At 42.6% G+C, this 72089-nt stretch overlaps 1 protein-coding gene across 1 annotated transcript; it reads left to right on the top strand.

The window, feature by feature from the left end:
- The first annotated feature begins 18171 nt into the window (after window positions 1-18171).
- ST8SIA6 (ST8 alpha-N-acetyl-neuraminide alpha-2,8-sialyltransferase 6) lies at window positions 18172-70751 on the top strand. Its single transcript, XM_067561706.1, has 10 exons — window positions 18172-18266; window positions 18695-18802; window positions 34795-34890; window positions 41056-41142; window positions 53802-53946; window positions 61001-61113; window positions 63668-63760; window positions 67230-67702; window positions 69821-69949; window positions 70535-70751. Exons 1-8 carry the CDS (start codon window positions 18172-18174, stop codon window positions 67696-67698), a joined length of 1206 nt encoding a protein of 401 aa, XP_067417807.1. The 3' UTR covers window positions 67699-67702; window positions 69821-69949; window positions 70535-70751.
- Window positions 70752-72089: the final 1338 nt, after the last annotated feature.

Raw genomic sequence — 72089 nt, 5'->3', positions numbered from 1 at the left:
TTCCAGCTGAAACAGCCACCAAGGACCATGTGCTGTATTGCAATGTTTTTTATGTTGTACCCGCTTGTGCTTTTTAGATATTAAATCCTTGGGGCCAGGGCCTTCGGTCTTTGTTCAGCATGCTTTATCTGTTGTAATCACCTTGCACATTTGTGGCACAGTACAAATAAGAATTGTGATAGCTTGTTTTCATCAAGAGGCATGTTCAGCATTAGATAATGAGATTTAACTGACTCAATACATTCAGAACTATTTAGAGAAGTAAGACCTTTTGTTTCAGGAAAAATGCCTATTAAAATATTTAATGGAGATTTTATTTTCCCATGCACATTAATAAAGATTTCAATCTTAAGTTCTTTTCAACTGTTGAGAAAATGTTGGAGGAAAATGGCATTTCTATTACTTGAATTGCCAAAATGAGCACAAGATTTTTTTAAATTGCCACTAGTAATAACAATACTGTCTATTAATTATACACTTTTGATAATACCTTTCAATGTGAAGGATCCCAAAGCGCTTTTCAGAGTGATTTATATATAGATCACTCACCCACGGGATGTGGGATTTTCAAAAGCACTCAATGTTGGCCTAATTCTGCTCCCATTGAAGTCAACAGTAAAACTCTTATAGATTTCAATGGTGGCAGAGTTAGGTAAGTGCTTATAAAATTCCACCCTTATCATAAAGGAACATGTGGGATAGACTGTGACAGCCATTCTGAGCCTGAAATGCCATATAAAATGGAAGGGCAAGTGAAGAATAACTTCTGTCATAATTGCTGGGGGAATTGCAGTGGCGGAGTGTATTTACCTAGCTTCCCATCAGTGGGATTACGTGCATGAACAAGTGTTACTCATCTGAGTAAGGATTACAAAATTAGGCCATGTGTTGCAATTTGGCCATGACACCTGATGGGTGAAAGCCTGACCCCACTGCAATCAACAGAAGTTTTGCCATTGACTTCAATAAAGCCAGCATTTCAATCTTACATAAAATGCCACAAATTATTCAAGTTTTTTCTGTCTCATCCAAAATATGGTAGCTCAAGACACAGGGTGACCCTTAATATCCTACTGGGCATTAGTTCAGTACTAAGAGTGCTAACCACTGACTCTCCACCTCTTCTAGTAGCATTAGTAGTCTAGTTGTTATGTTTTATGTCAACCTGACTTGAGTGCAGGGGACTGGACTAGATGACCTCTCGAGGGCCCTTTCGGTCCTATAGTTCTGTGACTCTAAAGCCTGAAGCAGGGGCTATGGATTAAATAGCTAGGCAAGTGAACCAGGACTTGGAATAGAGTAAAGAAAGGATCTTTGACTTTATTTCCCAATTAACTTGTACAAATATCTCTGGGGCAAAGGTACTAAGGTCTCTCTTTACTATAGTACAATAGGATACCTTTCCAATTCACAGTAACTATTTATGGACAAGCAAATTGCAATTATGGCTTAGCGTCATCAATGCCCTGTTCAATCCAAAACAGAACTTGGGTTACCTAGAATGAAGACTGCATCCCACAGGGACTCCTGCTATGTAAGATACCTGCTTCCCGACTTTATCTTAAAAGCTTGCTGTTATTATGCAATCTAAAATATTTGACTGAAATATTTTTTCAGCCTGGGGCAAGAATGCTTTTAAATCTATCTTCCTTAGTTACACAGCATCCCATCTGTTAGCTTAATGTAGTTTTTAAAAGATCTTTCTAATGAACGGAGTGATATTACTTAAGAGAGAGGTTTTTTGAGAGTGAAAGAGCATTTGTTCTTGTTTTTGTAATAACTAGACCTCTTTAGCAGTGTTTATTCCTTCAACAGCTCATTGGCATATCCTTTTCCATTTGTGCAGACAATCTATAGAAAGTATCTTTTGTTTCAAACCCTGAAATGGGGTCTTCTGGTTCCCTTAGGCTCAATGCTCAAGTCCACCACATTACAGTACTCATTGCCCTCAACAGTCATTGAAGCCAAATGGGAGGTGGAGAGGTGCAGTATTAAGCACTTAGAAAGAAAACAACTTGAGGTTTCTTGAAACTTAAATTACCATTACAGAGTGAATCTGAGATTTTGAATGGAAGTAGAGCTACCAAAAGGTTCCAGATTGATAGCCCAGGAAGCTTAGGTCCTCTTCACAGAACAGGAACAGTAGCACTGCAAGATTCACAGTCTGCCTATGACAGAGTGCAGGGACGCTACCTCATCCCTAGCAAACAAAGAGTTAACCACAGCTCAGCTTCCCCCTCGTCTTGCAGAGGTGCTGGGAATAGGACTATAGCCTGGTTGCTGCTACGAAAGATATGGGAGAAAGCGAATGGACAGATCATGCCCCACACTCGGAATCCTAAAACTGGATTGAACCACAGTCTGAGGAAGTTTTCTATTACTGTCTCTCTTTTTGGTTCTGTTAACTTGTTTTGATTTCTGGTATTACAAACAGGATTCCCTTGAGGACAAACCCTTGCTTGACTGCATCTTTGATATGTTTCTGATGTGTCATTCTGCCAATTTATCCTGCCCTTTCAATGTAGCCTTGATCAGGGAGACCACTTCATGGGAGAAGATGGTAATCCCCATCTGTGATCTCTGCTCATCTGATCTTCAACAGCTCTGCTGTGACTGCCATTATGGGAGTCAGTTAGGCTGATGGTACAAAATGAGTTGGTGCAATGCAGTCTGGAGAACATCAATTAATTTCTCATAGCTCTCTCAATATTTCCAGTTATTAATGTCCAGGTTATGGATTCATTCAGGTGCCCTAGAAGTGAAAAATTCCATTTCCTATTACCAATCCCTTAAATCATGGAACACCCCACTCTACCCAAATTTGCTTTTTAAGATTTGGTGGTATAATTGTACCCTATTTTTACATATTGAGATTTCATCTCGACACATAAATTTCCTTTCCTTTGTTTGAAATGACAATATATTAACATTTATTAAAACTACTTTTTCTTTAATTTATATGCCCATGTAAATTACACTGCCAGTATATGTTAAAACAAATTTTGTAACTGGGATACAAACCAGTAATTAAAGACTAAAACTTTTGTCTTATAACTCAGAGTTATAAGAGTATGTTGCTAGCTGTCCAAATAACATTGTCTGAACAAATAAATCAATGTCACAATTTTAAATTATTCAATGCTTTTTAATTTCCTTCAGATTATCTTGCTTCAGATATTGGCATACAACATTGGGCCACACTCTAATCTTAGGAGCACAGCAACTGTCATTACATATCTTACAAGATCCAGTACTTGCATATGACCACATGGTGTAATGGATTTTTGAGCTACAGATGCCCAAGGCACATGGGTGTGTAACTAGAATGACTGATTTAGAGATCCAAATCACTGAGTTCTTGGAGTCATGAATGGTTTTGGGGTTTGGTAGTGGGATATAGACCCTTTCATCAGCCGGTCAAATTTGTTCTCTGCCCCCATGAAATGAGTTGGTGGTGTCAGTCCAATACTTGGTGTCGGAATGCCACAAACATCTCATTGCAGTTAGTACTAATTGGTATTTGCATCAGAAGAAATGAATTCACTTGAAGGCTGAAGTAACTTCTCTCCTTTAGAAGGGTCCACCCAGAATGGTTTGGGGGCAGTGTAGGGAAGACTGTGTTGTTGCTGCCCATGTTACAACTGACTAGAGGTAGGTGAATAACTTTTTTTTTCATTTTTGGGGGGTTTCTTTTGGTTTACTGATAGTTCTGGGGGAAAAAATCAGGTAATCCAGAACTGACAACTCAAAATAAAATTGGCAAATTGAAAAAGTTGACCCAAATTTCATTTTAGGTTGAATAAGATGTTTTGTTCAACCTGAAACAAAGTGTTTTGTTTTGTGTCCAGGCACTTTTTTTTTTTTTTTTTGCTTAAAAGCAAGGGGCTAGATTCAGCACTCACCTGGAAAACCCAGCTACAATTCTTCCCTTCTGTAGAACAGGGATGTGAGTTTAGGCCTCTCAGTTAGTGGCCCTAACCACCAAGCTACAGAGTCGTTATCAGTCTCTTCTCACCCAATGACTATTAAGGCATTTTATACAAAGTGGAACAGCTTCAGCTTCAGTTTGTTCTTCTGTTGCTCTAGTAGTTATGTAGTTGCATTGCTTTTGATTTTCACAGGAGATATGATTCTGCAAAGTTCTGTTTCACCATTCTACCAAAAATCACCTCCGTTTTAGTGGAATTGTTCAGATCAAACAATACCCTAAGTAGCCCTTCATAACAACCAAGTACGTAAAAACTGCTACACATGTGAAGTTGAAGTTGGGCTATATGAATCACAACAAAAGAAAATACATCCCCATCAAAAGAAAAGGGGAATTGAAGCTAATTTCACTATTGTTATTGCAAAGAATCCCATTTGGGGGCCTACGACTCTCTATGTATGATAGTAAAATAACACTAACAGTATTTATTGATCCCTTCTGTTGGCCTGGAACTTATGTCTTACAGACTGAATTTGGTTTCCTCCTGTGCTAGATTCCTTAGTTCTCTATCACCAGAAAGTTCTGAATAGTAAATAATAAACCAAAGTGTGCCTCCTTTGAAAGCACAAGCAACTGAGATGGAGATAAAGAAGTAAGTAGCAATATCAGGACTACAGGAGACATTTCTGTTTAGATGTCACATGCACTTCGAGAAAATTACAGAGTCTGTTTACATATACTAATGAAAGTGAATCAGAATTGTGGTGTGATCAGCAGGGTTTGTCACTGAGGACCAAAATACCAAGATATTTTGCTGAAGAAGCAGTGAAGGTAACACTTTAAAATAATTGTCCCCTTTAATTGATGCATGAATCATAGAGAAAATTATATTTCTATACCAAATGAGTTCACTGTGGGAATGGGGTGCCTTTGGTGTATTATTCAAGGAGGCAGAGAGAGAGACAGAGAATTGCTTACAATAACAGATTTTTCTCTAAAATTAATTTTTTTGCATTTACCTATTATCAGTACAGTAGAACCTCAGAGTTATGGACTGACCAGTCAATCACACACCCCCTTTGGAACTAGAAGTACACAATCAGACAGCTGCGGGGGGGGGGGGGGGGGGGGAGAGAAGGGAGAAGCAAATCTAGTACATTACTGTGTTAAACGTAAGCTCCTTTAAAAAAAAAAAAAGCAGCATTTTTCTTCTGAATAGTAGTGTTTCAAAACTGTTTTAATGTTGAGTTGCAAACTTTTGAAAGAACAATAACATTTTGTTCGGAGTTACGAACCTTTCGGAGTTATGAACAACCTCCATTTCTGAGGTGTTAGAACCTCTGAGGTTCTATTGTACTGTTTAGACCGCAAATGACCTTTTGAATACTTATTTGACCACCAAATGCATTTTGATAGACCCCTCCTCACAATGAAATCTCACAAATCATGTCTGGACATTTCTATTTTGGGGTAGAAGTTTTCAGTCTCACTTTACAAGTAGCCAGCAGGTGGTACAGCAAGGGCCTGAAATAAAACAAAGGTAATTTACTTTGGGCTGAGTTCCCTATAATGTTACAGCATTGAGGGTTGGAGATCTTCTGTGGGGCTCATTCTCTGTTCCTGGGTAGTTTCTCTTTTTCAAGATGTCCTCTGAGCTTCTTTTATTGCCATTTTTCCCTTCAGGGTGTGGACTTCTTTTCTTCTGTTTCAACATTGAGGATCTGTACTGAAGTTAAAAAGAAATTTATATATTTTGTCTGATGGCATCAAAGGGCCTGATGCTCCATGTTTAGACCCCCAGTTCAGCAAGATATTTTAGCACAGATCGAACTTTAAGTATGTTAGTAGCCCCATTGAAGTTAACAGAAATACTCACATGCTTAAATTTAGGCATATGCTGAAGTACCTTTCTTGAACTGGGACCAGAGTAATTTACAATTGTGCAGAATTGATATAAAACAGTATCACTCTGATCCGGCAGTGTTTCACAGTGACTTTGCACAGGTATAATTGGCTATAGAAAGTGCAAGATAGTAGAGAATCAGGCCTAATATTGATAAAATATGGTTCTCGAAGGGTCTTGTCATTTTGAACTAAGACAAGTAGACGGTGTAGTTCATTCTTGTGTGGATGACAGAATTAGCCGACAGGCTTGGCAATTATGTTTGTTCTGTTTTTAACTTTTTGATGAAAGCATTTAATTAATTTTGTTCAACACAAAGAGAGGCTCATTTTTCCTTGTTACAGATTCAACAGCCACATGCACTAATGATGAGATGTATTATAGCTGTCACTTTCTCCTTTTAATACTGACAAGGTAACCTGACCTCTATGTGTTCTCAAATTGGCTTTTTGCTTTATTTTTTTGACTTAAATGAATTACAGCAAGAGGAAACTAGAAGAGCACCAAAAGAAAAAGGGACATGGGGCTGTTTCATCACTGCTGCTAGCTTTAAGGGTCCCACATGGAGCTGGGCACTGAGGGCCCACAACTCACATTGAAGTCAATGGCAGGTTGCAGGAGATGGCTCCATCTCCGAACAGACCATTAATCCAGGCATCCCACTTTTTCTTTGTGAAACTGGACCATGTACCAAAAGCAGCAGACACTTCCATTAATCTAAGATGTTTGCTTAGAAGATTCCTCCCCCCATCTTGTGGGGTACAGAATTCCATGACCACAAATTATGCTAGCTGCCCACTGCAATCCATCAGAGTAATCTCTTGAAGGGCCACTCATAGTTCAGGCCCTGACTTCCCATCCATACCAGTGAACAGTTTGCATGCCAATTGAGGCTAATATGGTATCCTAAATTTAATATTTTCCCCCAGACTTAAAGATAAGCATAGTCTTAACCACTCCACTGAGGTAGGGGTAGGGTGGAGAAGTGCCGTAAGGGCTTTGTTACACTGGAGGGAATTAGTGCAACCATCGACACTATGATTTGACTAAAAACCCCTGGCTTTTGTTAGCTCCCCAGTTCAGATGTGCAATGCTCTTCAGAAAAAGCTGCACACTGAGCTAAGCCCAGTAAATGTTGTTTGAATATAGTTTTTAGGATTAATATACTCCCCCCCCTGTATTTTAATAGTTGCCTGTGATGTGTTGGACACTGCCGTTAGCCCATTTGGATTTGGCTGAACGTTTGTGTCATTTTTTAATTTGCATTCACAGTATGCATCAAAATTTGTTCTGAATTCTTGAAGTGGATGCTGTGAATGTGTATTAACACTGCAGATTTGTGAGGTGAAAGTCTACATGAAAATAATTCACTACCTAGTCCCATTCACTTGACGAGACCATATTTCCCAGCCAGGAATTTTTTTTTCTTAAATTAGTTTGGGGTGAGAATGAAGAGAGGGGTTGTGCATCGGAAGGATTTGCAGTTGAATGGAGAAGTCACACTGAGTGCATTTGGATGGGGTGAGGGCATGGACTCAACTCTTCTTCCACAGCTTAACAACTTCCACCCAGCAAGCCTTCCTTCCCTCTTCAGAACACTCCTCTGTACCTTAATGGAACTTGGGACTCAGCTTGCCCCCTGCTTTCTTCACATTAGTTGCAGTTTGGTTCCAGACTCTGCATTTTCCTAAATCACATGAAAGTCTTGCATGGTGCACCATGGGGCTTTCCGGACTCCATTGTCTGCCAGTGAATTCACTGAAGAGGCTGGCGAAGAGGGGCCAACGAGGCCTCAAGTTCACGTAAGCTGGAGGATGAATGGCTGGGCGTGGAGAAGGAGGGTCTGCTACAGGGCAGGATCACTACAGGGGTGGCACTGGGGGACGTAAGTGAGCCAATTCTACTGAAACCAGGGCACAGAGGAAACTGAAAGCGGGTACAAATCTGTAAAACTGATACAAAGAGATCAGAGTCAATTTTCAGCAGTGATTGAGTGAAGACCGTACTGTATCTGTGGGGCTGAGCAGAAAGTTCCTCCCTTCCTTTCTTCCCACTTTTTCCCCTCCCTGATACTCTGCCCAAACCTGAGTGTCTGGGTGCCACTCTAAAACAAGGACACAGAATGACCTCTGGAAGGAACTGAGTGAACGAGCAGATGGGGGATGAGACAGCTTGGGGGGCAGCATGGGACCAGCCAGGGAAGATTGGCCTAGAGAGAAGAGGAAAAACAAAGGAAGAAGCAGGTACAGGAAGCAGGAGTCCTGAGCTAGAGCAGAGGGAGTTGCTTGGAGGAGACCAAGCTACTTGCAAAGAGGGACTCTGATAAATGCTCAGCCTGCAGCTGACATGACAACCGAAACCACACAACAGGACCCATTATTCTGAGCATACACTGCACGCCAGCATCGAAGTGCATGCTCAGGTTCAGCTGACTCAGAGTACCGGGGAAGGGGGGATTGCATTGGTGTGGGGCAAAGCCTCTGTGTGTGTGTGTGTGTGTCTAGTGGGGGCAGGAGGGCTGTTTTGATGTACACTGTGTCAGGGGCAAGGGCATCTGAGTAACCCTACTCGACAGCCTTAGCTCGGTCTATTCCCAGCTTTGCCTTGGTTAGGTAAAAGTGTCCTATTGTTAACTCCCGGAGCAAATACCATACTTAACTCTGATCTCCCTCTTCTTCCCCCCAGAAGGGAGGGTTGGTGCAGAGGTGTGCAACTGGCACCTGGGACCACTTTCCCAACCCTGGCAATCCCCAACCTGCCAAGTGGCATCATGAACAGGATTTGGAGAATTTAGGTAGCGATCACTGGGGACCATATCTGAGGCACCAGGACATCTCTGAATGAGACAGACTTTCCCACAACCCCTTCCAACCCAGCCCACCTCCTGTCAGCCTGCCCAGCTCCCATGATTTTGACATACCTGTGGTTACCCAAGTATACAGAGGAGGGCCTAAGCAGCTTTCCAGGCAGAGCTGGAATCCACATTTAACATGTACCGCTTCCCTGAGTACCAGAAGGGAGGGATCCTGTTGGCCAAGATGGGAGCTGCCCTAGTAGAGGTGCAGACCTGGTCCGATGACCAGAAGAGTACCAATAAAAATATTCTGAGCAGCTGGATTGGATGTATGGTGGAATTATTAATATTTGACCTTCTGAACATTAATACAGGAAAACACCAAACACAAATTTAACCATAAATTCTTTTATTAAATCCAAAGGCCAAATAGTACTTTATGCAGTTGCTCTAAACATGCCTAAAAACTAAAGCCTAAAAAATAAGCAATTTACTACATCCAAATAGGAACAAAATCTTTATACACATTTCAGCAAGATACTTACAAATGGGCTAAATCCAGTAGTGCTTAGACCCGTGTTGGTCAACTCCAACATGGTCAGGTGGGTAATAGCAATGAACCCTTTAAGAGCTGACTTTTTACACCCTTTAACAAACACGTGCCAGACTTCAGCAAAAACCAGTCTGAGACAGTTCACCCTTATTCTCCGTCTTAATCCAGATACGACTTCCAACCTCCTTTCTTCCCAAGGCCTTTGCTCTTCTCATTCTAGCTGTCCAACAGTTTTCCTATGGCACCTGGGTTCACATAGACTTTAACTTTGGAGTGCAGGGTGGGGAAAGGCCGTGTTGACTCATTGTAAGACTGATTTTCTTTGATTAAAACCATCTGCAGTCACTTCATCAGTCAGAGGCCTTCTTTTTAGAAACTTCCCATTATCTCATTAGTTATTCTTTGAATCAGACATCCTCCCTGCTTTATTGCTTCTTGCCTTATCACTTACTATTTTCAAGGCCTTTCTATACATGACATACATATTTCCTTAACCAAACTTAAGCTAACTTTAATTCTTTAATTTTATACTCATCCTCCAACCCCTGATCCTAGATAAACAGCTGAAAGAGTTCTTTGCTTGGGCCCAAAAACCCACTGAGACACTCAGGGACTTTGCCAAAAGCCTTCAAGTGGTGCTCTGCTCCATCAAAAAAATGAGACCCCCCTCCCTGGCATGATGATTGGCAGAAGAGCCCTGTGATCCAAGCTTTACACGCCCTGCAGGCCCAAGACCCTGACATGGGTTTTGAGGACTCTAATGGGAAGTCTGTGGACACAGGTGGGTTGCAAACACCGGAGAGCCAGGGCTGGGCTGCCACCACATGCTGTGCTTGAGTTGCCCACACCTGACACTCGGGGCCTGGCCAGGGTGGACCAAAGTTTCCCGGCAAGCATAGAGGCCAGGTACAAATTTGCAAAACTGATACATAAGGGTCAGAGTCAATTTTCAGCTGTGAGGATCATACTGTATCATACAGGGGAAGCAATACCTACCCCATAGCTGCCAGGATAAAACAAGGGGGGTCAATATCTTGCAAAGTAAATCCTGAGAGATGCAGAGCAGCCTCAACTCTTTTAGAATAACCTGTTGGGAGGTGCTCATCACCCGCTAGGGCAAGGCCTTTAACTGGTGTACCAGATGAGCCATTCAAAATGGGGCTTATTTTAGCTACAGTGAAAACCTCAATACTTTGGATATATCTATTCTTTCTTTAGTACCCAACAGGGTCCTGAGTTCTTAATAACTATAAAGCAGTGATTATTTTTTAAATAAAACTCATTCCTAACATTTTAGGACACCGAATCCTGCCTTGATTAAGACATTGAAAAACCATCCAACAGGTTTCTTGAAAATTGGTAGCAAAACCAAAATGTTCCCAGGCTCAGAGCTTATGTGTTTTGCCTCTTCAATGCAATGGCTTCTGGCAGCTGGATTTTCTGGAATTTGGCAGCCAGAGCATCATAGACTTACTTTTTATTGCCCATTATACCGAGTCCCTTGGTGCTCTCAGCAGACATAAATAAACCACCCACAGTACAATGAAATCTATCTGGTTCCAAATGGGTATTTGTAAATAAAACAAATCATTTGCAGTAATGAACTACACTAGCAATATCCTAATACTAGGTCTCATAAACATACACCTCACACCAGGGATTCTCAGATTTTGTCACAGGGTGAGCTACATCTTAATAGAAAGCATGTCTTAGGGACTTTAGTCCCAAGTGCTCCAACCACCTATTTATAATGATATACTGTCCCTGTGACAACTACAGAATTGCTTACATGGAAAAGCAATATCAGGAAAATATTTAATGTATTTTTAAACTGCTTTTTAATGTGATTTAGCAGCTGGGAATAAGGAGAAGAGCCAGTACCATGTGACCAACCAGCTCGCTGCACACCACCAGCAGGTCACATTTCAAGAGCTGTTCCCCTAGATTACTGTATCACAATCAGCTTTAATGAAGATGCAGCATGGGCTAAGAGACTACTATAAAACTGGAAACCAGAAACTCCTTAATTCTAATCTTCGCTTGGCCACTGACTCCCTCTTTGGGAAAGTCATTTGACCTCTCTGCTGTGTTGCTATTAGTAAAATAGGGATGAGACTTACTGTGACACAGGCATACCCAGGAAGGCATATTACCCTAGTGTTTGACCATCTTCTCAATATTTCACTGAAGGGGGTTGTGTGTGGTCTCTCCTAAAAGCTAAGAACTAGCTAATTGTCATGGTCTTTGCAACATGTTTGTATGGGAAATAGTTTGAGAGATCTGTAGAATATCAGGTTCTAAAGATGTTGAAGTGACATTTGTTACCTGAGGTGAGACTGGTTCCAGGGCGAACTCTATCAGCATGGACATTGGTGGAGCCAGCCCTGTGTGTGTTTACTGTCTGGACCAATGCAGGCTTGAGGATTTACAAAGACAAAAGAAGCCCAAGAAAAGTCTCTGCATAGGGGACCCCATGGAGTGAGAGACAATAGGCTCTAACTGTATCAGAGAAAAAGAAAGGGCACAAGATTTTAACCATTGCAGAGGGGAGGATCTGCCGGGGTGGGGGGAAAGGGGCATGTCTCAGACAAGGTGCAACCCAGCTTCCCAAACTGGACATGCACTGTTAGGATGAGAAAAACCTTATTAAAAGTTACTTTCCTGTCTAATAAGCATAGGCTATCGATAGCATTTTATATTTTTCTTTGACTTGTAACCTTGTTTCCAAACCCATATATGTGCTTTTATTTGAGTCTCTAGCTCAAGCTCTGGTAAATAAATTTCAATGTGGATTTACTGCAGACACATCTAAGGGCCTGTGCTAAGGAGAGTGTGGAACTGAGGTGAAACCAGCAAACTGCGCTTCCACAGAGGCAGCAGAGCACTCTGCATTGTAGGTCTCCAGAAGGTAATGGCCAGTCAGGGCAACAGAATGTAACAAAGTGGGGCGTGTAAATTGTTGGCCTGCATTGGGACAGAGTGAGGCTTGTGGAGCCCCGAGCAGAGTGCTTGTGTTGCTAGCAGCTCTTTGGGGAGGGTATTCCCTGGCGGGCACAAGCAAGTCTCTCTCACACTGTAAGCAGGTGGTAGTGAGATTCGCCTTGGACACCATCAGTAATCCTGAAAAGGGTCATACCTACCTTATGGAGGCATTGTGAGGATTAATATATATGAATGTGTGTACAGTGTTTTGAAAATGTAAAACACTATATAAATGCTGATGAAGACAATTCATAATCCTGTCTCTCTTTACAGAACCTTTAAATGATGCATAGACTAGCTAATCGACCTGGTAAAGATGGCAGAAGTTATTAAAAAAAAAAAAAAAATTCTCCCTCAATATATAGACTGAATGCTGAAAGCTAGGCTGACGCTCAAAATACTGATGCCTTTATTTATTTTTCTCATGTATTAGTTGCCAGCAACATTTAAGAAGACATGGGAAGAGTGCCATTGCAGAGTGAAAATATTAGAGAGAAGATATGAATGTAAGTTTTATAAAATATTATTTGAAGATCAAACGTCTTCCCTGGAAAAAACAGGGGATTGCTCCACAAGATGCTAATAAGAACACAATTGCATAGAAAAAAATAGGAAGGTGTACTCTATATACTGTTATAAAGGTGCAGTTGTGGGATCTAGACCTAGCTTTTTATATTGTATCCATTGCTGTTATACTAAGTATACAAAAAGGGATCTATTTCAAACTCCCAACAAAAATGTCTCAAAATGTCAGCTGTTCCACAATTGCTGTGACTATTTCATGCCCAGTTACTATACTATATAACAGTATTTATCATGAAGTCATGGTGGTTTCTCCATAGTTACAGTTGAATTATAAGCCTGATTTTGGGCCCTCCCTCTAAAATCTACAAAGAAGAAAAATCCGTCATCCTCACAAGTGGTAGGCTAGGTCTGGGGCTGAGGTAGAAATTTTCTGGACAAGGGGTTCCTGATTTACGACCGTATACAAATAAGAGTTCATCACAGCTCCACAAGTCTAACACTTTGTGCCATATTGTAGCAAAATACTTAAAGGCCAAAAAGAAAAAACTGAGTCCACTAGACCAGTGGTTCTCAATCAGGGGTACACAGACATCTTCCAGAGGGTACATCGTCATCTAGATATTTGCTTAGTTTTACAACAGGCTACATAAAAAAAATAGCGAAGTCAGTACAAACTAAAATTTCATACACAATGACTTGTTTATACTACTCTATATACTATACACTGAAATGTAAGTACAGTATTTATATTCCAATTGATTTATTTTATAATTATATGGTAAAAATGAGAAAGTAAGCAATTTTTCAGTAATAGTGTGCTGTGACACTTTTGTATTTTTATTTCTGCTTTTGTAAGCAAATAGTTTTTAAGTGAGGTGAAACCTGGGGGGTACACAAGACAAATCAGACTCTTGAAAGAGGTACAGTAGTCTGGAAAGGTTGAGAGCCACTGCACTGGACTGTGCTTGCTGAAATGTAGTGCACAGTGCCAACTAGGCACTGCAGAACCAGGTGAAATGCCACCGGCTATGCCCCCTGCTTTCTACGTTCCACCACCGGGCTCCTGGCACCAGAGATATAGTTATTCTGCTTGTTGTCTTGACGAATGTCCTGTGGTTCATCAGGGCAGGACTCTGTGCCAGGGAACTACAGGGGATTCGCTGAATGGAGAAACTGCCACGAGCAGAGCTGGTGTCACCTCACCTGAGACATTTTAGATACATGTCTTCCCTCATCCTGCACCCTCTGTGCCACTCCCCAAAACACCCCCAACTCATGGAGGGGAGGGGAGATTTGAAGTGTGTGGAAGTCCTTATGAGTGGGGATGGAGGAGCGACAGCTCAGGGGGGAGGAGGAGTGGAACTGGGGTCAGCAACTAAGTTGGGGGGCATGCAGAGGATGATCACAGATGTGGGGAAGAGGGGAGGATGAGGTACCATCTCTGAGTCCCATCCCAGGGGAAGAAATCAGGAATGGAGCTGGTGCTGTGTCTGCCCCAGAGATACTTTCTTGAACAACCTTCATGGAACCTGAAGGGAGGAGTACAGGTTGCAGAGGTGAAAAATTTAGAGGAGCACCAAGAAGTCAGTCTGTTTGCACCTGGTTTCAATGTCAGGTGCAGTTGAAACACCTCTGTAAGAGTTCTCTTCATAGAGAGGCAGTTTAGTATTATTATCATGGAGTCCTCTCCTGGTATTACCCAGCGTGTGGTACACGAAACCTGGTGGCAGTTGTCAGTCTAGTGAGACCCACAGCAAGGAAAGGGTGAGTAGCAGGCAAACAAACAGCCCCTAAAACAGAACACACAGACAACATGCAGGGACTCAAACCACCAGGAATGCTGGATTTCCAGACAAAGAACCTTGCACAATCCTAGAAGTGAGAACTGATCTATATGCAGAGCTGATCATGTGGGACGAAGATGAAAAAAGGAAGGTAAATTTTTTTTTTTAACTATCTCATGAGGAAAAAGAAAGAGAAGAGAGTGAGAGGCTGTTGCCAGGAATAATTATCTGAAACACTGAACAGCTGATAAGTCTTTGAGTACTGCGCCAGGCATTAGAGGGACTTCAGGCATCAAGATTGTAGCTGATAACAATTGTAGGAGAAGGAGATTGTAGGCCTGGTGGCCTATTTCCCTAGCCCTTACAGAAGTCTGTTCAGGCCCCTCCTACAAGACACGGTTTATTCTTCAAACATAATAAAGTAGTTCAGCAAAGGCACTGTAGCATGTTGATAGGCGCTATTTCCTCTTCCACAGACCCATCTGTGTTGTACTTGGGAAGGTATGCTCTGCTCAGGGTATCTGCCACCAGCAGGAGAGAGAGACTGTCCAGGCAGTTTCTTAAGCCCACATCATAGTGCTGCAATCTCAACAGCACACTTTATAGTGTTTTGGGTGCACTGCACCTTCTAATGCTTGTGATCAAACTGCACATCCACCCTGCACCCAGAGGTGAACTGATGGAATCGTTCCATTCCAAACAGCCCAGTCAATCGCTCCTTTTCTAGCTAAGCATTTTCCCTTTATTCTGCTCCCAGCACCTGGTTAGCAGTTGTCGCAATTTGGTATCATGGTCTTGGATCATCTCTTCCCTGCCATCATTATAATAGGGTGGTCTGACCTGTGAAGGCCAAGGGCCAGCCTCCCCTGTTTGATTGTTAGACCCGACTGGGAAGGGATCAGATGATTTCTATAAAGGGTTGAGAGAGTTCAACTGGGAGAAGAGCTACTGGAGGCAGGTTGATTCCTGTGGCTGGTTGGGGGGAGATCTGAGGAGAAAGGTCCCTGCAGAAGACTCTGGGTTAGGACAAAAGGCTGGGTTTATATGCGACGCTTATGCTGAGAGCATACATATAACAGTGTGAGGTATCCTAAGACTAGAGTGATCAACAACAGAAGCTTTAGGAGACTCCACAGCCCCATGAAATCTCAACTCAACCTTGAAAAAGGTCAGAACAGATCTGTTCACCATTCATAACAGGAACTATATGAGCTCAGTAGATTACTATTCCAGTTTCTGGGAGGTGGACTATCTGGAGGACTCTCAGGCAAGAACTGTGATTAGGAAACTAAAGGCTTATTTTTGCAAGATCTATCATACCTGACACGCTGTCCTCAGACAATAGGCCACAGTATACAGCAGCAAAATTCAAATGATGCAGCACCGAATGGGAATTAGAATATAAGACTTCTCCTCCTGGGTGCCCGCAAAGCAATGGGAAGACAGAGGCAGCAGTAAGGACAGGTAAGAGACTGATGGCAAAGGCAAAACAGACAGGAAGGGGTCCCTACTGGTCTATGTAGGACCATTGCAATATACCCTCCCAGAGTCTAGGGAGTAGCCCAGCATACCGACTGATGGGTGGGAGAACCAAGACTCTGCTTCCCCTGAGGGATAGGTTAGTCTGCCACAGCTCAGTGGCAAAATGATGGACAGGACACAGAAGCAGTTAAGAGACCGCCAAGCCAAGCAGGCAGCCCACTACAACAAAGAAGCCAGGGACCTGAGGCTACTGTGCCCAGGTGAGCAGGTCTGGATCCAACCATCAAATAGCCACACAAGGCAATGGCAAAAGGCAACTGTTCAAACTGCAATGGGACACAGGTCATAGGAGATAGCTACAGACTCAAGACAGCGGTGCAGACAAAACCTAAGACAACTGCGAAGTAAGGGTAGACAGATGGCACATCCAGGCAGACAGGGTCATGGCCAAGACATAGAACCACAGCCGTCAGTGGGCATGACACAGGGATTCAGAAGACACAAGGTATCTGAGCAACGTAGATCACAAACAGGATGACACCCAACACAATGAACACAACAACAGGGTGGAAGCAAATCCCCCACTAAGACAAACAAGAAATGGGAGACTGGTTGGGAGACCTGCACACCTGAAGGACTATGAGGCCTAACAGGCCACCATGGGTTGCAGGAAAGGCCACCTATTAGTAACTTCTGGCCCACACAAGCCTGCACAACAACAGTTAAAACCGAAGAGATAACAATCGGCATGAAACTTGGGGGAGGAGCACAGGTTGCAGGAGGGTACCAGGAAGTAAGTCTGCATGTCAGTGACTTAAGTGCTAGCTGCAGTTAAAGCACTTCTGTAAATAGTTATTTTAAAGAAGAACCACTCAGGTTTTAGACACATAACATCTGTCTTTGAGTAGCTGGCCCAGTAAATGAAATTGGGCTCAGCTCTCCTTTTCCACTCCAGGAGTGCCCTTGTTTGGTGTAATATGGAGGGTGGGGCTGACTCTAGGAGTTACGAATGAGAGTCCAGAGAGTAAAGACTGCTGTGATGAAGAGCAGAGCTGAGCTGGGAGCTACAGGGAGGGGATTCCGCCTGACAGAAGGAGTGGTGAGAATTCCCTGGTTGGGCAGTGGAGGCAGCTCAGGCTGGTGAAAGCGAAGGCTGGGGTCACCGACAAACTTCACCACGCCAGAGAGGGGTGAGAGCAGTAGATGGAGATGCCTGCCGGCTCTTTGAGTCAGAGAGCTATAGAAGGCAGAAGGATGGAGGGGCGAGCCTGCTGCTGTCTCTAGGCAAGAGCTGAATTCCTACCTGAGAAGGAAACAGGGCAGAGAAACAGCCCAGCTAGAGGGGCTCGGGAGAGGGTGGTGAGAGATGCCAGCACTGGGCGTGGTGCTGGAGTGCTGGGATGAATATACCATTTGGAGTGTGCTGGGGGGATTCTGGTTTATGGTAGTGAGCATTCTGATAATAAATTAACCCTGCAGAAAGGCTGTTTAGATACACTGAGGGCTGCACAGAGTTTATCTGAAGAATGAAAAAGACAGAAACTGGGGGGGGCACTTGCAGGGCTGCCCTGGGGTCATGGGGGGAGTGCCTGAGAGGAGGCCAGGCATTGAGAGTCCTTTGGTGTTGTTATGACCCAGCAGGCATGGCATGAAACACCTTTAGGTGCAAGGCGCCCTTCTCCTCACCCCCCGTGCCGTGCTGAGAGGGGGCAGAGAGGCATGTGAGCCAGGCACTGAGGTTGCCAGGGGCCGATCTCCTCTCCTGCCTAGGTCCTATGTGGAGGTGCCCTAGAATTCCCTATGCCTGGCATTTTGCTGGGCTATCTGGCCTCCCCCCCACCTCCCCAGGCTGGCAGGTGTATGGGCCCCTGCCTGGGAGACATGGCCCCGCCAGAGAGGGGGGCTGATGCTTGCCTAGGCCAGTTGAAGCAGAGCAGGGGCAGGCTGCATCACTCACTGCTACACCATCCGCTCTGCTTTACAGCCCCGGTGACTTCAGGAGAGAAAGGAGGATGCTTCAGGTTGGTGGGCTGCTGTCAGTAGCTGGGCCCCACACAGCGGAGCGGGGCGGGGGGCGGAGCAGAGAGCCCCTGTGGTTGCCATCACCGCCGTCCCCTCACCTCCCCCTTCCGCCTCCCTTGGATACTATGGGTCGGCTTAGCTGCAGCAGGCGCTGCTCCCGCTCAGACTCGCCGTGCCGCTGCTCCGAGCCGTCACAAGATGCGGGCAGTCATTGCCTTGATCGCTCTGCTCAGCAGCCTGCTTCTCTTCCTGTGCCTCCTCTGGCTCACAGCCGACGGCTCCCCGAGCACAAGGTAGCGCGACTTACAGCGGGGTGGCTCCGAAAGAATCCGTGCGTGCCAGAGCCAGAGCCAGATCCAGATCGTGTCTCCAACCCGTGGGTGGGGCGCAGTTCTGGTTTAGCTGGAAGCAGGCAGCGGCGTGGAGGATAGCGATACCTGGAAGGTGGACTCCATGCCTGGAGGAGGTGGGATTCCAGAGATCAGATCCTCTAGCCTCTGAAATACAGCTGGAGAAGAAGGAGTGTGACTTCATAATCCATTTTATACACGAGACGCAGCAGCAGAACAGCGTTTGTTCTGCTTTTCCTGATCTATTTTGGCTCTGAGGCTTTGCAGTGTATTAATGATTCATGGAGAGGGAACAGAAGCTAGCTACTGTTCACGCATGGTAACGTTTCATTACAGTGTTTGACAACTTTGTTTTCCTTCTTGCTTACTAGGAGCTGGGAGAAGGAGACAAAAGCAGCTACTGATGTCACACCTAAAGGGTTGAGGAAACTCAGGTCCCCTTTAACATCTGTCCAGCTTGGTACTCAAACCAATAACAGGTACAGGCTATTGATTTCCTGTTTATTAGTAGTATTAATAATATTATTATTTCTGATTGTGGTATTAATGCTCTATACAGCAAGAATTCACCATAGTTAGCATTTGCTTTTATAAAGCCTTAATCAAGAGAGATGTTTAAAGCATATTATAACAGGATAATTGGCTTGCAGTGTAATAAAAAGACTATTCCATACTAGGTATCATCAAATGTCAATCCGTGGCTGGTTTTGTGTATAGCAAAGCAAAGAGTGCTTTATAATTTGTTCTGGGCATTTTTCCCTTTTTCTTCAAAAATGTGAGTCTGTCTGAGCTAGAGTTGTTCATTTAATCTTTTTGGGAAGATTCATCTTTGCACACTTTGTTCATAATGTGGATTTCACCTTTAAAAGACATAAGCTTAGAGCCAGATTCTGAAATCCCTTATTCACACTGAGTAGCATCCTTTTTCCAAACATAGTCTCATGGTTTAGTCCCAAGTGCTATGCTCTTTCTGAATCATTTTGTGGGTCTTCGTTACCATGCCCATTAATTTATATCACAATGTTTAATATGGGCATAGTCAATAAAATAAGCTGTGGGGAAAAAGTCATTTATTGTGTGTGGGGCTTGAATGTTTATAACCAAGAACCATATGTTGTCATTCTATGTTAGTCCAGTCTGCTCACAGTATAAGGCACTGCTCACCATGGGCGAGGGTAGCAGAATTAGGCATTCAAAAGCTGCTGCAATCTAGAAATTTCCCCCCGCAATTTATTTGACTTAAGCTAGCCATATTAATATTCCAACTGTTCTAATTAGCATATGTCAACAGGCATGGTGACCGAAGAGCCACACAATGAGTTAGAGAGAGTTTAGCAATTGGCTTTTGAACTTGAAGTGTGAAATCTTGGCCCCATTGAAGTCAATGGCAAAACTCCCATTGATTTCAGTGGGGCGAGGATTTCTCCCAAAAGGTCTAACTGAAATTTTTGGTTCAAATTACAAATGCTTCCTCCCCAATGAATACAAATGGGGATAGTCCTGATATTCATTCTAAGTGTGGAAATATGGACAACACCCTATTCCTTACCAAGGACCACCCCCTCGCCAAATTTAGATGTTCCAAACCTCTTGGATTTTTTAAGTTTAGATGCAACAAAATATATATTAACAGAACAGAGCATTTGGTCAGGCTCTGAGAACTCCTGTTGTGTTCTTGTTGTCTTTTCTGTGTTCTTTCCCTGATTTCCTGTCTGCTTTCTCACGCCTTCCTGCTCTCAGTTACTAGTAAGTGGTTTCTCAGCATGTACTCTGTTCTGTGTAGGTTTATGTATTTGATGCTTCTAACTCTCTTACACTCTGTTTTATACTATGTGTTTTGTTTTTTAATCCCCCCCCCCCTTTCATTCCTTATGTTGCTTTCTTCCTCCTCCCTACTAGTTTCTGGGCTGTGCTTTCCTGCCACTCACCTCTGTGTGCTAAGCAGTGGAGTCACATTGGATTGGAAGTGCTGGCAGAGAGCGCTTCAGGGAATGGGAATCTAGCCAATTTTAACCTGTTATTAGCACAGTCACAACCAGAGCAAAGAAGCAGAGGGAACAGGAGGCATGTGGGGAGGGTGGAGACCAATGACCCGTACTGAACAGTTTTTAATCTGTTGTAAGGGAGGTGTTGATGAGGTGTTACTGGCTATCCCCCAGATAACGTCAGGTCATTGTTGGGGACCTCATGGATGGTGGATGCAGCCAACTGCTGTTCCTAGAGGGCCAAGCTGATGGAGTTCTTCTAAAAACATGAGTTCCAGAGGGGTAGCTGTGTTAGTCTGTTTTTAGCAAAACAGCGAGAGTCTTGTGGCACCTTAAATACTAACACATTTATTTGGGCATCAGCTTTCGTGGGCAGAAACATCTGGGTTTCTGCCCATGAGTGCTTATGCCCAAATAAATGTGTTAGTCTTTAAGGTGCCACAGGACTCTCGCTGTTTTGCTTCTAAAACAAATATTATGGCCTCTCCCCCAAGTGGCATGTCTCTCTGTCCTAGGCATATCTCTGGAGAACTCATCTCCTCCCCAGAAGTCTGGTGGCAAGATCCAAAGGGCAACCAAACTAAAATATTGAATCAGACCTCAACCACAGAAAATGACCTCTCCCTGGGGTTTGCTCCTTGCACATATTCCTGCTGGGAATGCAGACACTTTCCGGAAATGCAGCAGGCACAGCACAAAGCAGTAGCCATGTGGATTTGCACTGTGTGTATTGGGGGCCGGAGAAGGGGTGCTGGGGGGAGAGGGAGGGGGAGATTCTCAACAGCTGTCTTTGCAATGCAGTCCCTGGAGATTCCTCCTGAGTCTTAAAGGGCCACTGTATTCTGTCACTGTGGACTCACCTTCCCACATCACTTTCTACAAGAGTATTGAAGGCACATGGAAAAGACGTCTTAGATCACTCAGTTAATCTACGTAAAAATGCAAAATTGTTCCCTACAGGACATTTTTTAGTGCTTTGCCTGATCTAGTTTTTGCAGTTGTAAGCAACAGGGCTTCCGCCTCTTCTCTTGGGAGATTATTTCACAGCCTAATATATTTCTCTGTTAGCAGAACATCAGGGAAATCTTCTTTACATTTTCCCATTGCAAGTCATTCTATTGCTATTAGTCAGACATCCCTTCCCCACCCCCACTGTCTCACACCAACCTCTTCCCTTCTTGGTAGCAGCAACCTTGCTTTAAAGACTAACTAGAATAAGAAGCAGATAAATAAGATCAGCCCATGCTGGTGGAGGTGAAGAAAAGCTTTCTCAAAACACAACTAATGCAGAGATTAATGGAAGTGACAACAGGGCAGCAATACAAATAAAGAGCTGGCTAGCTACTGCTCACTATGTGGCATCAGTTTTAAAGCACCTCTTAATATTTTCTTTGTCCTTAGACTTTTCTGTGAAAAAGATCATTATGCTATTTTATAACAAACGTGACCTGCGTTGGTGGGTTGGTTGGATAATTGGAGAAGATATTAGAAGAGCTGTGGGTAAACAGGGAGAAAGGAGATGTTTGCGGCAAGGATAAGTTAGAATAAATTAATACATCATATCTCACGCTTGTTTTCTCCATTTTTCCCCCTTCTACAATAGCAGATCTTTTTGCAGGTTTAGGGGCTAAATAACTACATCTTGATAATATTGAACTATGCTATAGGGACCTATGCATTCTTTCTTCTGTCAAAATATTGTATCAGTGGGGTGGGGGGTTAGGTTAGGCTGATTACCAAGATTATGAATCGTAACCTAATAATACAAATAATATTATGTTGCAGTTTAGATTAGACAGCAAGAGTGGCAGCTCTGTTAATTTTGCTGCTGCCTTAATGTTTTGTAACTTCTTTCCATCCTGAATGATACATGCAGACACACTTGAGAAGTGTATTTCCAGGACATACTTAGTGTATCTGCTATATCAAAATGAAGAGATGTTCTATTGTAAGCTACTACCAGCACACATTTATGTTCTGACACCAATGAAGAGTTTCTCACCTCTTCCAGTCCACTTAGTCAAAGTGAAATTGTTGTTGTCTGTCATTCTGTTGAGTGTGTATTGCTATAATACTATTTCAGTATTATCACCTTATTGTATTCTCTTCATTAGTCTATTAGACTGTGAATATTGTTTGCCATGTTCTCTGACTGGCTTATGGATTTTATAAAGAAAAAATATTGACACTAAATATGACACTGGTTCAGTGCAACAGAAAGACTACTAAATAATTTCAAAGTGCCATTGATTTTAAGCATATTTAGGACCAGCTGTAACATTCCCTATCCAAGCGAAAGTTTCATGGGAATTTTGCCTGAGTAAGGAGTGTAAGATCAGATCAGTCTTTTACACAGTTACCATGATTAATATTATAAGGCAAATAGATGCTCCTGTGGTTTGATAAAGTAGTTTTTACAGTCCATTTCACAAAGCATTTAGATTGTGTATTGCCTTATTAATCAAAGTGTCATGAACCTTAAAAACATCAATGTATTCTCATTATCTAATTCATTTACATTTGTGGCAGAGTTAACAGTTTAATAAACCATTACTATGGAAGAATGGATTACTGGTTTCTAATAGCCCATCTGACACACTGTGAAAGATTCAAAATGTGTCTACTGGGAAGAAGATAAGACACAGGAAACCAGGCTGCCAGTTTTCAGTAGAACTGGTAGAAAGAGGCACATATACAGCAGTATGAAGACAAAGGCAGCTGGGAGATTAAGGGCATTAGTCAACTGGTCAGTATCTCAGAGGCAATTCTGTGTTATTGTTACTAATTAATGTAGGGGAATAAATAACTATATATAGTTAATACATCTGTATGCTATAGAGACCATGGGGAGGGGGGAAAGAGGAGCACTTTTCTGATGTGGGAACATACCACTGAGTTTGGTAGAACTCTGGGCTGGTTTACTGGTTTGCTGTATGTGAAATCTAAGCTAAGTTGCTGACTGTCTGGGCTAGGTTGCCCTGCAGTTAAGTGGGTTAGCATCTGATTTTGAGCACGACTGTTTGAAGTGAGAGCAGTGGAGATTTTTGGATAGGCCATTGATCAGCGTGGGTTGAGTGAGAGGGGTTGAGTCACCCATTCTAGCTGTGTGTAGAGCCCAGGCTTTAAAAAGCATGGAGGTTGCCACTGTTAAAATGAAGGCAGATAGGGGTCTAAATGAGTTAGCCCCCTGAACTCACCAGCGCAGGGAGGAAAGGTTTGTTTTTTGTCTGTCTGTCTTCTCCCCCTTAACTTGCAGATACTCTACAAGGAGGAACCTGCAATGGGAGGAAAACAGCGCATTGCCAACACCACTGCTAGCTATTCCTCTGCCTGCACCTGTGGGGGACCTGGTCAGATAGGCATCCTGACCCTGGGAGCTTCTACCCAGGTCCTGGTCTTAACTTGCTGAGAATGTGGACTGAATGTACCTGTCAAAGAAAGCCAGGCAGGAGGAATCACCAGGCATGAGTGGTGTCTGTTTATTCCCCGTACTCTTTGCATTTGTTTATAATGGGGAAGAAATGGGAAGAAGTGGAAGTATTAGCACATTATGATTTAATTGGCATCACAGAGACTTGGTGGGAGAAAACTCATGTCTGGAATGCTTGTATAAAGGAGTATAGCTTGTTCAGGAAGGACAGGCAGGGGAAAAAGGGAGGAGGGGGTTGCATTATATATCAAGAATATATATATGCTCATTCAGAGGTTCAAAAGGAGGTAAGAGGCAGACCAGTGGAAAGTCTCTGGGTGAAGATAAAAGAGGAGAAAAAGGGGTGACATCATACTAGGAGTCTACTATAGACCACCAAACCAGGAGGAGGAGGAGGTTGATGAGGCATTTCTAGAACAAATAACAGAAATATCCAGAATACATGACCTAGTAGTAATGGGGGACTCCAACTACCCAGATTTCTCTGTTGGCAAAGTAATATGGCAAAATACAAAATGTCCAGTAAGTTCTTGGAATGTATTGGGGACAGCTTCTTGTTTCAGAAGGTGGAGGAAGTAACCATGAAGACAGCCATTTTAGACTTATTTTTGTCCAACATGGAGGAATTGTTAGCGAATCTAAAGGTGGAAGGCAACTTGCTTGAGACTGATCATGAAATGATAGATTTCATGATTCTAAGGAAAGGAAGGAGTGAGAGCAGCAGAATAAGGACAATGGATTTCAAAAAAAGCAGACTTCAACAAATGCAGAGAAGTGCTAGGTAAGTTGCTATTGGAAGAAAATCAAGACATAATGGAATTCATGGGCGTTGGCAGTTTCTCAGAGGCAATAGGAAAGGCACAAGAACAAATTATCCTGATGCAAAGGAATGATAGGAAGAATGGTAAGAGGTCAATATGACTCCATCAGGAGCTCTTTAATGATCTAAGAGTAAAAAAACAAAGAATCTTACAAAAAGTGGAAACATGGACAAATTGCTAAGGATAAGGTTTAAAAAAAAAAGCACAACCACATGTAGGGACCAAATCAGAAGGACTGAGGCACAAAATGAGTTATACCTAGCAAAGGATATAAAAGGCAGTATGAAATGATTCTATAAATACATTAAGGGCAAGAGAAAGATGAAGGAAAGTGTAGGTCCACGACTTGCTAGGGAAAGAGAGCTAATAACTATTAGTTTTTGACCTCAAGAAGGCTGAAGTGTTTAATGCCTATTTTGCTTCACTCTTCACTAAAAGGTAAATTGTGGCCAGGCACTTAACACAAATAATATTAACAACAAGGGGTAAGGAATAGGAAAAGAAGAGGTTAAAGAATATATAGGTAAGTTAGATATATTCAAGTCAGCTGGGCCTGATGGAATTCTCACTACGGTACTTAAGAAAGTATCTGAAGAAATCTCAGAACCGTTAGTGATTGTCTTCGAGAAGTCCTGTAGCATGTGTGAGGTTCCAGAAGACTGGAGAAGGCCAAGCATAGTACCTGTTTTTTAAAAAAGGTAATAAAGAGGATCTGGGGAATTATAAACCAGTAAGCCCGACTTCAATAACCATAAAGATACTGGAAAAAATTATTAAACTTTCAATTTGTAAGCACCTAGAGAATAAAAGGGTAATAAATAATAGTCACTATGGTTTTGTCAAAAACAAATCATGCCAAACCAACCGAATTTTCTTCTTTGATAGGGTTACTGACCTAGTGGATGGGAGGAAGCTGTAGACGTGATATAGCTTGATTTTTTTTTAATAAGGTTTTTGACAAAATGCCACATGACATTCTCATGCAAACTAAAGAAATATGGTCTAGATAAAATTACTATAAGATGGGTGCACAACTTGTTCAAAATCTGTACTCAAATACTTTTCAATCGTTTGTGGTCGGTCTGGAAGGACGTATCTCGTGGTGTTCTGCAGGGTTCTGTCCTGGGTCTGGTACCATTCAATGTTTTTATTAATGATTTGGATAATGGAGAGAGAGTATGCTTATAAGACCTTGGGGTTGCAAGCATTTTAGAGGACAGGATTAGACTTCAAAACTATCTTGACAAATTGGAGAATAGGCCCGAAATCAACAAGATGAAATTCAATAAAGACAAGAGCAACCTACTACATTTAGGAAGGAAAAATCAAATTCACAAATACAAAATTGGGAATAACTGGCTAGGTGGTAGTATTACTGAAAAAGGTGGGGGTTGGAGTGAACCCCAAACTGAATATGAGTCAACAATATGGTGCAATTGCAAAAAAGGCTAATATCATTCTGGGGTGTCTTAGTAGGAGTGTTGTATATAAAACTCAGGAGGTAACTGTCCTGCTCTAATTAGCACAGGTGAGGCTTCAAGCTGGAATACTGTGTCCAGGTCTGGGTTCCATACTTTAGGAAAGATGTGGATAAATTGGAGAATCCACAGAACAGCAAGAAAAATGATAAAAGGTTTAGAAAACCTGACCTATGTGGAAAGGTTTAAAAAAAAAACTGGGTATGTTTACTCTTGAGAAAAGAAGACTGGGGGGTGGTGACCTGATATGCCTTCATCTTTGTTAAGGGGTGTTATAAAGAGGACTGTGATCAATTATTCCATATTCTCTGAAGGTAGGACAAGAAATAGTTGGCTTATTTTTTAGCAAGGGAGATTTAGGTTAGAAATAATAAAAAACTTAACTATAAGGAAGGATACTTAGACATTGAAGTAGACTTCCAAGGGAGATTGTGGAATCCCCATCATTGGATATTTTTAAGAACACCTGTCTGGGATGGTCTATGTTACAGCTGGTTGTGCCTCAGCACAGGGTCAGGACTAGATGACCTCTCAGGGTCCTTTCTGTCTTTACATTTCTGTTACTCTGTGGTTGTATATTGCAGCTTAGTGTGGAGCAGTTGTTTTGTTGACTCTAAGGTGAGCAGCTGGTGTGTTGTTCACGTATTCAGTACTGCTTCCTAGCATCGGGTGTAGGGAGATGAGGAGTGCAACTATTGTCTCTGCTTGGCAAGGAGTGGATAAAGAAAGTGGGTGAGATTTTTCTAAAGCACTGAATATTTGCTTAACTGCACTCCCATTTAAATCAATGGTAAAACTCCCATTGGCTTCAATGGCAGCAGAGCTAAGTCACATCTGAGCTCTTTTGAAAATTCCACCCAGTTTCATTACTATTTAGCTCAGTTATTCCCCACCATTTTGTGTTGGAGCCCTTCCTTGGAGTGGATTTGCAGATGGGTCAGCCCATATCTTCATCCCTCAGTATCCTGTCATACTATGCTATGGTGCATTTGCTACCATATATCCTTTTTCTGTCCATTTTCTCTCTTGTCCTTTTCTTACTCGATTTTATTATTATCTTAATTTTATTTTTTTACTTCCTTCCTGTCTCTTCCCCCAGGCCTTATGTCTCCCACCTTCCTCCCTCACTAGAAGGCTAGATGTTGACTGAGGTAGGATGCCCACTGTGGGTTAAGGCTGTAAGTGCTCTTGTCGCAGGAGCAGGAAAAGTAAGCTCAGACCAGAGACTTATACACACAAATTGCTTTTGTAGTCTGCCATTTTAAGGATCTCCAAAGGAGAAAAGAGGGCGGAAGCCTGAAGGAGTCACCTGTATCTTTATCCACAGTTGTAGGAGCATACTTATATTGAGCAATCTAAGATCCATCCAGCTTTTCCCAACCCTGCTGTTCCTCCTCTCAGCTCAACCCCTCCTGAGGAAAGTCCCCTAGGTTGGGAAACACTGGCTTAGCCTTATAGACTCGTTCCATTAGAGTTGATTTCAGTTTTTAGTCTTTGATATAGGTGATTATATTACGTTAGAGCCTCGAGGCCCCTCTCAGGATGAGCTCCCCATGGTGCTAGGCATTGTACAAAAGTGTTGATACTCCATGCCTAAAGACCTTGCAGTCTAAGAAGCAGTGGTTGTCTGTCTTTTGTGAGTGAGACATGGATGAGCAAAACACCAATAAAATACAGCATATGTGATGCTAATCTCCTACTGGGTTTATAATTTAAAATACAGAGAGTCAAGTTCATCCCTAGTGTTATGGCAGGGCTCGACAAACCCCGGGTGCCAGGTCACCATGGCACCTAGGAATTTAATTCTGGCGCCTAGTATTTCTCCCAGTGAAAGACTGGGTCCCGGGGGGGAGCAGCCGCCATGCTCCGGGCAGGGCACCACTGCGTCCATGTGGCGGGGCCGGGAGGGAGGAAAGCTGCAGCTGCCACGCTCCAGCCAGGGCGCCCTGCCACTGGGCCCATGTTGTGGGAGAGGGACAAGGGGAAGGGGCGGGGCTGGGAGGGGAGAGCAGCCGCCACACTCTGGCCAGGGCGCCCCGCCACTAGGCCCACATTGTCTGGCTCCTAAATCTTTGGGCTGGCTCCTAGCTACAAAGCAAATTTGTCCAGCCCCGTGTTATGGCAGGAAGAATTTGGTCTGAAAGCTCTAGGAAAGCTGTTATATGATTATAAAAATGGTTTTGGTTTATGCCGATTGGATTTGGCTTTGTGATTTGGGGCTTGATACAAGTAAGGCTGCAAGTCTGTCACGTAGGTCCTGCAAGTCACGGAATTTGTGACTTCCAGAGACCTCTGTGACATTTTCCTCTTAAGCCCTGGGAGGTGGGGCTGGAGCTATCAGCTGATGGGGATCCTGGAGCTGTGAGCAGGGGGACCCGGAGCTCCAAGCCATGGCAGGGTTCCCCCAGCTCTGAGTGGCCCCAGGCAATGGGGTCCCCCCCATCTCCAAGCAGCCCCGGGAGATGGGGGACCCGGTACTCTGAGCTGTTGCAGCTTCCAGCTGCCTCAGGGGTCTCTGCAGCTCTCAGTCACTGTGACCGAGGTGGGGGGACCCTGCGGCTCCCTGTTGCTGCTGGTGGTGGAGGAACCCAGAGCTCTGAGCTGCCACAGGCAGTGCGGGCCTCATGCAGCTCCTGGTGGCCCCAGATGGCCTGGGTGGCGGGGCACACACGGGGCTCTGAGCCACCTTGGCGCCAGGGGGAGCCTGGAGCTCTCAGCCCCCCCGTGGGTGGCAAAGGAATTTTGCAGCTCCCTGCCACAGTGGGTGATGGAGAGAGCTCAGAGCTCCAAGCCCCGGGGGGAAGGGAGCCCGGACCTTTGAGCCTCGGCGGACCCCTCACCCCTGATTCCAAGCAGCCCCAGGCAGCAGGAGGACCCCAGGCAGTAGTGCGCACTCTGGGCTCCGAGCCGCCACGGGCATCAAGGTGACCCCGCAGCTCCAAGGCAGCGGGAGCCCCTGCAGCTCTGAGCTGCTGTGGGCAGCAGGGACCCTGGGTAGCAGGGAGACCCCCAAGCTCTGAGCTGAGCCGTGGGCAGCAGAAGGAGCCCAGTGGTCTGAGCTGCCACAGGTGGCGGGGCCCCCCCACAGTTCTGAGTGGCTCCAGGCGGCAGGGGGGGACCCTGGAGTTCTGAGCCACCAGCCCCCGGAGCTCTGATCTGCTCCAGCTCCCTGCTGCCCTAGTCGCTCTAAGCCAGGTCCCTGCAGATCCCAGGCGGTGAGGTGGCCCCCAGAGCTCCAAGCCGCTGCAGGCAGCGGGGGACCTGGGAATTCCAAACCCCCACGCTGGGGGTGGTGGACCCCACCCCCCTCTACTCCTCTCCGGCAGCAGGGCTTGGGCTGTCGTCTCCCATCAGACCCATTTTGTCATCGTGATTGTTTTTAGTAAAGTAAGGGCTAGGTCATGGGCTTCGTAAATTTTATTTATTGCCCAGGACCTGATCATAACTTTTACTAAAAATACCAATGACTAAATCAGCCTTAGTTTTATGGTTTGAACACACCTAAAAGCTCAAAGGGAAGTTCAGCTGAAATAGTCAAGCTTTCTCTCATTTAAAGTTTCAAACCTCTGCATGGTTTCCACCCCAAGCCATAGTTTCACTTGAAAGACTTGTAAAACTTGTGAAACTTCGACCTAGTCCTGGATGAAACCAGTTTGATTGTTGCCTAGTTTCCAGTTTCATCAGAAACGTTGGTTTTGCACAGTTCTAAGTATTAGGCAGAGACATCTGTTCACTAGGCCAAATAGTTTTTAGATCATCTTTGTTAGTCACACCATGAAATATTTGCTGACTGGCCAAATTATTCAAGTCAGAAATGCCACTTGCAAGCCTTACTTATTCCAGTGTAAACCCACCGCTTCCACCACTAGTTTGGGCACTAATGCCGCTCTGAGAGTGAAAAAGGAGTAATTGTAACCATTCCACGACTAGAGGAGTCACTGCCATACAAGCAGTAATACTAAAATTGGCTTTGGGACCTATAGAGTTCCATTGTTTTAAAATTTTGTACTTCATAAACAAAAGAAATACACGCAGAAGAGGTATCTTTGGTGGTCTAGTGCGAGTGTGGATTATATGGATAAAAAGTAAAAGCCTCATACTGTCATTTAGAAGCAATTTCTTTCAGTTGGTCCAAGTGCTATAAACTGAAAGCAGGCCAATGGTCTAGTCAAAAGGCTCTTGCTGGGACCAGTGAGCTTCATGCAATATGTCCACTAGCACCAGGAAATGTTACAATATGGCAGTTGAAGTTGGTTGAAGTGTGGATGGCTTCTCACTCAAGTGTGAAAATCACTCCTGTGCAGAGGTTCAGCACAGGCTTAAGTGGGACTAAATAGGGTCCACATCCTTGTGCTGGTTCTCTGTAGAGAGCTGAAGTTCACTCCTTGAAAGAACATCAGTTCTTGCGTAGTGATCTGTTATGATGGTCAGTCTACCTGCAACAATGCCATGTCAGCTCAGCTTTCTGACTGTCTCTCCCTGTCAGAGGGTGACTTCTGGACAGGAAACCTAACAGCCCAGCTTTCAGAACTTGTTTGAACAGGCTTCAAACAAGCGTTTGACTGCTAGCTACCAGCCAACGGCAGTGTATCAACTGACTTTGTAACTTTGACTATAAACCAGTCTTTCTTTGCGTGGAAACCAACTAATGCAAAGTGTGACAGTTATGACCAGTGGCTTTTGTGTATCTCTGAAAAACCACTGTCCGTAGGGGATGAGAATTGGTCCTATGTACAAGATCAGCCGCAAAAAGGAACAGCTGTTGTTGGATCCTCCATGGCTGTGTGTTTGTCTGTTTTCTGTATTTGGAGATCACTTTTTTCCTGTTTTGAACTCCAAGGCTGTAGATAATGCTTTGTTAACCTGTGCATACAAACAGTTGATATATAAGCTGATCAGACTTAAGCTCCATGTCCTTAAATGGAGCAGGTTCTGATTTACACCAGCTTAACTGAAACGACAACTGGCACCTGTGTTTAAAACCTTCATTTCTCCTTGGCTGACTTGTGAGGCTGTCTGCCTAAAAAGTGCTCCCTTACGGAGGTAAAAAAGCTGGCTGTGACAGGGAGAAGGAGCAAGTCTACGCTGCAGCCAGGGGTGTAATTTCCAGCTCAAGTAGATATATCTGCACAAGCTTTATCGAGCTAGTGTGCTAAAAATAGCAGTCTGGCCATGGCTACACAGGTAGTGGCACTGGCTAGGCTGCCTGAGTGCAACCTTGCCTGGCCCCCTGGGCACGTATGTGGGTGGCTAGCCCGAGCTGTTGCCAGTGCTGCCATGGCCACGCTGCTATTTTTAGTGCAGTAGCTTGAGCACAGCTAGCACATCTATGTCTACTTGAGCTGGGAACTTATACCTCCCAGTTGCAATGGAGACCTACCTTCTGCTCCCCTTCTTTCTTTCTGGAGAAGCAGCTTTTTTCCCCATTTTACACAATTGTGACTGTGTTCTTTCATGTTTTGTTGATGAATTGCAATATTCTCATGTCTGTCTTTAGCACATTTCCTTTTCACTCTTCTATCCAATCCATATCTTTGGTTGCAAGCAATGACTGATTGTACCAGTAGTATGCATTTGGCTGATAATGTTGATCTTTCTCTTTTTAAAATGATTTTTATGTAATGAGTATTAGACTGTGGCCCTATCTGGGCTTTGAACTGCTGCAACATAAGAATAATTTTTAGCAACTACAGCAGGAACAGGAACTTCAGAAACAGAAAGAGAAACAGTGCATCAGTGTTTTTTCACTTATTTTTCTACGGTGTCATTTTGGTTGTGTTTTGAAATAAATTTCTACGTCTGTAAACCTGGGCTATCCAAAGCTGCTTAACATGTGTGCAGAGCTCTTATGAGAGCCAGGACAAAGGGACCTCATTTGGTTCTCAGATCTACCTTAAACCCACTCAGATCATGATAGGGTAAACCTGTGTGTGTGAACTGTATTGGCAAAATTTTTATTGTTGATTATATCCCTGCAGTACTGAGTTCTGTGCCCTGAAAACCTGCTGCCCTTGTATTTGTATGCTGCTCTTTCAAAAGAAGTGTTAACATAAAAGCAATATCCAAAATCAGCAACTGAGCTGATAACAAATACCAGCCATTACGGTCCGTGAGATGTCCTGTATAGCTGAAAAAACAAACAGTTAGATTGTGGCATTTTGCCATATCCCCCAATACAATGTGTGCAGAGCTGCCGCTTCCCCAGGAGAACCCAGGAGAACCCTGGATGCATTCCTGGGGGAACACCCTCATTGTCCCGGGGGAAATGCAATCCGTGACTTCCCTCTGAGGGATGTAGTATGCTCTCTCTATCCATTACAGCCAGCTGTTTTGGTTTGTTGCTCCTGTGGTCTCCAGGCAAATGGTTGCAATTCTGGCCAGATCTTATGTGCCTTGTGCTTGGGGAGGAAAGGCTCCATGCTCCCTCCCTATCCCTCAGCCTGGCCATGTAAGTGCCCATCAGAGCCTAGTTCCAAAATGTTGCTACTGCTAATTTTAGTCTGCTTATTTCTGTTTAGTCAGGCCAGGGCTGTTCTGCGATTCTTACTTGAGTAAGACTTCCACTGACTCTTCAGTCCTGCCTGAATAAGAACTGCAGGATCAGCCCCTGCATCAGTATTTGCATGCACAGAGTGGGCCAGATTTCACTTTGACATGTGGTCGCAGGGCTCCCATGGACTTCACTGTGAGTCTGGTGTGCACCCGAGGACAGGATTGGGCCCCTGCACATCCCAATGACCGTGGCACAAGTGCAGGAGCAACTTCAGGACTCCTGCTTCATCTGCCTCGAGGCTGAAATGTACAAATCCCTTGGTATTCTAATCATTAGAATACGAGTTTGTGCACTCTGAGAAGGCCTGGTGGCTCTGAGGGCAGGGGGGTTGCCAGTTTTGGTTAGACATATTCCTGGAGATTTCACCACATGATGATCTTTAATTAAAGATTAATCTTTAAATTCTGGAGACTCCAGGACAATCCTGGAGGGTTGACAACCCCAGCTCAGGAAAGCACCTGCACGTATGCAGTCATGAATTAATGACATAGTGTCCGTACACAAGCTCCACATCTTTACCCATGATTTGGGCAAAGTACGCGCCGAGTGTCAGAGCTACAGTCTCCAAAAATAAAGATGCTCTTGCACAGTGTGAGTTTTGGTGTAGTGGTGAACAAATTGTTCACTCAAAGGGCCAGATCCAGTGATGCTGATTTACACCAACTAAGGATCTGTTCCACACTATCTGATTGATTGTTAAAAAGGGTGTTCATACAATGAATTCATATAGCATTGATAAGCATGGATGATATTTTCTCCTTCCATTTGCTCACTGAGACAGGGTTTTGGCCTTTCCAGTGGCAGAAGGGAACTCTTTAAAAGAGTCACTTTTGTTTAGACTAGTTTTCTGTGCCGGAATAGGAATATCTTCACTTAGGCCTACCATACATGTTTAGTATCATCTCATGGGATTACTTAGGGTCCAGCATATCAGGAAGTGAATTTACAGGGAGACATATAGTTTTGAAATGTGTTTGGGTACAAAAACCTGTTAACTTGTTGATGGTCAATTGAGTATATGAACGTGTTGGTGGTCTTCTACTGAATCAGTGGCGAGAAAGAGTAGGAGCAGAGAATGAGGAATTATGGTCAGTGGAGCAAAAAACCTCATGTCAGAGGGAAGAAAAATATTGCAAGAAATGATAAAGAGATGAGGATACTGTCTGATATCAAACATGGATACCAGAGCAAATTTAAAAAAGAAATAGAAGATACTGTTCTCCATCGGGTACGTCTATGCTGTGTTTGAGAACCCATGACAGTGAGACTCAGAGCCTAGGTCTAGAGACTCAAGCTCACGTTATAGGGCTAAAACCAATTTGTGCAGACATTCAGGCATGGGCTGGAACTTGGACTCTGAAGCCGGGGGTGAGTTTCAGAGCCCCAGTCCGAACATCTACGTAGTTGGTTTTTAGTGCCATAGTGTGAGTCTGAGTCTGAAGGCCCAGGCTCTGAGCCTTAATGCAGTGGGGGCTAAAATGCAGCGTAGCCATACCCAAAGAGGCTTAATAACCAACATGTCTGTCTCCTACCAGGAACATGGGAGCAAGAGGTAAACTTAAAAGGTTTTGTGGGGGGGAGATAACAGCTATTTATGGTGACTATATGTCATTCATGTGACTACATTTTCTTTGTACACAATCTTACTATATAAAACACAGAGGAAAACAAGGGGGAAATATTAATCTTGGGTCACTAGATTAAAACTAGTGACCTACAGGTGAAAGTTTCCACATCCAATTACTTAGTGTGCCAGAATCACCATTTTATTACTTGTTTATTACTTGTATTACTTTATGACTTGTAGGCTGTTCCTTAATATTGCATTTTAGCTACAACTTTGGAAAACCACCCTCTGCTAAATATTTATTGTTAAACTATTTTAATACATCTTCAAAAAGGAATGTCCAAGCTGCTTCTGAGTCCCATTTATTTTTTTAATTACATTTCTGATTTAATTGGAATTGGCATAAAGCAATTGATAATATAAACTGAGATTATATTAAATCAAATTTGTTGTTGGTGAAAACAACAATCTCCCCGTCTGCAGAGAAAACTCATAATAGAAGTGATTCAGACTTCATTGGTAATATTTTACCAGGATCTCTGGCAGTTATTAATCTCATTGTTACAGCAAATTAATTGTGGGGTTGCTAAGAATATTTTGTCTTTTGAAGGTTTTCATCATTTTTTTTTTTAAACAGAACAACTCACAAAAATGCAGTTTGCCAATTTGAACAGGCTTCAAAATGTAAGGAGATGCAGGACAACATTTGGTCCTCATCTATCAAGAAGAAAAGGTAGGTGTTTGGTTTGCTTTCTTCTATGTTTGTTTTAAATAAAAGACTAAGGTCTGCTCATCTCTTGCACATAATTCTCATTGACATTAATGCAAAACCATAAAACAGCAAACTGAAAATGTGCAACCAGTGTTCAGCTGAATTTTTCTTTAGCATGCACTGGATTTATTCTTGGTCTGAATTAACGAAAACAAAAATTAGTATGTCCAGAAGATTTCGCATTCACAGCTAAAAACGAGAAGAAGACTTCTATTTCTTTTTCTTCAGTCTAGGGCCTTTAAAAAAATCATCTTGATAAAATCTGTGCAGCACATTTTTCTTTGGGGTTTCCTTTCCTGATTAGCAGTGCTTAATTTGTGCCAGGGCTGAGCCCCAGCACCTCTAGGCTTGGCAGTTTATAGCCCCGGCACCTCTAAGTTTGCTGCATCAGTTATGAATATAAAAAAATTGCTTGAGCCTCAGCACTTCTTTCATTACAAATTAAGCACTGCTGATTAGTTCACATACTTACAAAGCAATACATAATCACAATGAGTGAATTCTCTTCAGAAAAGGGCTAGAAATGAACTAGTATAAAAACTAAATTCCCGTTAGTGACTGTAATATAGCCCACAAGAGATTAGTTATTCCACTGTACAAACACCATGGTAAAAACACCAACTTCTCCTCAATATTATAACTTTCATCATTGTCCACCACTGGTGAAACTGCACCAATGCAGAAAAAACCTTACACATATTCCTAGTATAGACATAGTAGACTATGTAGACTCTGACATCAACCTAGCTCAGGTTCCTGGCCCCTCTGCCCCTCTCTATGCAGGAAATGGAGAAGTAGCCCATTTATTTTGCATATGCCATCTCCTCACTCCCCGTACTATTCAGTACTTAAGCACCCCAGTAGGATTACTCCCATGATTCATTATGAAAGCACATGCTTAAATAGCTGCAAGATCCTGACCTTGGCCTCTTATTTGTACACAGAGGGCAAATGATATGAAAATCTAATGTAGATTAGATAAAATAATAATAAATTGTCAATCTTTGCCTAGTCAAAGGCCAGGAAATGTTTAAACTTTGCTTCATTGGAAACCATCATTAAATCAGTTTTTTAAGCTTTTTTTGCCTCTACCCCAGACTTTTCTTGTCCAAATTTTGATGCCTCTTTTTCCTGTGTTTTTTCCAGTTTCCATGTTTTCACTCAGTCTAATTTTTAGTTCTTTTTTAAATGTTCATCTAGTTTTTTCCCTCTACCTCTCCCACTAGTCAAGATCTTTTTTCCTCTTCTGATTGAATCTTTTCTGTATGTGTCTTAAACGTCAGGGTTTTCTCTGTCTGTTTGTTTGTCTTTTTCTCTACCACTTTTTTGGTCACTCTACTCCCTTGCACTTGATCATCTCTTCCCTAAATTTCACCTCTTTCTATTGCTGCACTGGCTCTCTTTTCTTTAGTCATTGTGACCTGTCTGTGCCTGGGGTAGCTCACCTAAAAATGTCAAGGTCAGGGCAAGCTGCAAAAGGAGAGGAGATTCTTCCAAACTGGTGGCTAACATTGCAGTTAGATTCCACAACTAGTCACAAACAGTGCTCCTGATTCCCCACATTGGTTATCAAGAAGCCCCCAAAAATAAATATATAGCTCCCTTTATTGCATTTCAGTTTCTGGGCCTCAATGAGCAACTAGGTCCAGTAAAGAGAGACGTTATTATAACTCTGTTCTATTTACCCAAAATGTTCTCCTGGTCCCCAAGGGTCAGCCACATTACCAAATCAGTAAAAGATTGGCTCTTACCCAAAATACCACACTGCCAGCCAATTCTTTAGTAACTAAAACTAAAGGTTTATTATAAAAGAGAGACAAATGAGAAGAGAAATTTTAAATGGTCAAAGCAATCAGATACATACAGATGACTTCAAAATCCATATATATATCAGATTTTCAGCAGAATTGTGGAGTTTGCAGGCTTGTATAGTTCCTCTGGTATACATCCAGTACCTGGATGGGTCTCAGTCCTTTGTTTCACAGCTTCGGTTGTAGATGAATTGATCCAGAGGTAGGAAGCAGGAATGAAGACAAGATGGGGATGCTGCAGTTGCATTTTATAGTCAGTCTGGCCTGCCGTATGGCTTATTTCAAACACAAGCTCACAGCTCATGGGCAGGGAAAGGCACCTGCAGTCCCCCTGACCATAAGCATGTCCCTGTATGTCCTGATGACTCATAGGTGCCATCCCGGCTTCTCTCCCTGGGCTCACTGTAAAGGTAATGGCCCTCGATGAGTCATCAGTGTTGAGGAGAGCACTAATCTGCCCAGGGGATGTAACCCAGTAACACAGCACAAGTGGTTGGCTACAGATATATCATACATTTTTAGAACTCTTAATGCAACACTGATACATTCATATAAATGTGCTTATCAATCTTAGCGAATTATAACTTTTCTGTCAGTACCAAGTGACAAGTAATAAGTGTGCCTTGGTGATGGATGGCCTGAGGGGCTGAGTTTGCTGGAAGATTTCCATCTTTATTCTAGAGCATGCCCTGAGGGCACTCCCTAAAGTTTTTTTTTAAAAATTGCTATTATTTTGGCAGCGTTGTAATGTCACAAGGCATGAGGCAGCCTTCCCTTGTCTTGCATTTCCCTCTGCTTCTTTTCTCTGTATTTCTTTCCCACAAGTTCATTGTCAGATTAGAAGAGCCTCCTCCATTTCAGCCCCTTGTAAGCATTCTGGCCAAATGAACTGGCCTTTCTGAAGGCAGCAGCTTAGCTTTATCATGTCATAAGTGTAATGATCTTGAGGGTTCATTAAAAAATAAACTATTGAATGAGTAAGGAATAGAACTTTAATAACACAGATGGGAGTGGCTCCCAGGTGTGCAACTGGGAGGAGCCATGTTAGATCTGATGTAGGGCACAACTCCAAATTCACAACACTGCCCCATGCTAGGAAGCATCTCTAAATTACAATCTTCTACAAGCATATCTCTACAATAGGTGGGGTTTACTTCTATCTCCCTTCTCTAACTTGTCCCGACTCTCTCTGTAGTTGCTCATCCACTCCTGACTGTGGCCCTTCTGCTAGCACACCAGAGCTTGGAAATTGCAGTGCAAGTGACTTATCTTCTGTCAACACCCCCACCATGCATACTAATAGACATTGCATCCTGGCCATTCCAGTTACTGAAGCCATTTAGGACCCTGTGTACATGAGCCAGAGGCACCGTAGGGGGAGAAAATCACTTGACTAGCTGGGAGGGATCAGTTAACACAAGTGAGTTTTTTTTTTTTCCAGGGTGACATGTCATTGCTGTGGTTGGGACGTAGGTGATAGACCATCCAAAGCAAGATGCGGTAGTGTGACCCATTGTTCTAAGCGCAATAGCTATTGCCATGTCCACACTCTGTCACAGCCCAATTTACCCAGGCTTGTTCCACCTTTATAGCAAAAGACTCACCCTTCTGGCATCATTGGCTGCGTGCTGTCGACTCTCGGATGCCGCAGGAGGTATTATATCCTCTCCCATCGCTTGACAACAGAACTGTGTAGATTCCGGCAGAGCTGTGAAATGAAACCATTATCACCATCTTGGATTCACTCCATTTGAGGAGCGAGTCCCTGCAGCTGCTTTAACAGGCAATGCTCAGATAGGCTTTCTGATGGAAAACAAAGCTTTCCAGGATGTGACCCCAGCAGCAGCATATCCAAGTGTTCGGTCTGGAAAAAACCAGCCAAACAAAGAAAAGAACTATTTGAATATTGCCTGTGTTCAGAGAGGCTTTTGCAACAGAAAATAGAGTGTTAAAACTAGTTCAGGCCAAAATGAAGCCTGCGGAGTCATGATTCAGACCCTTCAGCTCCTGCCCTGCGTGCATATATGCCAATATTTTAAGATGATGGCACTGTACCAGTACTTGGCAAAGGAGAGCTGTGGCAATCCATGGCTGCATACATAAGCCCAGTGTCTACTAAACTGCACATATGGGGAGGGTTTCATAAATGCAGGTCTTCCTTTACCATTTAACTTGTGTTCCTCTCTGTAAATCAGCCAGCCTAGGGTGAAATTGTAAATATTGAAGCAGGTCTAATTCCATCCAGCAGAAGGCAGTAGTAACAAAGCAAGACCAGCTTTGGGGATCTGAGGGGAGGAAGTTGTTCCTCCGAATAGAGGCACATCACTCTCAGTAACATAGTGTTAAGAAGCCTATCCATTTTGTGGGGAGAGCTAATGCACAGAGTGGGGGTAAGAAACCTTACCTGATTTTAAGATGGAGCTTAATATATGAATGGGTTTATATGACGGTTCTCTGTGACAGCAGGGCGCTGGACTCTGACCCAGGAATTCCCTTCCAGTCCTATGGTAAGTCCTTCCTGAGGCCTTAGAACTGGCATTGTGGTGATCACTTTGATTTTCCTCAATCTACCTAATGTCTCTGTGAAGCTCTCTAATATCTCGTCAATCCATGATATTTCTTCCCAAGCTGACAGTAGTTTCCATTTTTCACTGAAGACTCTAATCTTCATCTAGTTGATGTCCTCAGGCAAGAATTTGCTTTCAGATTCTCTCAGGTTTTTTCCCTAAACAGTAATGTTGCCCCAAATAATTATTTTTCTGTCATCTTTGTAGTCTTCTCCTTAATTTATAGAATTTCTCCTTATGTCCCAGTCTCCTAAATAAAGTTAGTTATTGATTGTTTTCAGTACTAAAAAACCAAACAAACCAAAGGTAGCATGTAGTTTCCACACAGAAACATCTACCTTTGCTTCCCTTTTAAGCAGCATAACTTAACATTAGAGATGATTACAGTACTTAAGACCATTTTGTGTGATTAATACTTTCCTAAAATCAACTAAGTAAAAATGATTGGCTTCCTTAGATGTTGTTAATAAGCTGGGGCTCTGGTAAACATGTCATGTTTCATTACATTTAAATGTTTATTTCAAGACCATGTGTGCTACACTGGGTATGTTTAAAGATCTGATCCAAAGCCTAATGAAGTCAAACCTCAACGGGTCTTTGGATTGGGCCCTAAATGATTGCATTTTCTTTTTCCATTTGCAAATAGGTTTTAATTAGAAGTCTGGCAAACCTGACCTGAAAACTAACATTACACAGTAAACAACTTCTGTTTCTTTCTCAAGCAAACAAAAGGAAAGATGCAATTTCCAGAAATGTTTGGATATAAAAACCCTGGCACGCTAATTGCGCTCTGTGTTTCCAAAAATAATCCTTTTCACTAAAAGAACACTGGGTTCAGGTTTTCTGGAGATACAAGTCCTGTAAAATTAGTAGTCACATACAAAAACCCGAACCATAAATCAGATTAGTTTGTAGGGAATAAACACACACACAAACTTCATTAGGTTCCAGGTACATAAAAAAGCACAAATAGAATCTGTACTAGCAGAGAATCCATAACCAAATAAAATTTCTTCTTTCTTTTGATAAAATGTTCTGCAGCATTTCATCTGTGCACTAATTTAAATCTCTTTAAAGGTACCATACAATATGAAAAACCTCTGGTTCCATATGCCCTGCTAGTGTAGATCCACAATACAGATTTGATTTTTTTTTTTTTTTTTTTTACTTGAGGTGTATTACAAATAAACTTTCATCTTTAAATATTGGTCTATAGTCTTGGATGATAAAATTGATCTTTTGGGAAAATCTGTGAAGTAAATAAATGTATAGGGGGAGAATTGCAAGGCTACCTCTTGGTTTGCAACAGCTATGTCTCAAAACAGCATTAAAGTTTAAAACATTGAATATAAGAAAGGTTTTCTGGCATAACACAGGCAGAGATTTATATATTAATTTGGACTGCTGTGTTAAGATCATTTTGATTGAGCCAATAACTCTAAAATATGCAAGTTTGAAACCTGTACGTGTATAGAAAAATTCTGAAAATAGAAGTTCAATAATATATCAAAGAGATAAAAAAAGATGGTTTAATAGGTCACAATAATTAAACAAAGATAGTAGTATTACAATATATGGATGTAAAATGGGTCATGGAGATTCACAAAGGGATTTATTTGTTTTATATGTACTATACAAATTATTATTAATACATATATCATTTGAATGTTTTAAAACCTTTTTTTATAACTGTATCTAAACATGAATTATATATATTCTAAGCCCCTGATACCATTTTTTTTCTTTAGGTATTCTGAAGATTATTACCTTCAGATAGTGACAAAAATAAAGAATTGCACATGGAAAAGAAGACCAGAAGAATGTATAAAGTTTAGGTAATTTAATTTTATTAATTCAAAAAAGCAATCTGTGGAGGGTTTGCTTTATAAATGTGTGGTGCAGATCTTCCCCAGGAAAATGATACCAATACACTAGTGCCTTTTACATCAGCATTGTAGTACATGGTTGTAAGATTCTGTTCTCTCTCTGGAGCTAGGACTGTCTTTATTTCTGTGTGCTGTATAGCACTGAGTACATTCTAGGAGCTAAACAAATAATTCAGTTTCTCCAATTTACAATACATTTTGGGAGTGAACAATTGAATAATGTACTAGAATTAGCTAAATAAAGAATTCCCAGCTTCAAAAAGAAAATCTACAATTTTAAGTGATAAATGAAAACCGATAGCATAGTTGTATCTATTTAGACATCTCTAATGTGTCTGCTGCTATGGTATCTGAAAGGCTTTGTAAATGTGAAATACATTTTTTAATTCAAGGTTGTAGACTATTATTTATGATTTCTATTGTAGAAGTCCCTGGAGGCCCCAATCAGGACTGGTGCTTGATAAGGTGCCCATTGCCTAAATCCAACCCTGTTCAAGACTGCATGTAAGCTCAAGTGTTATCCTGAATAGGGATGCTTTCCTGAATCAGGGCCAGTGAGTGACAGTCTCTGCCCCAAAGATCTTACTTTTAGAAATGCACAATGTCAGGTTTAGTGAAGCATAACTTCATTCTGCTAACAACTGATTTTTCAAGAAGGAATCTCTTGAATCTCATTATTCCATGGAACAGAGGGTTAGGGATACTGGCAAGATTATTAAAAATGTGACCTGCCTTACTATTGTTTATAATTAGCTAGCTCTGGGATTTTAATATCCAGTTTGTCTATTGATTAAGTCTATTGCATCATGCTATTGAAAAATTATGTTTGGGGGGGGGGAGGGGAGTCTTTTTGTGGATAATTTAAATTGTTATGCTCCCATGGCTGGTTGTGAAGCATTGGTTAAACTAACCAGTACTGTTCCTGTAGCTGTGCCAATATAAGGCCCTGTCCAAAGCCCACTGAAGTCATTGAGAGTCTTTGTATTGATTCCAGTGGGTTTCGAATAAGGCCCCACAGGCACAAAAATGTTAGAAGATGATAAGGAGCTATGTAATTGATGTTTGTAGGCAAAATCAGCCATGCTACTTTCAGACCCATTCAGTCATAACTCACAGTAGGGAGAAGTAATATCCTTGCAGAACAAGCTGGAGGTGAGGCTGCTGTTATCTGCCGTTTCCCCATCTACAGCCAGGGCTTCTGTGCTCTCATGCTTTTCTCTTATGGCTTACATACAGAGCTACTTCAGGGGATCCCACCCACTACTTAGCAACTTGCCACTCTGCGAGCTATTTCTGCACTGCCAGTGGGACAGATGCATCCCTGGAGTAACCTCTCCCCGTTCCAGCCTGACTTGTTCCTGGCTTGCCTCCACCAGAGGCTCCCACCTCCCATTCCATACCTCTTCCAGCTCTTAAATGGAATAAGTTCCATGAAACTCTAGCATGATATCTTCTATCCAGTCCCCTGGACACAGCATAGGAGGAGTCTGAGCATCTTCACTGTTGTTCTGGCAGTCTTTTTCTCCTGACCATAAGTATATACAATGAGCAGCAAATGCTCCTAAGTTTTGTCATGCTTGCAAAAATCAGTGCAGAAGTATTCAGAGGTGCAAATTGTGGGCTGCATTAGCCTTCTAGGAAACTTAAGGTAATTATATGGCCTTTTATCCTAGTCATATGCTTGTTGAAATTTGGCCCATTGACTTTTACTGTAAAAGTTGTATTAATTCTTAAACTTTTAAGAAAAATAATGAAATAAGAACTCCTTCCGTCCCTATATAAATATACACACATAACTTCTAGGTCAGTGATCACATTTAATTTGTTTTGGGTGCTGGATGATTATCATGCGTGGGGTGTGTGTGTTCAAGTAACACTTTTTATCTTAATCTCTTCTCCATTCCGTTCTTTTCAAGAAGCAGATTATTAAAATTGTATAGATATCCTGCTCTTCCAGCACTTCAGAGCTTTGAAAAATGTTTGATCTCTTAGCACATGAGAGGAAATATGCTTTCCCTTAAGATTCAGTACATTGCTTCCTAACTAAATCTGTGCACCTTACCAACCCACCGCACACTTTGGTATATTTATCAATCGTTGAGCAAAAGAGACCTGGAACTAGAATAGTGGCTTAGAAATGATGATGTACTGGCAAAGTTGTGTGGGGAACAGAGCTGAAAGAAGTTGGGGAAATATTTTGAGGGGAGGGGAAAAGTACACATTGCTGCACTCTGGTTTTTAGACTTTTTGCAGAATTTTGGGACAGTGGAAATTTTTCATGCTGGAGCCTATGAAAAGTCAAAGTGCTGCTTTTGCTTATAAGTTCATATTTGTCATTTCCACCTTTTTAAATTAAGGCTTCTGTTTGTTCATGTGTTCCTCCTTTATAAGCTACATGGTCCAATGCATTGAGCACGGGGCTGGGAGCAAGTAGGTAGTAATTAGAAGTCTGGCAAAGTGCGTTCTGCTTCTATCCGAATAGTACATCACACTTATATAGCACGTTACAAACATTACTCCATTCTGCCTTCCAAGACCCTATGAGCTAGGTAAATATAGTCACACCCATTTCACAGATGATGAAACCCAGCTCGAAGAAGTTATGTGACATGAATTAGGTCATGCTGCTACTCAGTGTGGGGAGGAGGATTAAAACTGCCATTCACATGCCTAATCCACTGGAGTCCTTTAATAGCTGGACCACAGTATCTGCAAGCAAACTACTTAACTTCCCTCTGTCTGTGTTTGTCCATCTGTAAAATGGAAATAGCACTTACCTGCCTCACAGGCATGTTTAGTGTTATACGGTTATCACCATGTTCCTCCCTGCGGCTTTGAAGAACAGAATAGATAGGATAAAATACATTTTTATAAGACTTGTAAAGCCTTATGCTTCAGGGCATAAACTAACCTGGAGTTAATGAGGTTTGAAAAAAACCTTCCCCCATGGGTAGGTTATTCCCTAATTGAACTCTGAGCTTTATTGCACCTTCCTCTGAAGCATCTAGTACTGGCCGCTATCAGAGATGGGTACCAGAGTTGATGAATCACCACTCAGATCCATTAGGGCCATGCTTATGTTACTAGAAAACAGCCCAGCCTAGTGTTGAGCAAACATCTCTCTTAGTATCATAGTTCTGCCGCCTCCCACAGATGACTCCAGCCTAGTAGACCCAAAGATAAACAATGATAAAAGGATTATTAAAAGGAGCAGGAATGATCTAAGGAAGGAATATTTACTGAAGTGCTTGGCCAAAAGATGACAGCTGGCAATCCTATGCTGCACAAACCCCACTGGCCCGACTGCAGGCAGATCGGAGCACAGGGTAAAAGATGACTATCCACTCCCTGCCTCAGCTTGTGCAAAACTGACATACACAATGTGTCTTCTTGCTGTAATACTATTGTCCTTTTTTCCTGTCCAAATTTTCTCCTCCAGCACTGTCCCAGTGAGTGCTCAGACTTATAGAGCTCAGTTGTGCATTTTATCTACAGCTCTGTGAGGGACTGTCCTCATTCTAAACCAGTGGGCAGTGTTCTGACAGCTGTCTGGTGAATTGTCTTTCCCTCACACCTCTCAAAGGCAACAAATGCCACCAGACAAATCAAAACCTCTCCAACACACAGACATACCCCACAAGCACCTTTTTGTATGATGAATTTTTGCCCAGTCCTCATAGGTAAATAAGGGTCTCCTGTTCTTCCTTTCCATTTCAGGATGTCTAACTATCTTATGCTGACAACACCTCCACCAACGTTAGACTGTCCATTGGGGTGCATGGCACACCAGGCACTTTTCTTCCGGGTGTTGCCTTTGTGCATCCAATGGAGGACATATTGTGTCACATGCTTGAGTATATCATCTCTCGCCACTGCTGTTCCTACTTCTTTTCCTGTCTTCCAGTTCACTGTGGCGGAGAGTTACCAGCAGATGTAGTATCTTGTGCTATAATTTTACCACTCCTGAATGGAATCCAAATGACAAGTGTCTGAGGCAGTAAGGAACAGCGTGTCTGAACTTCTGCTATTTCTAATACTTCGTACTACATATGAATATTGCTCAGAGGAATATTTCCCCATCAGACTATTCACCTCACAAAATTCAGCTTTATTTCCCTTTTTCTTTATCACCAGTTAAAACAAAGGCATAACACGTCCACTAGCCTAAGTCTTACCTCTCTGCTTTAAAGCCCACCTAAGTCTTTTCCTCCATTTACAGATTTATATCACCCTACACTTGTTCTAACCAAACCATAACCTCACTTTCCTTGGGTATAACAGTGAATCAGTAAACATTTCAAAGATAGGTGAAAGAGCCTTCCTGTGGGGTAGGTTACTTCCTCCCCACAGGCTTCTCTCTATAAAGAATTTAGCCTCAGATTCCCTAAGTAACTGAATATATTAATTACTACATTAACATTCCTCAAAGATTTTCCATTTAAGCGGTGTATCATTAGTACAACAAATTACAGAACCTAATTGGGTACCTCCAAAAACTATAATTATTTTTAATACCTACACATTTCTTTTGAGCAAGATGCACCTTAACAATTACTTTGCTTTAGGATTTTAGGCTTGATTCATTGTGCAAGTTGAATTCAAGCTGTAGCCCTTTATCCTTCATCATCAATTACGTCTTAGAACTCCCGGGCTTTCCTCCAGGGGCAGCCTATAGGCTAATTGGCCTAACTTACCCATTCAGGCCTGTGTGACAGACACCCAGTCACACACACACTCCTTCAAAACCACATCCCTTGGAGGCATGGATGCCTTCTCTCCTCAAGTTGCTGGAGCTGGCCCCAGAGGTTAGCCTGCTCCTGCTCACCTACTATGACAAGTAGTTTGGCCTTCTTTTCCATGTTGTTTCTGAGTTTCTCCTGAACCTGCAGGTCCTGTGTGGCTACTTGTATTGCCTACTCTGCAGCTAACAACTTTTCTTATAGCTTTTGCCCTTGCTTTGCAGACTCTCCCAATATTCTTTTTCCCAAGGTCCGAGTTCCAAGTGCACACAGGTTAGTCTCCATATTGGTCCCTGTATCCTTTAGCTTTGCCTCTAAGGGACTCTTCCTTCCCTTCGAGTTCTCATCTGTCTTCTCCCTCACCGCCCCTTCAGCTTTGTCCATCACCTTTGGGTACCCACTCTGGACTTCTGGCACTTTCTTCCATATCTTTCCTTCAGTGTTGCCCTTTTTTGACCATTTTCATTCTTCTTGTTCCTTTTCAGAAGAACGCTGTCCTTCCCTGGGCTACAGTTCTGTTTGTGAGGGAATTGTCTCCTCACATGTCCTGGTTTGCCCCATTCTCTTCCTTGTAGACAACTGCAAACATCACTTTGCTGGGGATCAGCAGCTAGCAAAAATTCCCAGATAACTTAGGAAAAATCAGCCTTTTAAAAATAAATATAGCAGCTGGACTTTCAAGTTACAAATACAAAATAATATTTTTTTTAAATGCAGCAAAATATTTAATTTTGCTCAGAATTTCCCTTAGAGAATACAGTTAATTACAATGGTCCAATGGTACAATTCTAGATAAGGTTGTTTCAAATTTCCAATTATAAACTGTTTTAAAAAAACAAATTTATAACTTACTCACAAAAATATGAAGTCTCGGCACAGAAGCAATCATTTTTTGCACTGACTATATAACTGAATCCATTGTTTTTAAAGTTCTGTAAAGAAAAGATTTTATTTTTCTCTTTGATTTTTGCTAAGATTTTTTTGGGTGAAAATCACCCTGCTGCAGAAGGGCCAACAAAGCCCCTTTCACTGCTTAAACCATTAATGTAACAGTGAAATTAAGCTTAAGTAGTCCACAAGGTCTTGTAGAGACTCTCTACGTTAGGGTGAATGTAACTCTTTTTAGACAATATCAGACTGTCTTATAACCACACAATCTGCTCTGAGTAAGGGTAGGAGTGCACCAGGGAGCTATTTACCTAATTCTTCTTTGAGTGATGGTCCCTATTATATTCCACTGAAGGTTTACTTATCTGCACCATGTGTCCAGAGCTAGGGAATTTGAAAATAGTAATGGCCATTGGTCCACGCATGCACCTTTGCTTCACCTCTTGGTTTCATCCGAAGTGATAAAGGGTAGGGTGGACCGACTATGTCTCCACTTCCTTTCCACCGCCACATGGTCTGGGTCAGAACTATTTGTGTCCTCTTGCGTGTGACATACTTTAAAAAGAGTATAGTTGTATTACTGGACTATGCTAAAGACCCCAGGCTTTAAAATCTGTGCCTTTTGCCCGCATTCCTTCTCGATCCGTGACAAACATCAACGCTGCCTCTACTGCTTGGGAAAAATGCACATTTCATCTTGGTGCAATATCTGCCAGTCCTTCCCAAGCCATACCTGAGAAGGCCAGGCTCTCTGCCTCAAGAAGCACCTCATGGAACTCTCCATGATATCTCAATCGGACCCAGGCCAGGGAACCTCCCTGTACATCAGCCTGAGACAGCCAGGAGTGCATCTCTGGCTATGGAGATAGAGTCTGGCTTTGGTGATACCACCACTATGGACCCTGTACTGGGACCTAGTTAGGAGGCAAGGAAGAATGCACATAAGCATGGCAGTAAGTCTTCCTCTAAACCGAAGAAAGCGAACGTGCCTTCCACAAGTTTTAGCCACAGGGAAGCAGCATGCTCCAAGACATATAAACATGAAAAGAAATCACACAAACCAGTGATCCAAAAGTACTGAGTACCAAGCTGTGCACACTGTCGATGTTGGCCTCCCTTAAGGTACAGGACCCATTGGCTCTGGGGAAGCCTACAGCTCCAGCACCAGTTCCAGCTATGGAAAGTGTACAGTTAATGCCAGGGAGGTTGGGAAATGTGCCAGAGCCCCAGGAACTGTTTGCCCTGGGAAAACTGAGATCTCCATGCCTTCTACTACCAGCCACCTCTAGGAAGGCCAGATCTCCCACCCAAGACATGCTGCAGTCAAGCCACTCTTTACCATATCCTCCAGTGGTCTATATGCTTCCACCGGCTCCAACGGTACCACCGATGGAACAAGGGTTTGGGTTTTCTTCTTTGGAGGATTCAGATAAAGCGCAGGGACCGCCCTTCCCTTACTGCCACTATTAGTACCCAAAGAGACTATCTGCATTGTGACAATATCCTCCTCTCCAACTGCAGAGGAGCCACTGATTCCCCACACCCGAGGCCCGCTGCAGCACCCTCTGAATCCATCATGCTGGCCCTAATGAGGACCCTGACCCCAATACTCACCCTCGGAACCCAGCTGTTCTACAGGGGAGACTTCACATCTCTCCCCATCTAGAGTGCCCCCAAGTAGGCGCTCCAAAGCGATCATGGAGCAAGAACTGCTCAGTTCGGTTCCGATGGTATGGACGGAGCAGGAGCACTTTCAGTCTTCTTCACCAGATGCTGCAGTGACTTCAGCTTCTCCCTTGCCTCCAGATGACTTTCAACAATCGCAAGATCTCCTACGTAGGATAGTGGGTGAACTTCACATTCCCCTGCAGGAAGTTCAGGACAAGTAACATCAGTTCCTGAACATACTTAACTCATCGGTACTGTGTAGGGTTGCCCTGCCAATCAATGATGCCATCCTCCAGCCAACTCCAATTGTTTGGCATGCTTTGGCAACATGCACGCCTACCGCCAAGGGGGCAGAAAAGAGATACTGTGTACCAGCCAAGGGGTCTGAGTTTCTTTTCTCACTCCCCGATCCCTGTTCCCTGGGGTACAGGGCACAACAAAATGGTCCAGATAGTAACACCCATGCTCCACTCCAGCTGATAAAGAAGGCAAACAGGTGGACCTTCTGGGATGCAAGGTCTTCTCCTTAGTGAACCTCAAGTTCAGGATTTCGAACTATCAAGCATTGCTTGCCAAATATGACTTCTTGAAGTATAGCAAACTGGAGGACTTTGCTAAGAAACTGCTGCAGCAAGATCAGATTCTTGGAGGAAGGGTAACTGGTTTTGAGGACAGTTCTTCAATCAGCTATGGACATGGCAGACACTTCCTCATGCTTGATAGCTACAGGCATTGTCATGCAGATGGAACCATGGCTTCATTCCTCTGGTTTCCCCAGAGGTCTTCCCTTTCAATGAATCTCATCTTTTTAATTAGAAAATGGATGATTCCCTCCACACCCTCAAGGATTCAAGACCCACACTTTGCTCACTGGGTATCTATAGACCTGCGCCTAAGTGTAAATTCTACAGTCCACCACCCACACAATGGTACAGGATTTCCCAGTTTTTACACCAGAGGCCATACGAAGCATCACACAATTGCCAAAGGACCCAATGATCTCGCCCATGTTCCAACATTTCTGGAATTCTGGGCTGTAAGAATGCCAAGAATTTCTTCCATCCATCTGCTCCCATCATGTTCTCATCACATCGGACAGCGCCACCACTGTTTATTACATCAACAAACAAGGAAACACAAAGTGAACCACTCTGTGTGTGGAGGAAGTCCATCTGTGGAATTGGTGCACAAGTCAGTTTCCCCCAGGTCCTGTCTTGCACCCCAGAACTGTACCGTCTTGCACTGGTCAGAGGCCTGACCAGTGTAAGTTCATTATTCAGTTCACCACTTCGTCAAAGGAAAGTGAACATACACCAGCCTTTGTAACCTGAGCAGATTTCCCAGTCACTTCAATCAAAACACACTGTTTTAGGTAAAATATAAAATACAGTTATTAACTACAGAAAGATAGATTAAGTGATTATAAGTGGGTAGGCATAAAAATCAGAATTGGTTACTTAAGAAACAAAAGTAAATTCGCAGTTTAAGTTCTACCAACTGAACAGGACTTAAATCAATCAGTGTCTCACCCTAACAGGTGGTACAAACAGATTTCTATTCCTCAATACACAGGTTGGAACTCTCCTCCAGCCCGGGACCCCCTCCCTAGTTCAGAAGTCTTCGTCCTCCAGATGTTTCTTCCAGGTGTTGAGTTGTGAGGGAGAGAAGCCAAGTGATGATGTCACTTTCCCTCTTATAGTTTCTTCCAGCTTGCTGGAAAGATCTGTGGCTATGATGTGGGGGGCCACCCCCATTGGTTAAGCAGTGTCCATTGTCTACATGCTCTCTCTGTAAAGTCTTCATGGTAAACAGTTCCTGAGATAGTGGATTCTTTCCTTGTTGGCTGTTGGTGAGTCATTAACACTGTCTGGCTACTCCATTTGTCCTGCCTGAAAGGCTGGTTGTTGGTGTCTTCCACATCACAACGTATTTTAATATATATAGCAATACTTCATAACTTCACATACAATGATAGCACATACAATCCAACAGGATATTATTGTTCAGCGGATCAAGACTTTTAAAATGATACCTCAGAAGGCATACTTTGTACAAAACATATCACAATTATAGGACAGTGGTGAACATGGGGTTGCAGGGTGCTGCTTTGAGGCACAGAGTACCCCCCCACACTCCTCACTCATGGAAGGACACTCCATATTTACACACCTGTTGACTGCTAAGTTTTGGAAAGGCCTCATCAGAACTTTCCACCTGGACAACCTTGCACTCCCCAATGGGACCTCAACCTCATTCTATGAAATAAGACCTCATTCTATGAATATTCTATTCTAATGAAACAATCCTTTGAGTTGTGGGCTTCGTGCTCTATGTCCCTCTCATCCATGAAAGTCACCTTCCTTATGGATATTACTTCAGCGAGAAGGCTAAATAAACTTGGGGCCATGATGGCAAACCCTCCTTTCACCACTTTCCATAAGGATAGGGTCTCCCTCTGCCTACATCCCAAGTTTCTACCAAAGATCAGTCTTGTCCTCTACATGTAGAAGGCCAAAGCCCAGTGGACATTGGGGGAGCAAAGTCATCGTTTCTCTTCAAAGGTGTAAGGCTTTGAAAAGACAGCATGGATGAGTTGGATGAGATGAAACTGGGATATGGAGAGAGTTAAGGGGCAGGCAATCTCCATACAGAGAATCTCCAAGTGAATTTCAGAGTGCACTATAATATGCTATCAGTTGTTGGGACTGCCTCCGCTCCTTAGGGTGAGAGCCCATTTCACAAGAACCCGGGATTCAACCATGGCTTCCCTCCACGATGTGCCGCTTCAAGACATATGTAGTGCAGCCATGTGGAATTCAATACATACTTTCGCTACACAAATCCCCAGCATCTATTCTCACTCAATCTCCCTCACATGCAATTCCTCGCAAATAGTTTTCCTTATACACCCATTCTAACCTCCAACACCCATTTTCGCTCGGTCCCCCTTACACACCCAGGCATTTTGTCCAAGAGGCATTGAAGTTGCTCTAATCTAACTTGTAATATGGTGTGTGTAGGAGAAGTGGAGTTAAGCACAGCCCTTTTTCTGCCTGTCTGCTAGGATCTATTGCTACTCCATGGTCTGTTGCCTTCCAGAACTTGCCCTGACTCTAATAGGGAAGAAGCATTATTCTCAGTGGAGTAATAACTCAGCTTACCTCACTGACCAAGTTAGATGGAGCTACTTCTTCTCTCGTTTGACCCTGTTCTACCCTATTAAAGTCAACATAACTTAGGGAACTTGGCCTGTATTGTTTAACTGGAGTTTTTTGGTGGATTGGTTTACCTTATTCACAGAATATATATGAAATAAAACATCTTTTGTGTGATTCCTTCTGCAAATAAAAAACCTTTGCTTTTCAATTTTCTTCCTATGTTCGGAAAGGAATAAGTGCATATTCTCTGCTGTGTTAATTTTTTTTCTAGTTTCCAAGAGCACCATTAGCTATGTAGGGCTATTCCTCCCTCCACATTTTAGCTCGGTTGATATTGGGGTGAGGTAGAAGAGGTCTGACATTCTAGGGATTTCACTGCTGACCTTAGGCTGACAATCTGGAAGTGTGAGGTAAAAGTGTTTAGAAGAAAAGAAAAAAAAGCTAACAGAATGTTGGGAATCATTAGGAAAAGGATAAATAATAAGACAGAAAATATCAGATTGCCTTTTTATAAATCCATGGTATGCCCACATCTTGAATACTGTGTGCAGATCTGGTCGCCTCATCTCAAAAAAGATATATTGGAAGTGGAAAAGCTACAGAAAAGGCCAACAAAAATTATTAGGGGCATGGAACAACTCTATTTGAAGAAAGATTAACAAGACTGTGGCTTTTCAGCTTGGAAAAGAGATGAATAAGAGAGGTCTATAAAATCATGACTGGTGTGAAGAAAGTAAATAAGGAAGTGTTATTTACTCCTCCTCATAATACAGGAACTAGGGGTCACCAAATGAAATTAATAGGCAGAAGGTTTAAAATGAACAAAAGGAAGTATTTCCTTACACAACGCATAGTAAACCTGTGGAACTCTTTGCCAGTGGATGTTGTGAAGACCAAGACTATAACAGGATTTAAAAAAAAAACCTAGATAAGTTCATGGAGGATAGGACCATCAATGGCTATTAGCCAGGATGAGCAGGGATGTAAAACCGTGCTTTGAAATGTTCATAGCCTCTGTTTGCCAGAAGCTGGGAATGGGTAACAGCAGATGGATCACTTGATGATTACCTGTTCTGTTCATTCCCTCTGAAGCACCTGGCATTGGTCACTGTCGGAAGACAGGATGCTGGGCTAGATGGACCATTGGCCTGACCCACTATAGTCGTTCTTATGAGATAAAGGCCCAGGCCCTCAATGGTTGTTTCAGTGGGAATTAGGCTCCTATATATCTTTGAAGTTCTGGGTCAAAATTCCCTGGTATCATAGGGCATTGTGGGGTGTATCAGATCCCAGAACAGGGCAAAAGACAGCCGGCCTAATAGCAGATTTCAGAGTCCTGATGGTGCTGTTCACAATTTTACTGCTTCCCAAAATAATACTGCTTAGCATGTATACACACCCCTTTCTGAAGTAACATGTAATGAGGTGGATGATAAAGAGACAATCCTCCTAGAAAGTGCTTAAATGGAGGCTGCCCTACTGATTAGATGATTTTTATAGATTGTGTTGGCTTATCTTGCTATTTCCCTCCCCCCCCCCCCCCAACACTGAAGATATCTATCTTATCTTATAATTTATTTAACATCTGCAAAATCTTGTACAGCAGAACTGGGCTGAGTGGTTAAAAAAATTAATCATTTGTTAATTAATTCAAAACCATTTAGCTGTTCCATAGCTAAAGTACATAACCAGGTGTTTTCTTTCACTGTTCTGGCATCCTCTCTTCCCCTATCCCTTCTGATTATTACACCCATCTCTTACATTTTTGCTGAAATCTGATTAACACTTTGGGGCAAGGACTGACTCTTATTATATGTTTTTACAGCGCCTAGCACAATGGGGACCTGGTCTCTGTTGGGGCCTTAGTGCTTCCATAGTAATCATTTATAACAATAATAAGTGTGATTGTGGCCTATTTTCCTGGAGCAGGGAAGGGAACAGGGAAAGAGAAGGGGCTCCTGGGTTTGCCAAGAATCGTACAATCTTTTTTGACAAAGCTGAGCTGTTTTGGGCTAGTTACAAAGCAAGGCAGGAGAAACATCATTCTGAAAGGTTCATGCAGCTTTATTGGTAACTAAATTAATTAAAAACAGGCTTTATTTTCTAGTTCTCTGCCACCTCCTTTTCATTCATTAGCTATACTGATCTTTTGCAGGTCAGAACTAGCTTCCTGCTGTGATGCTGTTCACAACTTTATTGCTTCTCAAAACAACACCCCACTGGGAAGTAACATGAGTTATGAGGTGGACAATAAAAAGACTATTCTCATCACAGAGGACATTTTTAGGATGCTGCCTGAGGTAAGAACTGTTTCTTTAGCTTTCCTAATCAGAGCTGTTTTATTTGGTTCTTCAGAGGTTAGACCCACCACACTCACTGATTCTCTCCCAAAGCCTTATTTCTTGATAACTTTCTTGTGCAAAGGAGAGAGGCTGGCTGGGATTTCCCTTAGGTCATGTCTATGCTGCACCCAGAAGTGAGTCTCCCCGTCCAGGTCCATAGGTTTATACTAGTGGGGATTGCATTAGTGCACTAAAAATAGCTGTGTAGAGGGTGCATCTTGGGCTGGAGCATGGGCTCTCAAGCCCACTCGCCCCCCAGGCTTCAGAACCCAAGCCACAATGTCTACACAGCTTTTTTTTGGCACACTTGCACAAGCCCCGCTAGTACAAGCCTGTGGACCTGGGCTGAGAGGCTATCCCCAGATGCAGTGCAGACATACCCTTAGTATTCATGAACTTTGCTGGTAGCTCAGCCAGAGGGGTTACTGGAGAGCACTGCAAATTGCAATCTCTCAGGAGCCAGATGGGCCTCTGCAGCGCTTCCAGTTCCAATGCAAGAGATAGAATCATAGAAGATTAGGGTTGGAAGGGACCTCATGAGGTCATCTAGTCCAACGCCCTACTCAAAGCAAGACCAACCCCAACTAAATCATCCCAGCCAGGGCTTTATCAAGCCAGGTCTTAAAGACCTCTAAGGATGGAGATTCCACCACCTTCCTCGGTAACCCATTCCAGTGCTTCACCACCCTCCTAGTGAAAAAGTTTTTCCTAATCTGAAACTTAGATCTCCCCCACTGCAACTTGAGACCATTGCTCCTAGTTCTGTCATCTACTACCACTGAGAACAGCCTAACTCCACCCACCCTGGAACCTCCCTTTCAGATAGTTAAAGGCTGCTATCAAATCCCGCCTCATTCTTCTCTTCTGCATAATAGACAAGCCTAGTTTCCTTAGCATCTCCTCATAAATCATGTGCTCCAGCACCCTAATCATTTTCATTGCCCTCCGCTGGACTCTAAATCCTAAATCAGGTTTATGGATTGAACACTGCAAACTTATGTGGCTTTTCTCAAGCTTCATTTCAGGTGATTATGAAAAGTTTCAGTCTTCAATAGATGTTCTGTATTTCTTTTATTCCATGCCAATCCCAGTCACTGTGGTGAATTTCAGGAGTTGAACCAGGAACCTCTAGAACTGAAAACATGAACATGATACAGGTTGAGCTAAAGAACCAGTGTTTGTATATTGGGGCTGTTAGAGAATCACATCCTCTATGGATGGAGCACAGTGGGAAATGCACAAGTGCATCTCTCAAGTGTGTCTGACAAATGATTCCTCCTGACACCTCTACAACCTCCTGGACTTGTGTATGCTCAAGTACTATGGACATGGTCCTCCTCTCACATTGATATAAATCAGGAGTAATGCCACTGAAGTAGATAGTTACACAGATGTAAAACTAGGATAAGTGAGAGGAGAATCAGGCCCTGTATATCAATGGTATCTGCTGATATGTACATGCACTTTCTATCCCAGCCAGACTAGTTTAGCCTAGGGACTTTCTCACCCAAATACAATGCGTTTCTGCAGCGAAACCAAGTGACAAAAACGAAATTCTTTCTCCAACATCAAAGAGGTTCTTGGTTTTCCAAACAAAACCGTTTTATTGTTTTGTCTTGAGATAAACTTCTACAAGGACTGGTACTTACCAGCTTTCACACTCTTTTTTGCTTTTCTTTATGGCACCCCCTGCTGTTTAACTCCTTTTCCTTCCCAGCACACAGCCAATCTGAGAGAAGGGGAAGGCTAACACTAAGCACCTAAGTTTTCCCTGGCAGGAACAGTTCCTGGAGATCTCCCTAGATACATGGTCCCACTAAGAGAATGTCTGCACTGCAATGTTAGCCCGTACTTAAGATCAGCCTCAAGCCTAACCCCTCTCGTGTCTACACTTCAATTACATGGGCTCAGGGTCCCAGGATCCTCAGGGCTGCCGGGTCTGAGCACAAGTCAAGCCAGGACCCAGGGTTTGATGCCCTAGTGCTTTGCAATGTAGATGCAGCCTTGCTTGACCTGGGAGTCGGCCAGAAATATCCCACAATTCCATGGGCCAACTTCCCCGCTATCCCAGCAATCTATTGACAATGAAAGCCACCCTCCTGGGCGTACGGCAGCAGCTCAGGTCAGTGTTAACCCATTCTCTTCTGATCACCAAGCACACTATCAGAGAGCCTCCTGGCTTTGTAATAGAGACTGAGCAGGGTCAGATTTTTGCAGAGTACTGCTTCATGGGCATGTGAGCACGGCCCAATTTAGGTGAATCTCTGGTGCCAGGTGAGTAAAACTATGGACTTCAGCAAAACTACCAGGAATGACCACGTGTACCAGCAGATCACTAAAAAGCTGGCAGTTTTGCAGATTTTCCAGACAGGTGACCAGGGCAGGGAGCGTATTAAGAGACTGAAGTATGAGTACTGGAAGACCAACAAGAACCACACCTCGGGCAACTCGACAACGTCATGGCTGTTTGACCAGGTGGTGGGCACTGCATGAAGTGACTGTTTATGAAACCAAGAGCAGGTCGTGGATCAGACTCAACATCAAATTCAAGGTCCGGACTCAGAAGAGCTATTTGATTCCCCCCCCTTCTCCCCAAGGAACAACCCACTGCTAAGCCTACAGCAAACCCGGTGGAGACAGAAGCTGCTCCAGAGCCTGGTAAGTTTATGATTCTGATTTACAGTTTATTATTACAGTAATGGGAGGGATTTCTGCTGTAGAAACAATGCACATGTTACGATAAGCCCGAGCTACCACTGTGTGTCCGCTAATGGTGGATTGTATCAGAGCGCCTTGGCACCCCCTCCCTCTCCTCCCCTGTACCACATAGAGTTCAAAATGGTGACCGGGAATTTCAAACAGTTATAAACAGCTGTAAAGGGTATTTCACTGTAAAATCACAGGTACTTGCTAGGGTCATTCATGTTTCCTTTTCAGTAGTAAGGGCTTGAAATTTGCCACTCTGTAATCATTCTTTCTTGGTCTATGGAGCCACCTGGAAACTGTGAACCCAGTGTATGTCTTTGGGAAACTGTCCTCTATTTCCAAATCTAGTCCATTTCAGTTAGAGGTAATCCATGCAGTCTGCGGGTTACCAAATTATTTCTCCCAAATACAAGTGGGGTGTCAGTTTTTGTCCAGAACTGTGCTGAGTGCAGGGAGGAGGAAAGTTGTAGAGTTCTGCGTGTTTGTGTGCAGCAATAACAGGGTGAACCAAGTGTGAATTAACACAGCATTCTGTTAATTCCCTCATGGATTCTGACCCAGTCCTGGTTACTGATAACTGCAAACTTTTCCTGAAGCAGGAACTCCAGATATGCAATTACATTGTGGGGGAGACCGTATTTTCCAGGGCCACCTCAGTAGCTGACTAGCCCACTCCACAGATGTGCAGTTCAGTCATTCTACATTCTGCTGCATACACGGCAGATTTCCCTCCAGCAGCTTGGAATAACATCTCCCTTTGCCAGTCAGGCACCAGAAGAATTGTTATATCCTCCAAAGTGTGAAAGGCCTGAAATGATAGAAAAAGCCTTTTGCAACAAGGGCTCTATCTGCCCCACGTCCCCACATATACTCTCCATATGCCATTTAATTATAAAATCTTTATAAAACAGAAAACAGGTTGTAATTTTAACTGTGCCATTGTCTCTGCCCTTCTGTAACTGCAAGTAACCAGTCTGTCTCCAGAAATAAGGGGTCTAGTTCAGTGGGTGGGTGAGGTTGTGTGGCCTGCAATGTACTGGAGGTTAGACTAGATAATCATGATGGTCCCTTCTGACCATAAAGTCTTTCAGAATGTGGACTGAAGCATCCCCTTCAGAATACATGTTGGTTCAGTTTAGAAATGTATTATTTTATGTCCTTGAGATTCCACAAGAATTAATTCTGTGCTCCTCCACTGAGCTACTTTAGACACTAACCCTTGTCTTGTTCAGCCCCTCAACCTCTACTGCCTGCTGTTCCTCAGGAACTTGATCCGTGGCCCAATGTACCCTCACAGGCCATTCCAAGAGGAAGTGTTTCCGAGATGAAGTTATGATCGATGTTCTTGACACAGTAGATCCAGTGCCAGAAGAAGAGGGATGAAAGTCGAGCCAGAGCATGCTGAGAGGCAGGCGAAAAGGCTGAGGCTCGCCAGCCAACTGGAGGTCAGAGTTTCAGCGAGAGACTAGGTTCCTGCAAAGCAGTTCCTGGAACAGGAGCAGCAGCTGAGGGAGGAGGCCAGAGATCCACAGAGAGAATTTGTTTCAGCCACTCATCTCTCTCATGGCTGCAAGAGCACCATCTCCTGCTGCCTCCCCTACACCTTGGCCTAATCCTTCTTCAATGTACCCTCAAGCATGGAGTAGCTTGGACAACCCCATGTTGAGGTGGCCCATGCATTCAGGCCTCATGAGAGGCTGGGCAGAGCAAGTAAACCCCGTGTAGCCTTCCTTCTTCAATCCATCTTCTGTGGATACCTCCACCCTCAGCGCCAAGTGTGTGGAGAAAGGGGAAATCAGAGAACAGGGGCCCGGAGCATGTATTAGTAGGGAGTTTGTGTCGGGTTTGGCTCTTTCCAGCACTTTTTTTTTTTTAATGTTCTTCTGGTACTTGTTTTGGGGTGTTGTAATGGCAGCTGGCCTGTCCACCAGTGGTTGACTGTTGTACTGTTTTTAAAACGTGTTTACAAATAAAGCCTTTTAAATCCTTAAAGCTTATTGCTATCACTGCATCACATGATACAATCATGAGTTCAGATAATAAAGCTAAAAATGTGATCAGGAGCAATTATGCACTAGTAAGCGAACACTATTCCTCTGTTTACCAAGGTACAGCACTTCACATTTCAATAAATTCCATACATAAATTCATGATCCCTTGCCCCCAATTCATTAATCATCATATAATTCATAATTACATTGCATGGTAGTCAATCTGACACCCCTTCCAAAGCACTAAATGCCCTGCCTAAATATTTATTTAGCTCATTTCCCTCCATAAACACATTGGTACAGGTACTATTCCCCTTCTTCCACTGGGCCATGCAAGTCCATAATGTGAGAACACAAAGTATCCCTGACTTCTGCTGCTTGGGTCCAACCAGCTCCAACAGTGAGAGCTGCACTTCCTGGCTGAGGTTACCAATCCAGGGTCCTCTCACTGTCATAGGTCCAGTCAGGGGGAGATGGCTTCACAAAGGCTGTGAAGAGCACAGCAAGTCACAGTCATGCAGACAGCACTGATGACACCAGCATCCAAACGGGTCTGTAGCCATCACCAACGAGATTTTAATCTGCCAAAAGCACATTCAACAACCATTCTACACCTGATGAGAGGGTAATTAAGCCTTCTTTTGCCAGGGCCTCTGAAATCAGACCATGGTTTTGTAAGCCAAGGCAAAAGGGGGTATGCAGAGTCCCCCACAATAATGCTGGGGATAGTAACATCTTTTGTGACAATGTCATTTACTAGGAATAGTGTCCCAGCCTGCCCATGAATGTCGCCTCCTGAGTAGTGAAAAACTGCTGTCATGAACTTTTCCAGTACAGCCCACGTTGATGTTCATAAACTGGCCTGTGATCCACGAGGGCCTGCATAACAATGGAGTAGCACCCTTTGTGGTTTATGTACTCTGTGCTTCTTGAAGAGGGCAACCTATGGGTACGTGTATCCCATCAGTGACTCCAGCTCAGTTAGGAAACCCCATTCTCTCAAAGCCAGCAGTTATCTCTGGAATATCTTTAATGTCAACCCCTTGGGATAAACTACATACCTGATTGTGTCAGTTACCTCTGTCACTGCTCTATTCACAGCCAACTTTCCAACCCCAAACTGGTTGGCGACAGATGTCTAGCAGTTGAGGATAGCCAGCTTTCAGATGGTTATAGCCACCCACTTCTGGACCAGCAAGAGTGACTTCAGTCGTCTCTCTTTATTCTGGAGGATCAGGGCAAGCTGAGCTGCTCACAAAGCTCCAGAAATGTAGCTTGCTTCATGTGAAAGTTCTGGCCCCATCGCTGGTCATCCCAGGTCTGCATGACAATCTGCTTGCGGCCCTGTGCCAGAAGTGCCGAGCTACCTATGGGGCATCAGTGGCTATGCCAGTTATACCAAGCAGCATCAGCCAGTGCAAGTCTGCAGTGCCAGAGTACTCCTCCTCCTCCAGCTGCTCCATCAGGGAATCCATCAGCTACCTTTGGTGGGACAGAAAACGCCACCAGAATGTCCACCGGTGCCTCATGAGTGCTATGCCAGTTTCCTGACACAGGAGTGAAAACACAAGCACGAGAAGTTCTTCAAAAGGCGCCTCCTCCATGTCGCTGGCTGCAGTAGTTGGGAGTGCACACACAAAAATGGCTGTTTGGCAGGCTGTTCAGACATCTTGTCATGTGCAGGGTGGGAATAAAGTTTTCCCATAGCGCATCACGGTCACAGGTCTAAAGCGGCCACATTTTGCGCAGGCACAAGGGACTCTGGGATATGGTTGGTTTGACTCCAGTCTGTGCACTGCAGTGTGGACACCAGCGCCCTGGATTTAAGCCCAGGTTAGAAAAGTCTTAAAATATGGTTAAAAAACAGTGTAGATGTGTAAGCCCAGGGTTCCCTAACAGGGATCAATTTACCTGAGTCACACTAACCATGGGCTTACATTGCAGTGTAGACATACCCTCTGTCCTTCAGGGGATACCATCCATAACAGGAGTATTTTATGGTCAGATATATTCTGAGGAAAGGAACAAAGTGAGTTCTTTATCTTTTTGTTCAATTTTAACAATGCAATTACTTCCCCAAACTGGTGAATGCAAAGATAGCAGCTCACAGTCCATTCTTGCTCATTCCACCTCTCTGTTAAATGTGATTGTTTGTAGCAAACATGTGCTGCAGTCTGTGTGCGTTCTCTGCAATTTACAGGAGTTAGCCTGCAAGCACAGACAAAGTATAGTTCTGATTCTATATCACTAGAAATGCAAAAAAGAAAAAACAAACCCAACCCAAACTGTGTTCATGCTTTTTTTGTTCTTTCCAGTCCCCACCCCTTTTAGGCTATCCTTTTAAGCACTGTGCAGTGGTTGGAAATGGAGGCATTCTGAAAAACTCCAGCTGTGGAGCTGAAATTGATAATTCTGACTTTGTATTTAGGTAAGAGCTGCTAAACACTATTGGAATTAAAGACCGCTAAACCTCTCGGAAGGACTGTGTCCAGCTGGGTAGGCCTAAACGTTAACCAAATGGCTGCATTACTGTTTGTGGGTGTGTTCAGACTCACCAGCCCCCTCTCCCCATTCTCTCAGCCTGTCTGCCCCATTCTTGAACCCAATAGCCAAAGATCATGTTCTGCTCTGTAAATTTCACTACTTTGGGTGCTTATAAGAAGAGAGCAGAATCAGAGGAAAACTGCACATGTATTCACACACCTGTGATTGCAAGGAATGCCAGCAATTCTTTCCCAGGTGTCTGGCTGATGGGTCTTGCCCACATGCTCAGAGTCTAATTGATTGTCATATATGGGGTTCGGAAGGAATTTTCCCGTAGGTCAGATTAGCAGAGACCTTGAGGTTTTTTGCCTTTCTCTGGAGTCTGGTGCACTGTCACTTGCAGGTTTAAACTAGTATAAATGGTGGGTTCTCTTTCACTGGAAGTCTTTAAATCATGATTTAAGGACATCAGTAACTCAGCTAGAGGTTATGGGTCTATTACAGGAGTGGCTGGGTGAGATTCTGTGGCCTGCAAAGTATAGGAGGTCAGACTAGAAATGATCATGATGGTCCCTTGTGGCCTTAAAGTCTATGAGTCTATGAAGCTGGATGTGTTCTAGTTTGGGAGTTGAGCCTCTGAGAAGCTCAGATTTTTGCTTATTGAACTATCATTTAGGGTTCAGGGGTGTTTTTCTCTGGCTCAGGAGATTGTTTTTAAAAGACTTTGGTATAAATTAGCATTAAATATGTTGCCTGTTTGCCCTTGCCTTACAGTCTTCATGCCCCTCTGGCCCTGATCCAGTGAAGCACATGTTCATCTTGAAGCACATGAGTATCTCCTTGACATCAATGGAATCAGGTAGTCCCATTAGGGCCCCAGGTTCCCTTTTAAAAATGATTTGGACACTTAGAAGCCTCATTGAATTTCAATGGGATTAGGCTCCTAAATCACTTTTAAAAATGAGATTTAGGGGTGAAATTTTCAAAGGTACTTAGGAACCTGAAGATGCAGGTAGCTGCCTAGTAGCATTTTCAAAAACACCTAAGAAGGTTGAGATGTCTAACTGCCAGGCACTCTAACCTTCATAGTCACTTTTGAAAATCCCTCTTGGCACCTACTGGCATTTTCAGATACCTAAGTACCTTTGAAAATCTGGTTTCAGGCACCTAAGTCATTTAGGGTACTTTTAAAAATGTTACCAATTGACATTCCTGGGACTACTCACAGGTATAAAGTCAAGCACCTGGTTACATGCTTTGCTGGATTGGGGCCTCGGGCCCAGTTTTTTAACGGTACTTAGGTCTTGCAATGCTGAGTAGAGCAAGGCCTAGGGCCCAGTTTGTAAAAGGTATTTAGGTGCCTAGCGATATAGATAGGCACCTAATGAGATTCTCAAACTCCCAGTGGGAGTTGGGCACCTGCGCACATTTGAAAATCCCTCTAGGCACCTTATTACATCTTCAAGTGCCTATCTGGCCCTAAGGGTATGTCTGTACTGCAGCTGAGAGCAAGCCTCCCAGTCCCGGTAGACCAACTTGCGCTAATGGGGCTTGAGCTAGTGCACAAAAATTAGCAGTGTGGACATTGCAGCTTGGGCGACAGCTCAAGCTCTCAAGCTGACCTGATGCCCTGGGTTTGAGCTTGGGTGGCAGAGATTCCCCTTTGAGTCTATCTCTAGGTTGTGGAAGTAAAATTCCTACTCTGTCCTCCACCATAAACTTTCCAATATGCAAACAAGTAATATCCTTGCAGGCAGACCTCTGAGCCCACACACATCTCCACTGGATTTTTTCACCTGGCTTATTTTTGACTCATATCTGTGGCTTTCAGATAAGACAAAAAAGAACCCTTCCCATGTCCAAGTTAGATGATTGGCCCGAATAGAAGTGATGAACCTACACGATGAAATGCTGAACCTACATTTAGCAAGTTTTTAAAGAATATAATTGTTGGTAAACATAATTCGTACTAAAACCTTTTCTTCTTTACCTTTAACAGAAATGGAGTATTTACTAATGAATCAGTAGGTGGAATGAATTATTAGTTGGACATTTTTCCATTTTCATCTGTGATATGGGAAATAATATCACTGTGCAATTGCATCTTCAGTATTGATCACACTGTTTTTAGTCAGAAAACTACAGAAAACCTAATAGCTGCATTACTTTGTCTTGGAAGGAAATAGTGGCAGGATTGTCTAGTGGTTAGAGCAAGGAAACTGGGAGGTGGGACATCCTGGGTTATTTGTAACCTGGCTACTGACTCGTGTGCTTTGGAGAAAATGTGATGCTCTGTACCTCAGTGTACTCATCTGCAAAATAGGTAAAATACTTATTTTTCAGGCATGTTATAAGGGTTCATTAATATTTATTTATTTATCGAGTGCTTAGAAGAAGGTGACATGTAAATGTTATGGTACAGTAGAGGAATTTGCATAGAATAAACAGCAGGGCATTTGTGGCAGTGTTCTATTTAAATAACTGTTTCTAAACCTCAGGTGTAACCTTCCCCCAACCACAGGAAGCATTAGCAAAGATGTTGGCAAAAAAACAAATCTGGTGACCGTTAATCCAAGCATCATAGCACAGAAGTAAGTATCACCAGACGTTTTGTTCCTGTGTAACATTGTTTAATTGTTTGACGTGATTGAGATTTTGTTGTAAACCCTATGGGATGCCGTCAGAGTGAGCAATGCATTTTGATTACTTCATTAGTGTTCCTTACTTCCCGGGTAAAGGACATACTAGTGTGAATAGAAACCCATTAAATAAGTCCTTCTTTTGGACAGAAATGAGTCAACAATACAGAGATAGCACTTCCTCTATTGCACCGATCCACATGTTTCTAACCAGGGGCAATAGCAGCATTTCTCCTCTCAGATCCATTCTCTAACATTGGTATTATAGTCATGATTTAGCCTTAAAGCATATGTCTAAATCCATCAGTGGGTCTCAAGCACATGTTTATAATAAAGCACGTGCTCAAGTGCTTTCCTGAATTGGGGCCTACATTTTTATAATGCATTTTCTGACCATTAAAGAATCCAGACTAAAGTAGATCTCCCTTTTTTTTTCTCCATGGCATTTTGCATTTTTCCCCTTCTTGAGAAGAAAGCAATAACAACAAAAGTCTGATTAGAACTTGCTAATTATTGCATAGCCTTCAGTTTCACATTAGGCCATTAGCTGTTCTAGCTTGTGCTTATCTGCCAAATGAACCAGTGTGGTACGTTGATGTTTACTGCTTAATAATCTTATAGCATCTTACAGTTGTCTTCTCTGTATTCCTCAAACAGACACAACCAGACAAAATTGAATCTAGCTTAAAAGTGAGAAGGAAACAATAGAATACACAGAAAACTGAAGTTTTGTTGTAGCCATGTCGGTCCCAGGATACTAAAGAAACAAGGGGGATGAGGTAATATCTTTTATTGGACCAACTTCTGTCTCTTTCACCAACAGAAGCTGGTCCAGTAAAAGCTATTATCTCATCCACCACATCTCTCTAAAAGAAGTTTGTTTGTCATTGAATCAAGGAGATATCTGGAGTTCTGCTTTGATGCTCTTGTAACCCTTATTGATGTAAATGGAGATGTATTAGTGGCTTACATCAGTAGTGAATTTGGCCCATTGACTTCAATGGGGTTGCACGTGAAAGCAAAATTTGGTTTAGTGGCTTTTGAAGCTATTTATTGCTTTTGGGCTTAATCATGATGTTCCCCTAAGTTTTTATTCAGACAAATGTCCACTAATGTTAACAATGTTAAACTTAATAAGGACTCATTAAAAATGAGTCAGGACTTTGTGATTTGGCCATTTCACTGATTTTGTTATTTGTAGAAAGCTGTAAGGGCCTTTGAAGGAGGAGAAGAAAAGAGCCTGGCATCACTTCACAGAGCTGAGTTTGTTTGTTCTCTCAAGAGAGCTGCTCTAATTTTAATCACTTTAACTTCTAATTAGCAAGCTAAATGTGCGGTTCTTCTGACAACACTGTAGTTAAAGTCAGCCATTCTGTTATGAACAGTGTTTTCAAGACTTTTACGGTACAGATGTCAAAATGATTGAAGGGCTGAAACAAAGTTCCCAAACAAAATCACTTTGACCATTTTTCTAATATTGCAGAATTTTGGAGTGCCTCAACAGTTTATGACATGAGATCTGGCAATTCATTAGAAATATGGTGTGACTGGAGAGGCTATACTGAGAATGCTTACTCAGGGCAAACTTCGAAGAATAGGGCAGACAATTCCCCAAATGGTGGTTTATTCTATAATTAGATTTCACAAAGCCAGTAGCCAAGCAGCTTCTGTAATGTCTTACTGGTTACCAAGAAGCCAAAACACAGTTCCCTTCAAGCAATCCAGTGTTTGGCTCCCACCTAAACAGCCAAGTCTAGTATAGTGAGGGTTACTTAAAACCTTATTCACCATATATAAAGGTCTACCAATCCCAAGAGATCGGACACATTACCCACCAAGTCAATGAATATTTCAGATCTTACCCAAAGACAGGATTACACCCAATTCTTATTAACTAAATCTAAGATTTATAATAAAAAAGAAAAGAAAGAGTTGCTATGGTTAAAGGTCATTATTCATACAGATATGAATAAAGTTCTTGAGTCAGTTTCATAGCAGAGATGGTGAGGTTGGTGATTTATAAAAAATCCTTCTGGAATCAGTTTTAAAGGTTATAGTCCAATAGGCAGTCCATGTGCAGAGTTTGTTTAAATTCTTCCATGAGAATCTGCGGGGTTAATCCAGAGTAGATCTGGAGACCTCAGTTTTACGAGTTTAGACTTTCCCTGTCAAAGTTTAACCAGGTCTGAGATAAAAAAGGATCAGGCCCAGGGCTTCCTTTACAGTTCTCTAGCAGGCTGATAGCCTCTTGACAGTAAACATCACAGCTGGGGCCTTCCCCCAATAAAGAATAGGCAGTGTATATTGTTGCTGTGAAGCTAAACTTCTATTTCCTATGTATACACAGGTAAACTAGTAATATTAATTAGCATAAGGCAATTAGCCATTCAAACTATCAAGGCATTGCATTATGGCATAGGCAACTTAAGCTGAAGACAATGTAAGTAATATTATTTCCTGCAGTATCATACATCTTTGATCTTAAGGTTAACTGAACCATCTGCATGCATAATATAACGCAATTAAGACATGAAAGGGAATTAGCATCCACCAGCTAATCTGGTTACATTGTTAACTTCTAACAAGCTATAGAGAAACACAGACAAATACATTTACTTTCTATTCTTAATTCTCTAACAATACAGTCAAACATGTTAAAGACTCTAGTTTGCTTGACATGGCTTTGATAACTGTCTACAAGGAATGGCCCGGTTTAGCGTTGTCCTTAAGGGTGGCTTGTAGGTCACTCAACCTGCTGGTTGCTTACCCCTCACTGGCTCAGCGACTCATATGGTCTAATCTTCAGAAGTGCTGAGTCAGGGGAAGCTTTGGGTGTCATCAGCTTGGGAAATCAGTCCAGTAGTATTTAAAAAGCAGTTAAGGTTCTGATTCTGCAAAGAAGTAAGCATGTGCTAACCTTTAACTCCATGAGGACTATTCACATGCTTAAAGTTAGGCACATGCACAAGTCTTTGCACAATTGCAGCCTACAGTCGTAAAGCTGCTACCACACATATATAGTAACTACTTTTCATAAAGAGTTTTATGGTACATGCTAAAGTGCACATTTTTAAATGTGTGCGGTTTCTTGCATCTTCTTTGAAGACATGATCCTGGATTAGGTGGACCACAAGTCTGATCCGGTATGGCAATTCTTATGTAATTAAGTAAATAGTATAGTGTATTTGTAGTTATTAAATAATTCATATAAGGCCATATTTTCATATTAGCACATGTAAAACTGTGATCATATCATATATATTTACTACATATACAGATTAAATGGCTGGAAAAGTGCTCACAAATTACATGTTCCTGCAGTTGTGAAAATCTGGCCTGCAATAATAAATTGTTGAATATTGAATTCCAGTGTTTTTTTCCCTCTAAAATTGGTAAGTTTACTAGACTTTTTATTTGACAGATACAACAAACTGAACGAAAGGAAGGTAACTTTTCTGGAGAATATTGCAAGTTATGGAAATGCTTTCCTTTTATTGCCAGCATTTTCCTTCAAAAGCAACACAGCTGCTTCTTTCAAAGTTTACCACACTCTGCAAGAGTTCAGCGCAAAACAGAGGGCAATATTTTTTCATCCCAGGTACCTGAAAAGTCTTGCCCAGTTCTGGAGAACTAAGGGCGTGAAAGCATATCGATTGTCTTCTGGTTTTATGATCGCTAGTGCTGCTGTTGAACTGTGTGAGAACGTGAAGTTATATGGCTTCTGGCCTTTCTCTAAAACCACAGAGGAGATGCCAATCAGCCACCACTATTATGACAACCAATTGCCAAAGCCGGGTTTCCATGCAATGCCCAAAGAATACAACCAGATTCTCCAACTTCATGGGAAGGGCATTCTGAAGCTGCAGTTTGGTACATGTGACTCAGATTAAAAAGGTAGGTCAGATTCTTCAAAGATAAAACATTTCAGTTTAAGTAAGTATTAGGGCAAAACTGCTTTTTTCTGCAACCAGGCGGATCTGTTCTTTTCGAGATACTCACATTGCTCCCAAAGAATCAATGAGAGTTATGTATATGAATTAGAGGGAGGAATGACTTCTCTGCATATATGTATACTACCGTGGAGATGAAAGGTTAGGGTCAACTCTGACCTTCTCCTCCACATGGCCAATTTCTAAAGGACTGGCAGTACCATCCATGATTGCCATAACTCGGTCTATCAATAGTGTTCCATCATCCCTAATGCATGTCTTTGTGCCAGTCTTTGTGTTTTGTGATGGATTCCCCAAGGAGTCCAGGTTTGACTAAAAGTGGGCTGTTTTATTAAGACAGACACATTCTACCACTTGAAAGAGAGAAGAGGTGGAATTCTGTGCTTCCTAAACCCTTCTACACCACTCCAATGTGTCCAGGGCTGTAAAAAAGGGCAGATTGGTCTGTGGAGAAATTCCCCTAGTGAAGAGGCAGCATATGGCAGGTGTATGCAACCTTGTGCCCTCCATTTAAAAGTCCCTGCATGGTGGCTATGCCAGGGTAGCACAAGGAGAGGAAGTGGCTACAGTTCTCTGCTGCTGCAATTTTGGCCGTTGGCAAAAGTGGATAAGCTGCCATAGGTTACAGCAGCTCTTGGGGTTTTCATGTTTAGAGATAGCAGGAAGAAGAATCAGCTTAAAGAAAAAATGTCAAATGATAAATTAGTCTGGCAAAAATCATATTGCCCATGGTTCAAGTTGATTGCTAGCTGGACAAGCAAACGTGCCAGGTGTTCTGCCTACCAGAAAGAGACAGCAAGGACACTGGCTCCAGGCTGAGTGATATCTGACACAGCATTAAGCTGCAGCTCCCAGGGGTGGGTGGCCAGAAAGGCTGAGTAGGAGTGAAACAGGGAAGACTGATCCCCCTTTGAGATAGGGAGAGGAGAGGTGGCAAAGCAGATTGATATTATTGGGCTGCCAATCAGAAGGAAAAGGGCAAAAGGAGGAGGGGCTGAGCTGCTCCTTGGAGAGGAAGGGGATGGGTGTACCTGATGCTAGTAAAGGTAGGGCAGATAGAAATGTCCTAGTGAACATGCCTTCCGCTGAGCCTCAAGTTGAACATATGAAGTCTGTGATGATTGTGGAGCCTGGTAATTGGAGTTGGGCTTTTCAGCTATAGTCAGTTAGTCCACGAGCAGCAATTTTTGATAGAAAGACAAGTAATAGTGTAACTTTCCAGCCAAGCCAGAGAAGGCTACGTAGCAACTTAAGGAGTCAGCAAACCGTAGCAGCAGCTACCATTGCTATAGTACTGCATGCAAGTCCTGAGCCAGTATTCATTTAAGCATGTGCTTAACTTTTAGCTCATGAGTAGACTCACTGAACTCAGTGGGAGTACTCACATGCTTAAAGTTAAGCATATGCTGTGCTGGATCTGCACTGCAATGGGAATGATAAAGCAGGTGAAGATAAACTGTTCCTGTCTTAGCAAGCATCAGAATAGATATAATGGATCTGAAATTGTAAATTGAAACAACATTTTTATTTATAATTAATCTCTGCTACCTGTAATCTGGAAGGCGAGGGAACCATCTTCCACAAGAAATGAAATAATCTTAACCATTATAAGTTACCTGTACAGCCTATCTTATATTTGTATCAGGATTTTCTGTGGCTATCTTCCATCCAAATATTGTCCAGGCCTAACCCTGCTTAGTGGATAAGAGCTGCTGAGAGCACATCATGAGGTGGTCTGACTGTAGGCAGCACTGAATAACAACTACTGGAGATGTCCTAGTGGGAGAAGAGCCCTCCCCTAAAAAGAACAGATGTTTGAACAAGATAGCTCACTATCAGTCCTCTTCACACCCGGAGAATTCTCTGAGTCTATTATGTTGTATAACAAATGTCTGAGACAGACTCCGTTCTAACATAAAGCTGAATACAGATGTGTGAGGCAAAACACATAAATGCAGCTTTAAGTTATAAGAACTGCAAAAATTGGCTTATTTTGAGTACAATATACTGTTCACTTATGGAAAAGAAACAGTAACACGTTATTGTTTTGTTTTAATTCCAGGGTGATGATTCCAAAGGAGAGAATTTGTGTATATCTCAGAAGTTTGGTATTGGATTTGATATGATGTTGTTTTGTGAGCATTAAACTGCACTATTATCATATGGAAATATTTTACACTTAAGGAGAAAAGTAAATGCTTTTTGACATTGTGATTGCTACATTTTTTAACTTCTTGTAATCAAATTTGTTTATGTGAACAAAATTTATCAGAAAAATTTTTGAAACTCCTGACTATATTGGTTAAACTTAACAAAGCACAATCTCAGGATGGTGACAGTATGTGGCATTTGTAATGTTTTGCTTGTTAAACTATTATAATTTAAAAATGTTTTGACATAAAAATTACTGTTTTTGTTCATTTCACACAAGATGGACAAAAGCGTATATTTATTAGCTCCATGGTGTGATAGAAAAAGTTAATTGCCAAATCTAACCTATCTAAGGCTTTGACCCTGCAGATTTCTCCACTAAGTGGAGTAATTATTGCAGAAAAAAGTCATTTTGATTGTGGAATAGTGTACCCACACCAGGGAGTTATAGTGCCAGTCAGTTTCCCCAAGTAGACAAGCCTTTGCCCATGTATTTAATTTTATGCACTATGAGCAACCGCATAGATTCAAAGGGATTACTTGTATGCGTGTGTGTAAGTCTTTGCAGGATCAGAGGGCTAAGATTTTTTTCAACCCTGGTTTAGTTAATTGTATTCTCTTTTAGGTCCAGTTCAACTCCTGCTAAGGACAGTGGGCTAGATTCCATGCTGTGCATCCCAAAATCCTGGTAGTGCACAACTCTATGGGCGTTTCTTCTCCCACCCCAGATGTGCATCCCTGCCCGCATACAAAATGGACCTGTCAACCAAAGAAACCAACTGCAAAACCTCAGGCATCCTTTACGCTTCTTCCTGCAGCTGACTGACATCCAGGCATGAAGCCTACCCAGAGTTAGGATATCTGAGGTGTTCCATTAAGCATTACCAGTAGAGCTCTTCCAGTGTCTGGAGCCAAGCTGCATTCCCTATGGCAGGGATTGTCATGGGGGGGCTGTGTATGATCACTTCAGGTGGGCCCGAGCTAAGCAGTTCTCCCTGGACCCCTTGTGGCTCTTCCATGGTCCCTAAACACCTGTGGAGAAGCATATGGGGCCAGAGCAGCAGCAAAGTTAGCCCCAATGGAAAGAACCCTATTAGCTTTAGTGGGAGCTGGACTGGGCCTTTGTTTCTGTGCTTTTGATTCACAGGAAGTGATGTTCCTTTGCACATTATTACTCAACAGATTTCAATATAGAATAGGACAAAATTGTAATAACCTCTTTCTGCTACCAGCAGAATCTCCATGATCTCTTGGAGAGTCTCCTGAATGATCAAATCAAATATATAATTTATTTCTTATCCTTCGTACATATTGAGCTAATATCAGTTATATGTTTACTAAATATCTTTTTTTTTACCATATAACACTAATTCTTTATGCTACATTAGATTAAAGACTATTAAATATTCCAATCACTGAGCTTAGCTGTTAGCAAAGTATTGGAAAAAAAAGACTGTTTAAATAAAGTGAATGTAAAAAAAAATACTTTTTTTTTTTTTTTCTTTAAATTTTATCTGGAATAGAACTACACTCTATGAAATTGAAATATATTTAATATATTTGTAATTTATGCATGTTTTATATATGCATTTTTATAGCTGCTTCATATTTGGCCCTTACGTTTATATTCTTAATGTTAATTTAATCAAAATATCTAATGAAATAAAATTATTATTCATTAAATTATATTAGAACGAGACAAGAGAGAAGTTACAAAATGGTACCAAAAATAGAAGGAAAAAAAAAAAAAAGCGATGCATCCCAAGGGTAGAATTTTGAGAATACCACATTGAACTCTCCATTAACAAGTAACTCTTCACCTGTAATTTTGAACCCCCGACATTTTCCTTTCCTGTGACTCCCGCAGTTTACTACAGAATGACCCAATACGAAATTCTTACATACAGACATACCAAGGAACAGATTTTAAAAGCCTCGTCTCCCATTGTGCAAGGACAGTTTGTACATTCAAATAATGTCACTTAACACTAGATCTGCAACTGGATCACCTGAGTGCACTCCTGCAAAACCCTCTCCTGAATTCACACACTGGATCCAAAGTGATCCACACAGGTGCAGTGATCCACACAGGTGCAGGTGCATGGGTGGATCCAGTTCCAAAATCTAGCTCTTTGAGATCCAGCTACCTGATTGTATGGATCAGATAGTTAGACATATTG

Source organism: Emydura macquarii, unplaced genomic scaffold (genome assembly GCF_026122565.2).
Source record: "Emydura macquarii macquarii isolate MOO-44397 ecotype Brisbane River unplaced genomic scaffold, CSIRO-AGI_Emac_v2 contig_2422, whole genome shotgun sequence".
NCBI lineage: Eukaryota > Metazoa > Chordata > Testudines > Chelidae > Emydura > Emydura macquarii.
This window is presented reverse-complemented; position numbering and strand designations above follow the sequence as displayed.

Excerpts from the sequence above, each read along its gene's own strand:
- ST8SIA6 (XM_067561706.1), top strand. The coding sequence starts at position 18,172 with ATGCGGGCAGTCATTGCCTTGATCGCTCTGCTCAGCAGCCTGCTTCTC. Across the intron at positions 18,267-18,694 it reads GACGGCTCCCCGAGCACAAG|GAGCTGGGAGAAGGAGACAA; the intron begins GTAGCGCGACTT and ends CTTGCTTACTAG. Across the intron at positions 34,891-41,055 it reads TCATCTATCAAGAAGAAAAG|GTATTCTGAAGATTATTACC; the intron begins GTAGGTGTTTGG and ends TTTTTTCTTTAG.